The sequence below is a fragment of the Ambystoma mexicanum genome, chromosome 4p (assembly GCF_040938575.1).
Source record: "Ambystoma mexicanum isolate Mex_15411 chromosome 4p, UKY_AmexF1_1, whole genome shotgun sequence".
In the NCBI taxonomy this organism is placed as follows: Eukaryota; Metazoa; Chordata; class Amphibia; order Caudata; family Ambystomatidae; genus Ambystoma; species Ambystoma mexicanum.
In genome coordinates this window covers 1,077,330,104-1,077,401,468 of record NC_090927.1, presented here as the reverse complement: position 1 = coordinate 1,077,401,468, position 71,365 = coordinate 1,077,330,104, and positions in this window count along the sequence as shown.

The following is a 71,365-nucleotide window of genomic DNA, read 5'->3' as shown; positions in this document are numbered from 1 at the left end:
GCACACCCCTTCATTTTAATATGCTCCCGGGGTGGCTTCTGGGAGGAAAAAGGCATCAATATTCCACCAAGATCATCTTCACCTAGGCCACCATCACTAAGGTTTCAAAAACAGGCTGTGACACTTTCTGGGGCCTAGGTGGCCAGGCCTACGTGGAAGAGCACAGATCCTAACCCTAAGTTGTGTGGGTGGCTGCACCAGAGGGGCTGCATAGGACATAGGGCTGTGCCCGTAAGGGCTGTGGTCGCGTTTGGGAGCGTTGAGGACGCAGGGCGCAGACCTCTGCCCGTTTCCCTCCAGGATTTACCCCTGGTTGTCAGTGGTGGAGCCAGACACCCCAACATTGAGGAAGTTAAAGGCAGAAAGCAGCCCTCTCACCCCCAGGGCAAAGAGTGGGAAAGGCTTGTTATATCAAGAGTCTTTCAAAGCTTTCACTTTTGAGAGCAGAGTGTTTACATTTAAGAATCATGACCAAGCAGCAATAAGAAAACAAACAGTAGCACAGGACAGAAGACTCACCTGCACATATCAATACACTTCAATGACAAAGGCAAAGATTTAACTGACCTGCTTAGCTTTTAGTGGCTCACAACTCACAATGATTATCAGCTCTCCGTGAAGCAACACATGCTCTGAATTGGGGTGAAAGATAGATCTAATGTGCCAAAGGAAGGCAACATGGAAATTCAGTTTCCTGCTCTCTGAGGAAGGAGGGTCGACAGCCCAATGGGTTAATGGACCTACTGCAGCCTCCTATGTGTAACCTGCAGGCGACACGTTCAGCTGCTGGTGAGATGCTGATACAGGTTGGCTTGCTATGCAGGGGCCGGTGGTCGCCTCACAGCGCCTCGAGAAGGTGTCCTGTTTGAGTCCCAGTGCAATTATCAAATACACCATGACCTGTAGATTACACTTTTACCCCTGCTTTTTTTCCAGTCTGTTGGGGCCAGAGGGACAAGCTTTTGTATGGGTGTTACGAAGGCCAGAGTGCAGGAAAAAAAGGCACAACTGTTAGTAGGAATGCAGGTATTGAAGGGGCATTAATTGTTGGCTGATCGCGCCGGCAATGCATACCCATTTTCAATAAAAAAACATTTTACAATTTTTTTAAAAAACATGCCCAGAGATTCCAGACATTGGATTAGAACTCAGGCCCCCAGCATTCCAAGACCAAGCACTTACCTGCTTGAGCCTCTGGTGGCTGTTTTTCTGAGAGCACCTTTTGGGCGTATTTATCATTCTTCTGCATGGTCCTGTGAGCATACCCATTTGCATTGTGAAACATGTTCACTGAAGAAAATGTGGACAGAACATCTGGCCCCCCGCTCCACCAAATACCAGCTAACTGCAGTGGCCTAGAGGTTAAGTGCTTGCGTTACAGCGCTGGGGGTCTGGGTTCGAATCCTGCTTTCGGCACATAAACGGAATAGTGGGTGCCAGCACTCCTTCTTAAAGGTTCAGTGGGTATGAAAAGAGTTCACTGGTAGAGGGTGGAAGAAAGCAGAAGGTTCAGTGGGTATGAAAAGAGTTCACTGGTAGAGGGTGGAAGAAAGCAGAGAGGCGGGACTGTGGAAGTGCAGTGTGAAGGAGGAGGCAGGGCTGGATGAACGGGTCTTTGTGGGGCTGAGTGAGTGGGGGTAGGTAGGCCTGGGGATGTAGGATAAAGGGGGGGCCCTAGTGATAGTGTGATGGTGGAGGAGGGCCCTGCATTATAGAGGGGGGGGGTGTAGGAGGGCCCTAATGTGGGGGAAAGGGTGCATTGAGAAGGAAAAAGGGACCAGAGCATGGGCTGACATTTTTTTTTTCATCCAGTTCTACCTGCCCCTCCTCCTCCTTACCCTGCACTTCCACAGTCCCACCTCTCTGCCACCCTCCCTAGACCTACCCCCACTCACCCAGCCCCATCTTCTCTCCAGAGGGACTCATTCAATCAGCCCTACCTCCCCTTTTAGCCTGCCCCGCCTCCTCCTTTACCCTGCACTTCCTCAGTCCCACCTCTCGCTTTCTTCCACTCTCCCTTTACCAAGGAACTCTTTTCATACCCACTGAACCTTTTAGAAGGAGAGTGGGCACCCACTATTGCGTTTATGTGCCGAAAGCAGGACTTGAACCCTTCGCCTTCATGCTCTTGCCCGTCGTCCACGGGATATACTTCTTCGACCACTCTAACGTATCTCCGTGGGTTTTGGGCGTATGTGCGTGGTTGGTACGTCTGGAATGGGGGGTTCCTGACGGGCGCTTTGAATTGTGCGGCGATGGGGAACTTTTACGTCGGAAACGGTCTGCCTTCTCTACAGACCGACTGGAAGTGTCCTTCCCTGCCACAGTTGCCACATCTCTGTGATATGGCGGGGCAGGCTCCTGCATGTGGGAAAGCCATGCCGCAGCGGTAACATTGGCGTTGTGTCCTCGGCGTCATGGCGTAGTTGGGATTGGCGCCTTTGTCCCCTTGTCTGGTGTGTATCGCTGCGACGATTTCTGCTCTCTCCTGTCTCGTCGACGCTGTGTTCGAGATTTGGGTTGCCTGCTTCTCCACTCTCTCTAGAATTCTGGCCATCTGGCTCACTTCTTCTATGGAGATAGGCTTTTTTAGAAGTTGCTTTTTTAAGGTTTGAGACAGACATCCTTCGATGACCCTCAGCCGGATGGCTTCGTCAAGAGAGAAGGCTTCGAATTGACAATAGGCCCCTTTTATGCGTAGTCGGGTAATGAATTCGTCGACGGTTTCATCAACTCGCTGTGTACACAGGTTGAATATGTAACGTTCATAGTCCCTGTTCGGTTCAATGACCAACCTCTTGTTTATGGCCGCAATCAGTGTCGGAAAGTCAGCTTGCTCTGCGGGAGGAATGGTCTTGGTGAGGACTTTTATGTCGTTGCCCGCCAGATTTAGGAACATACTCCGCAGCCGAGGGGACTTGTCTTCCCCCGCTGCATCAATGAACGTGTTAAAGTCCTCTAGCCACTCAACCCACCGTGGGCCTTTGTCAGCCTGTGGCATCATCGAAAATGGGGGCGGCATGCGCCATGCCGTCGTTGCTGTGCCGCTTGCAGGGGCGTTCGGCGGCTGTTGGGCCTGAGGCCGCTGGGCTTGCGGCGAACTCATTTCGTGGTTGTAGGGCGCGGTCTGCGCGGTGCGGGTGCGTATTGGGCAAACCCACCTTTAAAGTCTCGCGGGCCTCGTACAGCACTCCTGCTCGGAGAGGGCGGAGGGCGGGCTCTGGATGATGTTCGGCGCCGTCTCGTGGCTGCTCGCGGTGTGGACTGTGCTGGGAGGCGTAGGCCTGGTAGCTCGCTGGAAAATCGAGCCGGTCGATGTGTAGAGGAGGAGTCGGGCCTGGGATCAGGCGCATGCTGGACAGCGTGGCCGGATGGCTCGCTGAAAATCAAGTCGCGGAAGTGCGATCGATGTGTACAGGAGGAGTCGGGCCTGGGATCAGGCACGTGCGCTGGGCCGGAAGGTGCCCGCGGCGCTGGATTAGAGCAGGAACGATAAGCCAAGGAGGAGGAGTCGGTGGTCTGGTAAGTCGCCTCGTCGCCAGATGTTAGGCCCGGACTGGGCCCGTGAAAGGAGGACAGACACACCGAGTGGAAGGTAACTCTTTCTTTATTCAAATACATACATGGACTGACTTGCTTCTGTCCCTTCCCCCTTTATAACGTCCCTGCTCCCGTGACGTGTTCCCACGTGGTACGGGCTTGACCTCTTAAAGGGGACGCGGTCCCTGTAGCGGTGTTGGACCGTGACAGGCCCCCAGCGCTGTAAGGCAAGCACTTAACCTCTAGGCCACTGCAGTTAGCTGGTATTTGGTGGAGCGGGGAGCCAGATGTTCTATCCTCATTTTCTCCAGTGAACATATTTCACAATGCAAATGGGTATGCTCACAGGGGCGTGCAGAAGAAAGATATATACGCCCAAAAGCAGCTCTCATGAGCACAGCCATCAGTGGCTCAATTGCTAAGCGCTTGGTCTTGTGATGCTGGGGACCAGAGTTCTAATCCAATGTCTGGAACCTCCTGGGCATTTAAAAAATGTGTTTTTTTTTTTTTTAATTGAAAATAGGTATGCATTGCCCTGCGCGATCAGCCAACATTAATGCCCCTTCAATACCTGCATTCCTACTAACAGTTGTGCCTTTGTTTTCTGCACTCTGGCCTTGGGAACACCCATACAAAAGCTTGTCTCTCTGGCCCCAACTGAGGGGAAAATACAAGGGCGAAAAAGTGTAATCTACGGGTCATGGTTGATACGATATTTGCACTGGGACTCAAACAGGACACCTTGTCGAGTCGCTGTGAGGTGACCACCGGCCCCTGCATAGCAAGCCAACCTGTATCAGCATCTCACCAGCACTGAATGTGTCGCCTGCAGGCAACACATAGGAGGCTGCAGGAGGTGCATTAACCCATTGGGCTGTTGACCCTCCTTCCTCAGAGAGCAAGAAACTGAATTTCAATGTTGCCTTCCTTTGGCACATTAGATCTGTCTTTCAACCCAATTCAGAGGATGTTTTGCTTCACGCAGAGATGATAATCATTGAGAGGTGTGAGCCACTAATAGCTAAGCAGGTCAGTTAAATCTTTGCCTTTCTCATTGGGGTGTATTGATATGCACAGGGCAGTCTCCTGTCCTAGGTTACTGCATGCCTTCTTATTGCTGCTTGTTCATGATTTTTAAATGTAAACACTCTGTTCTCAAAAGTGAAAGATTTGAAAGACTCTTGCTGCAGCGAGCCTTTCCCACACTTTTCCCTGGGGGTGAGAGCAGAGGCAGGGTAGGGCTTGAGGGGCAAGGCCCACCCAAATTCTGCAAATACCCAATCAGCAGCGCTGTGTGGTCATTTACAGATATTTTTGTCAGTGCAGTGGGCCCAACTACATTAGCTTCGGCCCCCATTTGGTAGGCAATACTGGCTACGCCTCTGGTGCCTCCCAGCTGAACAACCCAATCACCCCTTCGGCCCTTCTTACTCGTCTCACAGCTCAACCCATAAGTGAAGAGTGCATCTTTTGATGGTAGATTTCCTTCATGAGGCTTAGCTCGGCCTGCATTCCTTTTCAAAGGGCCATAGAAGAGAGCAAAAAAGGAGAAGGCATAATAGAGCGGGAAGTCGGTCGAAGACGAGGGGTCAGGGGGGTTGGCAGTAAAAGAAACAGGGCCTGGCCTGGCAGAGAGTTAGAAGTTAGGGAACACAACAATGAGCGAGGGACAAGGAAAGATGTCTCAGGCATGCAGCTCTCTGAGTCTTCCCCACTGTACCTGCAGAAAGAGACGTCCTATTCCTAGCTCTCTCCCGGATGGACACATTTGCCTGGAGAGCCCAGAACTAATGTCACTTAGGCAGAGAGGTTAAAGAGAGGGCAGCTGAGCAGGCACACCCCTTCATTTTAATATGCTCCCGGGGTGGCTTCTGGGAGGAAAAAGGCATCAATATTCCACCAAGATCATCTTCACCTAGGCCACCATCACTAAGGTTTCAAAAACAGGCTGTGACACTTTCTGGGGCCTAGGTGGCCAGGCCTACGTGGAAGAGCACAGATCCTAACCCTAAGTTGTGTGGGTGGCTGCACCAGAGGGGCTGCATAGGACATAGGGCTGTGCCCGTAAGGGCTGTGGTCGCGTTTGGGAGCGTTGAGGACGCAGGGCGCAGACCTCTGCCCGTTTCCCTCCAGGATTTACCCCTGGTTGTCAGTGGTGGAGCCAGACACCCCAACATTGAGGAAGTTAAAGGCAGAAAGCAGCCCTCTCACCCCCAGGGCAAAGAGTGGGAAAGGCTTGTTATATCAAGAGTCTTTCAAAGCTTTCACTTTTGAGAGCAGAGTGTTTACATTTAAGAATCATGACCAAGCAGCAATAAGAAAACAAACAGTAGCACAGGACAGAAGACTCACCTGCACATATCAATACACTTCAATGACAAAGGCAAAGATTTAACTGACCTGCTTAGCTTTTAGTGGCTCACAACTCACAATGATTATCAGCTCTCCGTGAAGCAACACATGCTCTGAATTGGGGTGAAAGATAGATCTAATGTGCCAAAGGAAGGCAACATGGAAATTCAGTTTCCTGCTCTCTGAGGAAGGAGGGTCGACAGCCCAATGGGTTAATGGACCTACTGCAGCCTCCTATGTGTAACCTGCAGGCGACACGTTCAGCTGCTGGTGAGATGCTGATACAGGTTGGCCTGCTATGCAGGGGCCGGTGGTCGCCTCACAGCGCCTCGAGAAGGTGTCCTGTTTGAGTCCCAGTGCAATTATCAAATACACCATGACCTGTAGATTACACTTTTACCCCTGCTTTTTTTCCAGTCTGTTGGGGCCAGAGGGACAAGCTTTTGTATGGGTGTTACGAAGGCCAGAGTGCAGGAAAAAAAGGCACAACTGTTAGTAGGAATGCAGGTATTGAAGGGGCATTAATTGTTGGCTGATCGCGCCGGCAATGCATACCCATTTTCAATAAAAAAACTTTTTACAATTTTTTTAAAAAACATGCCCAGAGATTCCAGACATTGGATTAGAACTCAGGCCCCCAGCATTCCAAGACCAAGCACTTACCTGCTTGAGCCTCTGGTGGCTGTTTTTCTGAGAGCACCTTTTGGGCGTATTTATCATTCTTCTGCATGGTCCTGTGAGCATACCCATTTGCATTGTGAAACATGTTCACTGAAGAAAATGTGGACAGAACATCTGGCCCCCCGCTCCACCAAATACCAGCTAACTGCAGTGGCCTAGAGGTTAAGTGCTTGCGTTACAGCGCTGGGGGTCTGGGTTCGAATCCTGCTTTCGGCACATAAACGGAATAGTGGGTGCCAGCACTCCTTCTAAAAGGTTCAGTGGGTATGAAAAGAGTTCACTGGTAGAGGGTGGAAGAAAGCAGAAGGTTCAGTGGGTATGAAAAGAGTTCACTGGTAGAGGGTGGAAGAAAGCAGAGAGGCGGGACTGTGGAAGTGCAGTGTGAAGGAGGAGGCAGGGCTGGATGAACGGGTCTTTGTGGAGAGGAGGTGGGGCTGAGTGAGTGGGGGTAGGTAGGCCTGGGGATGTAGGATAAAGGGGGGGCCCTAGTGATAGTGTGATGGTGGAGGAGGGCCCTGCATTATAGAGGGGGGGGAGTGTGTAGGAGGGCCCTAATGTGGGGGAAAGGGTGCATTGAGAAGGAAAAAGGGACCAGAGCATGGGCTGACATTTTTTTTTTCATCCAGTTCTACCTGCCCCTTCTCCTCCTTACCCTGCACTTCCACAGTCCCACCTCTCTGCCACCCTCCCTAGACCTACCCCCACTCACCCAGCCCCATCTTCTCTCCACAGGGACTCATTCAATCAGCCCTACCTCCCCTTTTAGCCTGCCCCGCCTCCTCCTTTACCCTGCACTTCCTCAGTCCCACCTCTCGCTTTCTTCCACTCTCCCTTTACCAAGGAACTCTTTTCATACCCACTGAACCTTTTAGAAGGAGAGTGGGCACCCACTATTGCGTTTATGTGCCGAAAGCAGGACTTGAACCCTTCGCCTTCATGCTCTTGCCCGTCGTCCACGGGATATACTTCTTCGACCACTCTAACGTATCTCCGTGGGTTTTGGGCGTATGTGCGTGGTTGGTACGTCTGGAATGGGGGGTTCCTGACGGGCGCTTTGAATTGTGCGGCGATGGGGAACTTTTACGTCGGAAACGGTCTGCCTTCTCTACAGACCGACTGGAAGTGTCCTTCCCTGCCACAGTTGCCACATCTCTGTGATATGGCGGGGCAGGCTCCTGCATGTGGGAAAGCCATGCCGCAGCGGTAACATTGGCGTTGTGTCCTCGGCGTCATGGCGTAGTTGGGATTGGCGCCTTTGTCCCCTTGTCTGGTGTGTATCGCTGCGACGATTTCTGCTCTCTCCTGTCTCGTCGACGCTGTGTTCGAGATTTGGGTTGCCTGCTTCTCCACTCTCTCTAGAATTCTGGCCATCTGGCTCACTTCTTCTATGGAGATAGGCTTTTTTAGAAGTTGCTTTTTTAAGGTTTGAGACAGACATCCTTCGATGACCCTCAGCCGGATGGCTTCGTCAAGAGAGAAGGCTTCGAATTGACAATAGGCCCCTTTTATGCGTAGTCGGGTAATGAATTCGTCGACGGTTTCATCAACTCGCTGTGTACACAGGTTGAATATGTAACGTTCATAGTCCCTGTTCGGTTCAATGACCAACCTCTTGTTTATGGCCGCAATCAGTGTCGGAAAGTCAGCTTGCTCTGCGGGAGGAATGGTCTTGGTGAGGACTTTTATGTCGTTGCCCGCCAGATTTAGGAACATACTCCGCAGCCGAGGGGACTTGTCTTCCCCCGCTGCATCAATGAACGTGTTAAAGTCCTCTAGCCACTCAACCCACCGTGGGCCTTTGTCAGCCTGTGGCATCATCGAAAATGGGGGCGGCATGCGCCATGCCGTCGTTGCTGTGCCGCTTGCAGGGGCGTTCGGCGGCTGTTGGGCCTGAGGCCGCTGGGCTTGCGGCGAACTCATTTCGTGGTTGTAGGGCGCGGTCTGCGCGGTGCGGGTGCGTATTGGGCAAACCCACCTTTAAAGTCTCGCGGGCCTCGTACAGCACTCCTGCTCGGAGAGGGCGGAGGGCGGGCTCTGGATGATGTTCGGCGCCGTCTCGTGGCTGCTCGCGGTGTGGACTGTGCTGGGAGGCGTAGGCCTGGTAGCTCGCTGGAAAATCGAGCCGGTCGATGTGTAGAGGAGGAGTCGGGCCTGGGATCAGGCGCGTGCTGGACAGCGTGGCCGGATGGCTCGCTGAAAATCAAGTCGCGGAAGTGCGATCGATGTGTACAGGAGGAGTCGGGCCTGGGATCAGGCACGTGCGCTGGGCCGGAAGGTGCCCGCGGCGCTGGATTAGAGCAGGAACGATAAGCCAAGGAGGAGGAGTCGGTGGTCTGGTAAGTCGCCTCGTCGCCAGATGTTAGGCCCGGACTGGGCCCGTGAAAGGAGGACAGACACACCGAGTGGAAGGTAACTCTTTCTTTATTCAAATACATACATGGACTGACTTGCTTCTGTCCCTTCCCCCTTTATAACGTCCCTGCTCCCGTGACGTGTTCCCACGTGGTACGGGCTTGACCTCTTAAAGGGGACGCGGTCCCTGTAGCGGTGTTGGACCGTAACAGGCTCCCAGCGCTGTAAGGCAAGCACTTAACCTCTAGGCCACTGCAGTTAGCTGGTATTTGGTGGAGCGGGGAGCCAGATGTTCTATCCTCATTTTCTCCAGTGAACATATTTCACAATGCAAATGGGTATGCTCACAGGGGCGTGCAGAAGAAAGATATATACGCCCAAAAGCAGCTCTCATGAGCACAGCCATCAGTGGCTCAATTGCTAAGCGCTTGTGATGCTGGGGACCAGAGTTCTAATCCAATGTCTGGAACCTCCTGGGCATTTAAAAAATGTGTTTTTTTTTTTTTTAATTGAAAATAGGTATGCATTGCCCTGCGCGATCAGCCAACAGTTAATGCCCCTTCAATACCTGCATTCCTACTAACAGTTGTGCCTTTGTTTTCTGCACTCTGGCCTTGGGAACACCCATACAAAAGCTTGTCTCTCTGGCCCCAACTGAGGGGAAAATACAAGGGCGAAAAAGTGTAATCTACGGGTCATGGTTGATACGATATTTGCACTGGGACTCAAACAGGACACCTTGTCGAGTCGCTGTGAGGTGACCACCGGCCCCTGCATAGCAAGCCAACCTGTATCAGCATCTCACCAGCACTGAATGTGTCGCCTGCAGGCAACACATAGGAGGCTGCAGGAGGTGCATTAACCCATTGGGCTGTTGACCCTCCTTCCTCAGAGAGCAAGAAACTGAATTTCAATGTTGCCTTCCTTTGGCACATTAGATCTGTCTTTCAACCCAATTCAGAGGATGTTTTGCTTCACGCAGAGATGATAATCATTGAGAGGTGTGAGCCACTAATAGCTAAGCAGGTCAGTTAAATCTTTGCCTTTCTCATTGGGGTGTATTGATATGCACAGGGCAGTCTCCTGTCCTAGGTTACTGCATGCCTTCTTATTGCTGCTTGTTCATGATTTTTAAATGTAAACACTCTGTTCTCAAAAGTGAAAGATTTGAAAGACTCTTGCTGCAGCGAGCCTTTCCCACACTTTGCCCTGGGGGTGAGAGCAGAGGCAGGGTGGGGCTTGAGGGGCAAGGCCCACCCAAATTCTGCAAATACCCAATCAGCAGCGCTGTGTGGTCATTTACAGATATTTTTGTCAGTGCAGTGGGCCCAACTACATTAGCTTCGGCCCCCATTTGGTAGGCAATACTGGCTACGCCTCTGGTGCCTCCCAGCTGAACAACCCAATCACCCCTTCGGCCCTTCTTACTCGTCTCACAGCTCAACCCATAAGTGAAGAGTGCATCTTTTGTTGGTAGATTTCCTTCATGAGGCTTAGCTCGGCCTGCATTCCTTTTCAAAGGGCCATAGAAGAGAGCAAAAAAGGAGAAGGCATAATAGAGCGGGAAGTCGGTCGAAGACGAGGGGTCAGGGGGGTTGGCAGTAAAAGAAACAGGGCCTGGCCTGGCAGAGAGTTAGAAGTTAGGGAACACAACAATGAGCGAGGGACAAGGAAAGATGTCTCAGGCATGCAGCTCTCTGAGTCTTCCCCACTGTACCTGCAGAAAGAGACGTCCTATTCCTAGCTCTCTCCCGGATGGACACATTTGCCTGGAGAGCCCAGAACTAATGTCACTTAGGCAGAGAGGTTAAAGAGAGGGCAGCTGAGCAGGCACACCCCTTCATTTTAATATGCTCCCGGGGTGGCTTCTGGGAGGAAAAAGGCATCAATATTCCACCAAGATCATCTTCACCTAGGCCACCATCACTAAGGTTTCAAAAACAGGCTGTGACACTTTCTGGGGCCTAGGTGGCCAGGCCTACGTGGAGGAGCACAGATCCTAACCCTAAGTTGTGTGGGTGGCTGCACCAGAGGGGCTGCATAGGACATAGGGCTGTGCCCGTAAGGGCTGTGGTCGTGTTTGGGAGCGTTAGGGACGCGTGGAGGACGCAGGGCGCAGACCTCTGCCCGTTTCCCTCCAGGATTTACCCCTGGTTGTCAGTGGTGGAGCCAGACACCCCAACATTGAGGAAGTTAAAGGCAGAAAGCAGCCCTCTCACCCCCAGGGCAAAGAGTGGGAAAGGCTTGTTATATCAAGAGTCTTTCAAAGCTTTCACTTTTGAGAGCAGAGTGTTTACATTTAAGAATCATGACCAAGCAGCAATAAGAAAACAAACAGTAGCACAGGACAGAAGACTCACCTGCACATATCAATACACTTCAATGACAAAGGCAAAGATTTAACTGACCTGCTTAGCTTTTAGTGGCTCACAACTCACAATGATTATCAGCTCTCCGTGAAGCAACACATGCTCTGAATTGGGGTGAAAGATAGATCTAATGTGCCAAAGGAAGGCAACATGGAAATTCAGTTTCCTGCTCTCTGAGGAAGGAGGGTCGACAGCCCAATGGGTTAATGGACCTACTGCAGCCTCCTATGTGTAACCTGCAGGCGACACGTTCAGCTGCTGGTGAGATGCTGATACAGGTTGGCTTGCTATGCAGGGGCCGGTGGTCGCCTGACAGCGCCTCGAGAAGGTGTCCTGTTTGAGTCCCAGTGCAATTATCAAATACACCATGACCTGTAGATTACACTTTTACCCCTGCTTTTTTTCCAGTCTGTTGGGGCCAGAGGGACAAGCTTTTGTATGGGTGTTACGAAGGCCAGAGTGCAGGAAAAAAAGGCACAACTGTTAGTAGGAATGCAGGTATTGAAGGGGCATTAATTGTTGGCTGATCGCGCCGGCAATGCATACCCATTTTCAATAAAAAAACTTTTTACAATTTTTTTAAAAAACATGCCCAGAGATTCCAGACATTTTATTAGAACTCAGGCCCCCAGCATTCCAAGACCAAGCACTTACCTGCTTGAGCCTCTGGTGGCTGTTTTTCTGAGAGCACCTTTTGGGCGTATTTATCATTCTTCTGCATGGTCCTGTGAGCATACCCATTTGCATTGTGAAACATGTTCACTGAAGAAAATGTGGACAGAACATCTGGCCCCCCGCTCCACCAAATACCAGCTAACTGCAGTGGCCTAGAGGTTAAGTGCTTGCGTTACAGCGCTGGGGGTCTGGGTTCGAATCCTGCTTTCGGCACATAAACGGAATAGTGGGTGCCAGCACTCCTTCTAAAAGGTTCAGTGGGTATGAAAAGAGTTCACTGGTAGAGGGTGGAAGAAAGCAGAAGGTTCAGTGGGTATGAAAAGAGTTCACTGGTAGAGGGTGGAAGAAAGCAGAGAGGCGGGACTGTGGAAGTGCAGTGTGAAGGAGGAGGCAGGGCTGGATGAACGGGTCTTTGTGGAGAGGAGGTGGGGCTGAGTGAGTGGGGGTAGGTAGGCCTGGGGATGTAGGATAAAGGGGGGGCCCTAGTGATAGTGTGATGGTGGAGGAGGGCCCTGCATTATAGAGGGGGGGGAGTGTGTAGGAGGGCCCTAATGTGGGGGAAAGGGTGCATTGAGAAGGAAAAAGGGACCAGAGCATGGGCTGACATTTTTTTTTTCATCCAGTTCTACCTGCCCCTCCTCCTCCTTACCCTGCACTTCCACAGTCCCACCTCTCTGCCACCCTCCCTAGACCTACCCCCACTCACCCAGCCCCATCTTCTCTCCACAGGGACTCATTCAATCAGCCCTACCTCCCCTTTTAGCCTGCCCCGCCTCCTCCTTTACCCTGCACTTCCTCAGTCCCACCTCTCGCTTTCTTCCACTCTCCCTTTACCAAGGAACTCTTTTCATACCCACTGAACCTTTTAGAAGGAGAGTGGGCACCCACTATTGCGTTTATGTGCCGAAAGCAGGACTTGAACCCTTCGCCTTCATGCTCTTGCCCGTCGTCCACGGGATATACTTCTTCGACCACTCTAACGTATCTCCGTGGGTTTTGGGCGTATGTGCGTGGTTGGTACGTCTGGAATGGGGGGTTCCTGACGGGCGCTTTGAATTGTGCGGCGATGGGGAACTTTTACGTCGGAAACGGTCTGCCTTCTCTACAGACCGACTGGAAGTGTCCTTCCCTGCCACAGTTGCCACATCTCTGTGATATGGCGGGGCAGGCTCCTGCATGTGGGAAAGCCATGCCGCAGCGGTAACATTGGCGTTGTGTCCTCGGCGTCATGGCGTAGTTGGGATTGGCGCCTTTGTCCCCTTGTCTGGTGTGTATCGCTGCGACGATTTCTGCTCTCTCCTGTCTCGTCGACGCTGTGTTCGAGATTTGGGTTGCCTGCTTCTCCACTCTCTCTAGAATTCTGGCCATCTGGCTCACTTCTTCTATGGAGATAGGCTTTTTTAGAAGTTGCTTTTTTAAGGTTTGAGACAGACATCCTTCGATGACCCTCAGCCGGATGGCTTCGTCAAGAGAGAAGGCTTCGAATTGACAATAGGCCCCTTTTATGCGTAGTCGGGTAATGAATTCGTCGACGGTTTCATCAACTCGCTGTGTACACAGGTTGAATATGTAACGTTCATAGTCCCTGTTCGGTTCAATGACCAACCTCTTGTTTATGGCCGCAATCAGTGTCGGAAAGTCAGCTTGCTCTGCGGGAGGAATGGTCTTGGTGAGGACTTTTATGTCGTTGCCCGCCAGATTTAGGAACATACTCCGCAGCCGAGGGGACTTGTCTTCCCCCGCTGCATCAATGAACGTGTTAAAGTCCTCTAGCCACTCAACCCACCGTGGGCCTTTGTCAGCCTGTGGCATCATCGAAAATGGGGGCGGCATGCGCCATGCCGTCGTTGCTGTGCCGCTTGCAGGGGCGTTCGGTGGCTGTTGGGCCTGAGGCCGCTGGGCTTGCGGCGAACTCATTTCGTGGTTGTAGGGCGCGGTCTGCGCGGTGCGGGTGCGTATTGGGCAAACCCACCTTTAAAGTCTCGCGGGCCTCGTACAGCACTCCTGCTCGGAGAGGGCGGAGGGCGGGCTCTGGATGATGTTCGGCGCCGTCTCGTGGCTGCTCGCGGTGTGGACTGTGCTGGGAGGCGTAGGCCTGGTAGCTCGCTGGAAAATCGAGCCGGTCGATGTGTAGAGGAGGAGTCGGGCCTGGGATCAGGCGCGTGCTGGACAGCGTGGCCGGATGGCTCGCTGAAAATCAAGTCGCGGAAGTGCGATCGATGTGTACAGGAGGAGTCGGGCCTGGGATCAGGCACGTGCGCTGGGCCGGAAGGTGCCCGCGGCGCTGGATTAGAGCAGGAACGATAAGCCAAGGAGGAGGAGTCGGTGGTCTGGTAAGTCGCCTCGTCGCCAGATGTTAGGCCCGGACTGGGCCCGTGAAAGGAGGACAGACACACCGAGTGGAAGGTAACTCTTTCTTTATTCAAATACATACATGGACTGACTTGCTTCTGTCCCTTCCCCCTTTATAACGTCCCTGCTCCCGTGACGTGTTCCCACGTGGTACAGGCTTGACCTCTTAAAGGGGACGCGGTCCCTGTAGCGGTGTTGGACCGTAACAGGCCCCCAGCGCTGTAAGGCAAGCACTTAACCTCTAGGCCACTGCAGTTAGCTGGTATTTGGTGGAGCGGGGAGCCAGATGTTCTATCCTCATTTTCTCCAGTGAACATATTTCACAATGCAAATGGGTATGCTCACAGGGGCGTGCAGAAGAAAGATATATACGCCCAAAAGCAGCTCTCATGAGCACAGCCATCAGTGGCTCAATTGCTAAGCGCTTGGTCTTGTGATGCTGGGGACCAGAGTTCTAATCCAATGTCTGGAACCTCCTGGGCATTTAAAAAATGTGTTTTTTTTTTTTTTAATTGAAAATAGGTATGCATTGCCCTGCGCGATCAGCCAACAGTTAATGCCCCTTCAATACCTGCATTCCTACTAACAGTTGTGCCTTTGTTTTCTGCACTCTGGCCTTGGGAACACCCATACAAAAGCTTGTCTCTCTGGCCCCAACTGAGGGGAAAATACAAGGGCGAAAAAGTGTAATCTACGGGTCATGGTTGATACGATATTTGCACTGGGACTCAAACAGGACACCTTGTCGAGTCGCTGTGAGGTGACCACCGGCCCCTGCATAGCAAGCCAACCTGTATCAGCATCTCACCAGCACTGAATGTGTCGCCTGCAGGCAACACATAGGAGGCTGCAGGAGGTGCATTAACCCATTGGGCTGTTGACCCTCCTTCCTCAGAGAGCAAGAAACTGAATTTCAATGTTGCCTTCCTTTGGCACATTAGATCTGTCTTTCAACCCAATTCAGAGGATGTTTTGCTTCACGCAGAGATGATAATCATTGAGAGGTGTGAGCCACTAATAGCTAAGCAGGTCAGTTAAATCTTTGCCTTTCTCATTGGGGTGTATTGATATGCACAGGGCAGTCTCCTGTCCTAGGTTACTGCATGCCTTCTTATTGCTGCTTGTTCATGATTTTTAAATGTAAACACTCTGTTCTCAAAAGTGAAAGATTTGAAAGACTCTTGCTGCAGCGAGCCTTTCCCACACTTTGCCCTGGGGGTGAGAGCAGAGGCAGGGTGGGGCTTGAGGGGCAAGGCCCACCCAAATTCTGCAAATACCCAATCAGCAGCGCTGTGTGGTCATTTACAGATATTTTTGTCAGTGCAGTGGGCCCAACTACATTAGCTTCGGCCCCCATTTGGTAGGCAATACTGGCTACGCCTCTGGTGCCTCCCAGCTGAACAACCCAATCACCCCTTCGGCCCTTCTTACTCGTCTCACAGCTCAACCCATAAGTGAAGAGTGCATCTTTTGTTGGTAGATTTCCTTCATGAGGCTTAGCTCGGCCTGCATTCCTTTTCAAAGGGCCATAGAAGAGAGCAAAAAAGGAGAAGGCATAATAGAGCGGGAAGTCGGTCGAAGACGAGGGGTCAGGGGGGTTGGCAGTAAAAGAAACAGGGCCTGGCCTGGCAGAGAGTTAGAAGTTAGGGAACACAACAATGAGCGAGGGACAAGGAAAGATGTCTCAGGCATGCATCTCTCTGAGTCTTCCCCACTGTACCTGCAGAAAGAGACGTCCTATTCCTAGCTCTCTCCCGGATGGACACATTTGCCTGGAGAGCCCAGAACTAATGTCACTTAGGCAGAGAGGTTAAAGAGAGGGCAGCTGAGCAGGCACACCCCTTCATTTTAATATGCTCCCGGGGTGGCTTCTGGGAGGAAAAAGGCATCAATATTCCACCAAGATCATCTTCACCTAGGCCACCATCACTAAGGTTTCAAAAACAGGCTGTGACACTTTCTGGGGCCTAGGTGGCCAGGCCTACGTGGAGGAGCACAGATCCTAACCCTAAGTTGTGTGGGTGGCTGCACCAGAGGGGCTGCATAGGACATAGGGCTGTGCCCGTAAGGGCTGTGGTCGTGTTTGGGAGCGTTAGGGACGCGTGGAGGACGCAGGGCGCAGACCTCTGCCCGTTTCCCTCCAGGATTTACCCCTGGTTGTCAGTGGTGGAGCCAGACACCCCAACATTGAGGAAGTTAAAGGCAGAAAGCAGCCCTCTCACCCCCAGGGCAAAGAGTGGGAAAGGCTTGTTATATCAAGAGTCTTTCAAAGCTTTCACTTTTGAGAGCAGAGTGTTTACATTTAAGAATCATGACCAAGCAGCAATAAGAAAACAAACAGTAGCACAGGACAGAAGACTCACCTGCACATATCAATACACTTCAATGACAAAGGCAAAGATTTAACTGACCTGCTTAGCTTTTAGTGGCTCACAACTCACAATGATTATCAGCTCTCCGTGAAGCAACACATGCTCTGAATTGGGGTGAAAGATAGATCTAATGTGCCAAAGGAAGGCAACATGGAAATTCAGTTTCCTGCTCTCTGAGGAAGGAGGGTCGACAGCCCAATGGGTTAATGGACCTACTGCAGCCTCCTATGTGTAACCTGCAGGCGACACGTTCAGCTGCTGGTGAGATGCTGATACAGGTTGGCTTGCTATGCAGGGGCCGGTGGTCGCCTCACAGCGCCTCGAGAAGGTGTCCTGTTTGAGTCCCAGTGCAATTATCAAATACACCATGACCTGTAGATTACACTTTTACCCCTGCTTTTATTCCAGTCTGTTGGGGCCAGAGGGACAAGCTTTTGTATGGGTGTTACGAAGGCCAGAGTGCAGGAAAAAAAGGCACAACTGTTAGTAGGAATGCAGGTATTGAAGGGGCATTAATTGTTGGCTGATCGCGCCGGCAATGCATACCCATTTTCAATAAAAAAACTTTTTACAATTTTTTTAAAAAACATGCCCAGAGATTCCAGACATTGGATTAGAACTCAGGCCCCCAGCATTCCAAGACCAAGCACTTACCTGCTTGAGCCTCTGGTGGCTGTTTTTCTGAGAGCACCTTTTGGGCGTATTTATCATTCTTCTGCATGGTCCTGTGAGCATACCCATTTGCATTGTGAAACATGTTCACTGAAGAAAATGTGGACAGAACATCTGGCCCCCCGCTCCACCAAATACCAGCTAACTGCAGTGGCCTAGAGGTTAAGTGCTTGCGTTACAGCGCTGGGGGTCTGGGTTCGAATCCTGCTTTCGGCACATAAACGGAATAGTGGGTGCCAGCACTCCTTCTAAAAGGTTCAGTGGGTATGAAAAGAGTTCACTGGTAGAGGGTGGAAGAAAGCAGAAGGTTCAGTGGGTATGAAAAGAGTTCACTGGTAGAGGGTGGAAGAAAGCAGAGAGGCGGGACTGTGGAAGTGCAGTGTGAAGGAGGAGGCAGGGCTGGATGAACGGGTCTTTGTGGAGAGGAGGTGGGGCTGAGTGAGTGGGGGTAGGTAGGCCTGGGGATGTAGGATAAAGGGGGGGCCCTAGTGATAGTGTGATGGTGGAGGAGGGCCCTGCATTATAGAGGGGGGGGAGTGTGTAGGAGGGCCCTAATGTGGGGGAAAGGGTGCATTGAGAAGGAAAAAGGGACCAGAGCATGGGCTGACATTTTTTTTTTCATCCAGTTCTACCTGCCCCTCCTCCTCCTTACCCTGCACTTCCACAGTCCCACCTCTCTGCCACCCTCCCTAGACCTACCCCCACTCACCCAGCCCCATCTTCTCTCCACAGGGACTCATTCAATCAGCCCTACCTCCCCTTTTAGCCTGCCCCGCCTCCTCCTTTACCCTGCACTTCCTCAGTCCCACCTCTCGCTTTCTTCCACTCTCCCTTTACCAAGGAACTCTTTTCATACCCACTGAACCTTTTAGAAGGAGAGTGGGCACCCACTATTGCGTTTATGTGCCGAAAGCAGGACTTGAACCCTTCGCCTTCATGCTCTTGCCCGTCGTCCACGGGATATACTTCTTCGACCACTCTAACGTATCTCCGTGGGTTTTGGGCGTATGTGCGTGGTTGGTACGTCTGGAATGGGGGGTTCCTGACGGGCGCTTTGAATTGTGCGGCGATGGGGAACTTTTACGTCGGAAACGGTCTGCCTTCTCTACAGACCGACTGGAAGTGTCCTTCCCTGCCACAGTTGCCACATCTCTGTGATATGGCGGGGCAGGCTCCTGCATGTGGGAAAGCCATGCCGCAGCGGTAACATTGGCGTTGTGTCCTCGGCGTCATGGCGTAGTTGGGATTGACGCCTTTGTCCCCTTGTCTGGTGTGTATCGCTGCGACGATTTCTGCTCTCTCCTGTCTCGTCGACGCTGTGTTCGAGATTTGGGTTGCCTGCTTCTCCACTCTCTCTAGAATTCTGGCCATCTGGCTCACTTCTTCTATGGAGATAGGCTTTTTTAGAAGTTGCTTTTTTAAGGTTTGAGACAGACATCCTTCGATGACCCTCAGCCGGATGGCTTCGTCAAGAGAGAAGGCTTCGAATTGACAATAGGCCCCTTTTATGCGTAGTCGGGTAATGAATTCGTCGACGGTTTCATCAACTCGCTGTGTACACAGGTTGAATATGTAACGTTCATAGTCCCTGTTCGGTTCAATGACCAACCTCTTGTTTATGGCCGCAATCAGTGTCGGAAAGTCAGCTTGCTCTGCGGGAGGAATGGTCTTGGTGAGGACTTTTATGTCGTTGCCCGCCAGATTTAGGAACATACTCCGCAGCCGAGGGGACTTGTCTTCCCCCGCTGCATCAATGAACGTGTTAAAGTCCTCTAGCCACTCAACCCACCGTGGGCCTTTGTCAGCCTGTGGCATCATCGAAAATGGGGGCGGCATGCGCCATGCCGTCGTTGCTGTGCCGCTTGCAGGGGCGTTCGGCGGCTGTTGGGCCTGAGGCCGCTGGGCTTGCGGCGAACTCATTTCGTGGTTGTAGGGCGCGGTCTGCGCGGTGCGGGTGCGTATTGGGCAAACCCACCTTTAAAGTCTCGCGGGCCTCGTACAGCACTCCTGCTCGGAGAGGGCGGAGGGCGGGCTCTGGATGATGTTCGGCGCCGTCTCGTGGCTGCTCGCGGTGTGGACTGTGCTGGGGGGCGTAGGCCTGGTAGCTCGCTGGAAAATCGAGCCGGTCGATGTGTAGAGGAGGAGTCGGGCCTGGGATCAGGCGCGTGCTGGACAGCGTGGCCGGATGGCTCGCTGAAAATCAAGTCGCGGAAGTGCGATCGATGTGTACAGGAGGAGTCGGGCCTGGGATCAGGCACGTGCGCTGGGCCGGAAGGTGCCCGCGGCGCTGGATTAGAGCAGGAACGATAAGCCAAGGAGGAGGAGTCGGTGGTCTGGTAAGTCGCCTCGTCGCCAGATGTTAGGCCCGGACTGGGCCCGTGAAAGGAGGACAGACACACCGAGTGGAAGGTAACTCTTTCTTTATTCAAATACATACATGGACTGACTTGCTTCTGTCCCTTCCCCCTTTATAACGTCCCTGCTCCCGTGACGTGTTCCCACGTGGTACGGGCTTGACCTCTTAAAGGGGACGCGGTCCCTGTAGCGGTGTTGGACCGTAACAGGCTCCCAGCGCTGTAAGGCAAGCACTTAACCTCTAGGCCACTGCAGTTAGCTGGTATTTGGTGGAGCGGGGAGCCAGATGTTCTATCCTCATTTTCTCCAGTGAACATATTTCACAATGCAAATGGGTATGCTCACAGGGGCGTGCAGAAGAAAGATATATACGCCCAAAAGCAGCTCTCATGAGCACAGCCATCAGTGGCTCAATTGCTAAGCGCTTGGTCTTGTGATGCTGGGGACCAGAGTTCTAATCCAATGTCTGGAACCTCCTGGGCATTTAAAAAATGTGTTTTTTTTTTTTTAATTGAAAATAGGTATGCATTGCCCTGCGCGATCAGCCAACAGTTAATGCCCCTTCAATACCTGCATTCCTACTAACAGTTGTGCCTTTGTTTTCTGCACTCTGGCCTTGGGAACACCCATACAAAAGCTTGTCTCTCTGGCCCCAACTGAGGGGAAAATACAAGGGCGAAAAAGTGTAATCTACGGGTCATGGTTGATACGATATTTGCACTGGGACTCAAACAGGACACCTTGTCGAGTCGCTGTGAGGTGACCACCGGCCCCTGCATAGCAAGCCAACCTGTATCAGCATCTCACCAGCACTGAATGTGTCGCCTGCAGGCAACACATAGGAGGCTGCAGGAGGTGCATTAACCCATTGGGCTGTTGACCCTCCTTCCTCAGAGAGCAAGAAACTGAATTTCAATGTTGCCTTCCTTTGGCACATTAGATCTGTCTTTCAACCCAATTCAGAGGATGTTTTGCTTCACGCAGAGATGATAATCATTGAGAGGTGTGAGCCACTAATAGCTAAGCAGGTCAGTTAAATCTTTGCCTTTCTCATTGGGGTGTATTGATATGCACAGGGCAGTCTCCTGTCCTAGGTTACTGCATGCCTTCTTATTGCTGCTTGTTCATGATTTTTAAATGTAAACACTCTGTTCTCAAAAGTGAAAGATTTGAAAGACTCTTGCTGCAGCGAGCCTTTCCCACACTTTGCCCTGGGGGTGAGAGCAGAGGCAGGGTGGGGCTTGAGGGGCAAGGCCCACCCAAATTCTGCAAATACCCAATCAGCAGCGCTGTGTGGTCATTTACAGATATTTTTGTCAGTGCAGTGGGCCCAACTACATTAGCTTCGGCCCCCATTTGGTAGGCAATACTGGCTACGCCTCTGGTGCCTCCCAGCTGAACAACCCAATCACCCCTTCGGCCCTTCTTACTCGTCTCACAGCTCAACCCATAAGTGAAGAGTGCATCTTTTGTTGGTAGATTTCCTTCATGAGGCTTAGCTCGGCCTGCATTCCTTTTCAAAGGGCCATAGAAGAGAGCAAAAAAGGAGAAGGCATAATAGAGCGGGAAGTCGGTCGAAGACGAGGGGTCAGGGGGGTTGGCAGTAAAAGAAACAGGGCCTGGCCTGGCAGAGAGTTAGAAGTTAGGGAACACAACAATGAGCGAGGGACAAGGAAAGATGTCTCAGGCATGCAGCTCTCTGAGTCTTCCCCACTGTACCTGCAGAAAGAGACGTCCTATTCCTAGCTCTCTCCCGGATGGACACATTTGCCTGGAGAGCCCAGAACTAATGTCACTTAGGCAGAGAGGTTAAAGAGAGGGCAGCTGAGCAGGCACACCCCTTCATTTTAATATGCTCCCGGGGTGGCTTCTGGGAGGAAAAAGGCATCAATATTCCACCAAGATCATCTTCACCTAGGCCACCATCACTAAGGTTTCAAAAACAGGCTGTGACACTTTCTGGGGCCTAGGTGGCCAGGCCTACGTGGAGGAGCACAGATCCTAACCCTAAGTTGTGTGGGTGGCTGCACCAGAGGGGCTGCATAGGACATAGGGCTGTGCCCGTAAGGGCTGTGGTCGTGTTTGGGAGCGTTAGGGACGCGTGGAGGACGCAGGGCGCAGACCTCTGCCCGTTTCCCTCCAGGATTTACCCCTGGTTGTCAGTGGTGGAGCCAGACACCCCAACATTGAGGAAGTTAAAGGCAGAAAGCAGCCCTCTCACCCCCAGGGCAAAGAGTGGGAAAGGCTTGTTATATCAAGAGTCTTTCAAAGCTTTCACTTTTGAGAGCAGAGTGTTTACATTTAAGAATCATGACCAAGCAGCAATAAGAAAACAAACAGTAGCACAGGACAGAAGACTCACCTGCACATATCAATACACTTCAATGACAAAGGCAAAGATTTAACTGACCTGCTTAGCTTTTAGTGGCTCACAACTCACAATGATTATCAGCTCTCCGTGAAGCAACACATGCTCTGAATTGGGGTGAAAGATAGATCTAATGTGCCAAAGGAAGGCAACATGGAAATTCAGTTTCCTGCTCTCTGAGGAAGGAGGGTCGACAGCCCAATGGGTTAATGGACCTACTGCAGCCTCCTATGTGTAACCTGCAGGCGACACGTTCAGCTGCTGGTGAGATGCTGATACAGGTTGGCTTGCTATGCAGGGGCCGGTGGTCGCCTCACAGCGCCTCGAGAAGGTGTCCTGTTTGAGTCCCAGTGCAATTATCAAATACACCATGACCTGTAGATTACACTTTTACCCCTGCTTTTTTTCCAGTCTGTTGGGGCCAGAGGGACAAGCTTTTGTATGGGTGTTACGAAGGCCAGAGTGCAGGAAAAAAAGGCACAACTGTTAGTAGGAATGCAGGTATTGAAGGGGCATTAATTGTTGGCTGATCGCGCCGGCAATGCATACCCATTTTCAATAAAAAAACTTTTTACAATTTTTTTTAAAAAACATGCCCAGAGATTCCAGACATTGGATTAGAACTCAGGCCCCCAGCATTCCAAGACCAAGCACTTACCTGCTTGAGCCTCTGGTGGCTGTTTTTCTGAGAGCACCTTTTGGGCGTATTTATCATTCTTCTGCATGGTCCTGTGAGCATACCCATTTGCATTGTGAAACATGTTCACTGAAGAAAATGTGGACAGAACATCTGGCCCCCCGCTCCACCAAATACCAGCTAACTGCAGTGGCCTAGAGGTTAAGTGCTTGCGTTACAGCGCTGGGGGTCTGGGTTCGAATCCTGCTTTCGGCACATAAACGGAATAGTGGGTGCCAGCACTCCTTCTAAAAGGTTCAGTGGGTATGAAAAGAGTTCACTGGTAGAGGGTGGAAGAAAGCAGAAGGTTCAGTGGGTATGAAAAGAGTTCACTGGTAGAGGGTGGAAGAAAGCAGAGAGGCGGGACTGTGGAAGTGCAGTGTGAAGGAGGAGGCAGGGCTGGATGAACGGGTCTTTGTGGAGAGGAGGTGGGGCTGAGTGAGTGGGGGTCGGTAGGCCTGGGGATGTAGGATAAAGGGGGGGCCCTAGTGATAGTGTGATGGTGGAGGAGGGCCCTGCATTATAGAGGGGGGGGGGTGTAGGAGGGCCCTAATGTGGGGGAAAGGGTGCATTGAGAAGGAAAAAGGGACCAGAGCATGGGCTGACATTTTTTTTTTCATCCAGTTCTACCTGCCCCTCCTCCTCCTTACCCTGCACTTCCACAGTCCCACCTCTCTGCCACCCTCCCTAGACCTACCCCCACTCACCCAGCCCCATCTTCTCTCCACAGGGACTCATTCAATCAGCCCTACCTCCCCTTTTAGCCTGCCCCGCCTCCTCCTTTACCCTGCACTTCCTCAGTCCCACCTCTCGCTTTCTTCCACTCTCCCTTTACCAAGTAACTCTTTTCATACCCACTGAACCTTTTAGAAGGAGAGTGGGCACCCACTATTGCGTTTATGTGCCGAAAGCAGGACTTGAACCCTTCGCCTTCATGCTCTTGCCCGTCGTCCACGGGATATACTTCTTCGACCACTCTAACGTATCTCCGTGGGTTTTGGGCGTATGTGCGTGGTTGGTACGTCTGGAATGGGGGGTTCCTGACGGGCGCTTTGAATTGTGCGGCGATGGGGAACTTTTACGTCGGAAACGGTCTGCCTTCTCTACAGACCGACTGGAAGTGTCCTTCCCTGCCACAGTTGCCACATCTCTGTGATATGGCGGGGCAGGCTCCTGCATGTGGGAAAGCCATGCCGCAGCGGTAACATTGGCGTTGTGTCCTCGGCGTCATGGCGTAGTTGGGATTGGCGCCTTTGTCCCCTTGTCTGGTGTGTATCGCTGCGACGATTTCTGCTCTCTCCTGTCTCGTCGACGCTGTGTTCGAGATTTGGGTTGCCTGCTTCTCCACTCTCTCTAGAATTCTGGCCATCTGGCTCACTTCTTCTATGGAGATAGGCTTTTTTAGAAGTTGCTTTTTTAAGGTTTGAGACAGACATCCTTCGATGACCCTCAGCCGGATGGCTTCGTCAAGAGAGAAGGCTTCGAATTGACAATAGGCCCCTTTTATGCGTAGTCGGGTAATGAATTCGTCGACGGTTTCATCAACTCGCTGTGTACACAGGTTGAATATGTAACGTTCATAGTCCCTGTTCGGTTCAATGACCAACCTCTTGTTTATGGCCGCAATCAGTGTCGGAAAGTCAGCTTGCTCTGCGGGAGGAATGGTCTTGGTGAGGACTTTTATGTCGTTGCCCGCCAGATTTAGGAACATACTCCGCAGCCGAGGGGACTTGTCTTCCCCCGCTGCATCAATGAACGTGTTAAAGTCCTCTAGCCACTCAACCCACCGTGGGCCTTTGTCAGCCTGTGGCATCATCGAAAATGGGGGCGGCATGCGCCATGCCGTCGTTGCTGTGCCGCTTGCAGGGGCGCTCGGCGGCTGTTGGGCCTGAGGCCGCTGGGCTTGCGGCGAACTCATTTCGTGGTTGTAGGGCGCGGTCTGCGCGGTGCGGGTGCGTATTGGGCAAACCCACCTTTAAAGTCTCGCGGGCCTCGTACAGCACTCCTGCTCGGAGAGGGCGGAGGGCGGGCTCTGGATGATGTTCGGCGCCGTCTCGTGGCTGCTCGCGGTGTGGACTGTGCTGGGAGGCGTAGGCCTGGTAGCTCGCTGGAAAATCGAGCCGGTCGATGTGTAGAGGAGGAGTCGGGCCTGGGATCAGGCGCGTGCTGGACAGCGTGGCCGGATGGCTCGCTGAAAATCAAGTCGCGGAAGTGCGATCGATGTGTACAGGAGGAGTCGGGCCTGGGATCAGGCACGTGCGCTGGGCCGGAAGGTGCCCGCGGCGCTGGATTAGAGCAGGAACGATAAGCCAAGGAGGAGGAGTCGGTGGTCTGGTAAGTCGCCTCGTCGCCAGATGTTAGGCCCGGACTGGGCCCGTGAAAGGAGGACAGACACACCGAGTGGAAGGTAACTCTTTCTTTATTCAAATACATACATGGACTGACTTGCTTCTGTCCCTTCCCCCTTTATAACGTCCCTGCTCCCGTGACGTGTTCCCACGTGGTACGGGCTTGACCTCTTAAAGGGGACGCGGTCCCTGTAGCGGTGTTGGACCGTAACAGGCCCCCAGCGCTGTAAGGCAAGCACTTAACCTCTAGGCCACTGCAGTTAGCTGGTATTTGGTGGAGCGGGGAGCCAGATGTTCTATCCTCATTTTCTCCAGTGAAATTATTTCACAATGCAAATGGGTATGCTCACAGGGGCGTGCAGAAGAAAGATATATACGCCCAAAAGCAGCTCTCATGAGCACAGCCATCAGTGGCTCAACTGCTAAGCGCTTGGTCTTGTGATGCTGGGGACCAGAGTTCTAATCCAATGTCTGGAACCTCCTGGGCATTTAAAAAATGTGTTTTTTTTTTTTTTTAATTGAAAATAGGTATGCATTGCCCTGCGCGATCAGCCAACAGTTAATGCCCCTTCAATACCTGCATTCCTACTAACAGTTGTGCCTTTGTTTTCTGCACTCTGGCCTTGGGAACACCCATACAAAAGCTTGTCTCTCTGGCCCCAACTGAGGGGAAAATACAAGGGCGAAAAAGTGTAATCTACGGGTCATGGTTGATACGATATTTGCACTGGGACTCAAACAGGACACCTTGTCGAGTCGCTGTGAGGTGACCACCGGCCCCTGCATAGCAAGCCAACCTGTATCAGCATCTCACCAGCACTGAATGTGTCGCCTGCAGGCAACACATAGGAGGCTGCAGGAGGTGCATTAACCCATTGGGCTGTTGACCCTCCTTCCTCAGAGAGCAAGAAACTGAATTTCAATGTTGCCTTCCTTTGGCACATTAGATCTGTCTTTCAACCCAATTCAGAGGATGTTTTGCTTCACGCAGAGATGATAATCATTGAGAGGTGTGAGCCACTAATAGCTAAGCAGGTCAGTTAAATCTTTGCCTTTCTCATTGGGGTGTATTGATATGCACAGGGCAGTCTCCTGTCCTAGGTTACTGCATGCCTTCTTATTGCTGCTTGTTCATGATTTTTAAATGTAAACACTCTGTTCTCAAAAGTGAAAGATTTGAAAGACTCTTGCTGCAGCGAGCCTTTCCCACACTTTGCCCTGGGGGTGAGAGCAGAGGCAGGGTAGGGCTTGAGGGGCAAGGCCCACCCAAATTCTGCAAATACCCAATCAGCAGCGCTGTGTGGTCATTTACAGATATTTTTGTCAGTGCAGTGGGCCCAACTACATTAGCTTCGGCCCCCATTTGGTAGGCAATACTGGCTACGCCTCTGGTGCCTCCCAGCTGAACAACCCAATCACCCCTTCGGCCCTTCTTACTCGTCTCACAGCTCAACCCATAAGTGAAAAGTGCATCTTTTGTTGGTAGATTTCCTTCATGAGGCTTAGCTCGGCCTGCATTCCTTTTCAAAGGGCCATAGAAGAGAGCAAAAAAGGAGAAGGCATAATAGAGCGGGAAGTCGGTCGAAGACGAGGGGTCAGGGGGGTTGGCAGTAAAAGAAACAGGGCCTGGCCTGGCAGAAAGTTAGAAGTTAGGGAACACAACAATGAGCGAGGGACAAGGAAAGATGTCTCAGGCATGCAGCTCTCTGAGTCTTCCCCACTGTACCTGCAGAAAGAGACGTCCTATTCCTAGCTCTCTCCCGGATGGACACATTTGCCTGGAGAGCCCAGAACTAATGTCACTTAGGCAGAGAGGTTAAAGAGAGGGCAGCTGAGCAGGCACACCCCTTCATTTTAATATGCTCCCGGGGTGGCTTCTGGGAGGAAAAAGGCATCAATATTCCACCAAGATCATCTTCACCTAGGCCACCATCACTAAGGTTTCAAAAACAGGCTGTGACACTTTCTGGGGCCTAGGTGGCCAGGCCTACGTGGAAGAGCACAGATCCTAACCCTAAGTTGTGTGGGTGGCTGCACCAGAGGGGCTGCATAGGACATAGGGCTGTGCCCGTAAGGGCTGTGGTCGTGTTTGGGAGCGTTAGGGACGCAGGGCGCAGACCTCTGCCCGTTTCCCTCCAGGATTTACCCCTGGTTGTCAGTGGTGGAGCCAGACACCCCAACATTGAGGAAGTTAAAGGCAGAAAGCAGCCCTCTCACCCCCAGGGCAAAGAGTGGGAAAGGCTTGTTATATCAAGAGTCTTTCAAAGCTTTCACTTTTGAGAGCAGAGTGTTTACATTTAAGAATCATGACCAAGCAGCAATAAGAAAACAAACAGTAGCACAGGACAGAAGACTCACCTGCACATATCAATACACTTCAATGACAAAGGCAAAGATTTAACTGACCTGCTTAGCTTTTAGTGGCTCACAACTCACAATGATTATCAGCTCTCCGTGAAGCAACACATGCTCTGAATTGGGGTGAAAGATAGATCTAATGTGCCAAAGGAAGGCAACATGGAAATTCAGTTTCCTGCTCTCTGAGGAAGGAGGGTCGACAGCCCAATGGGTTAATGGACCTACTGCAGCCTCCTATGTGTAACCTGCAGGCGACACGTTCAGCTGCTGGTGAGATGCTGATACAGGTTGGCTTGCTATGCAGGGGCCGGTGGTCGCCTCACAGCGCCTCGAGAAGGTGTCCTGTTTGAGTCCCAGTGCAATTATCAAATACACCATGACCTGTAGATTACACTTTTACCCCTGCTTTTTTTCCAGTCTGTTGGGGCCAGAGGGACAAGCTTTTGTATGGGTGTTACGAAGGCCAGAGTGCAGGAAAAAAAGGCACAACTGTTAGTAGGAATGCAGGTATTGAAGGGGCATTAATTGTTGGCTGATCGCGCCGGCAATGCATACCCATTTTCAATAAAAAAACTTTTTACAATTTTTTTAAAAAACATGCCCAGAGATTCCAGACATTGGATTAGAACTCAGGCCCCCAGCATTCCAAGACCAAGCACTTACCTGCTTGAGCCTCTGGTGGCTGTTTTTCTGAGAGCACCTTTTGGGCGTATTTATCATTCTTCTGCATGGTCCTGTGAGCATACCCATTTGCATTGTGAAACATGTTCACTGAAGAAAATGTGGACAGAACATCTGGCCCCCCGCTCCACCAAATACCAGCTAACTGCAGTGGCCTAGAGGTTAAGTGCTTGCGTTACAGCGCTGGGGGTCTGGGTTCGAATCCTGCTTTCGGCACATAAACGGAATAGTGGGTGCCAGCACTCCTTCTAAAAGGTTCAGTGGGTATGAAAAGAGTTCACTGGTAGAGGGTGGAAGAAAGCAGAAGGTTCAGTGGGTATGAAAAGAGTTCACTGGTAGAGGGTGGAAGAAAGCAGAGAGGCGGGACTGTGGAAGTGCAGTGTGAAGGAGGAGGCAGGGCTGGATGAACGGGTCTTTGTGGAGAGGAGGTGGGGCTGAGTGAGTGGGGGTAGGTAGGCCTGGGGATGTAGGATAAAGGGGGGGCCCTAGTGATAGTGTGATGGTGGAGGAGGGCCCTGCATTATAGAGGGGGGGAGTGTGTAGGAGGGCCCTAATGTGGGGGAAAGGGTGCATTGAGAAGGAAAAAGGGACCAGAGCATGGGCTGACATTTTTTTTTTCATCCAGTTCTACCTGCCCCTCCTCCTCCTTACCCTGCACTTCCACAGTCCCACCTCTCTGCCACCCTCCCTAGACCTACCCCCACTCACCCAGCCCCATCTTCTCTCCACAGGGACTCATTCAATCAGCCCTACCTCCCCTTTTAGCCTGCCCCGCCTCCTCCTTTACCCTGCACTTCCTCAGTCCCACCTCTCGCTTTCTTCCACTCTCCCTTTACCAAGGAACTCTTTTCATACCCACTGAACCTTTTAGAAGGAGAGTGGGCACCCACTATTGCGTTTATGTGCCGAAAGCAGGACTTGAACCCTTCGCCTTCATGCTCTTGCCCGTCGTCCACGGGATATACTTCTTCGACCACTCTAACGTATCTCCGTGGGTTTTGGGCGTATGTGCGTGGTTGGTACGTCTGGAATGGGGGGTTCCTGACGGGCGCTTTGAATTGTGCGGCGATGGGGAACTTTTACGTCGGAAACGGTCTGCCTTCTCTACAGACCGACTGGAAGTGTCCTTCCCTGCCACAGTTGCCACATCTCTGTGATATGGCGGGGCAGGCTCCTGCATGTGGGAAAGCCATGCCGCAGCGGTAACATTGGCGTTGTGTCCTCGGCGTCATGGCGTAGTTGGGATTGGCGCCTTTGTCCCCTTGTCTGGTGTGTATCGCTGCGACGATTTCTGCTCTCTCCTGTCTCGTCGACGCTGTGTTCGAGATTTGGGTTGCCTGCTTCTCCACTCTCTCTAGAATTCTGGCCATCTGGCTCACTTCTTCTATGGAGATAGGCTTTTTTAGAAGTTGCTTTTTTAAGGTTTGAGACAGACATCCTTCGATGACCCTCAGCCGGATGGCTTCGTCAAGAGAGAAGGCTTCGAATTGACAATAGGCCCCTTTTATGCGTAGTCGGGTAATGAATTCGTCGACGGTTTCATCAACTCGCTGTGTACACAGGTTGAATATGTAACGTTCATAGTCCCTGTTCGGTTCAATGACCAACCTCTTGTTTATGGCCGCAATCAGTGTCGGAAAGTCAGCTTGCTCTGCGGGAGGAATGGTCTTGGTGAGGACTTTTATGTCGTTGCCCGCCAGATTTAGGAACATACTCCGCAGCCGAGGGGACTTGTCTTCCCCCGCTGCATCAATGAACGTGTTAAAGTCCTCTAGCCACTCAACCCACCGTGGGCCTTTGTCAGCCTGTGGCATCATCGAAAATGGGGGCGGCATGCGCCATGCCGTCGTTGCTGTGCCGCTTGCAGGGGCGCTCGGCGGCTGTTGGGCCTGAGGCCGCTGGGCTTGCGGCGAACTCATTTCGTGGTTGTAGGGCGCGGTCTGCGCGGTGCGGGTGCGTATTGGGCAAACCCACCTTTAAAGTCTCGCGGGCCTCGTACAGCACTCCTGCTCGGAGAGGGCGGAGGGCGGGCTCTGGATGATGTTCGGCGCCGTCTCGTGGCTGCTCGCGGTGTGGACTGTGCTGGGAGGCGTAGGCCTGGTAGCTCGCTGGAAAATCGAGCCGGTCGATGTGTAGAGGAGGAGTCGGGCCTGCGATCAGGCGTGTGCTGGACAGCGTGGCCGGATGGCTCGCTGAAAATCAAGTCGCGGAAGTGCGATCGATGTGTACAGGAGGAGTCGGGCCTGGGATCAGGCACGTGCGCTGGGCCGGAAGGTGCCCGCGGCGCTGGATTAGAGCAGGAACGATAAGCCAAGGAGGAGGAGTCGGTGGTCTGGTAAGTCGCCTCGTCGCCAGATGTTAGGCCCGGACTGGGCCCGTGAAAGGAGGACAGACACACCGAGTGGAAGGTAACTCTTTCTTTATTCAAATACATACATGGACTGACTTGCTTCTGTCCCTTCCCCCTTTATAACGTCCCTGCTCCCGTGACGTGTTCCCACGTGGTACGGGCTTGACCTCTTAAAGGGGACGCGGTCCCTGTAGCGGTGTTGGACCGTAACAGGCCCCCAGCGCTGTAAGGCAAGCACTTAACCTCTAGGCCACTGCAGTTAGCTGGTATTTGGTGGAGCGGGGAGCCAGATGTTCTATCCTCATTTTCTCCAGTGAACATATTTCACAATGCAAATGGGTATGCTCACAGGGGCGTGCAGAAGAAAGATATATACGCCCAAAAGCAGCTCTCATGAGCACAGCCATCAGTGGCTCAACTGCTAAGCGCTTGGTCTTGTGATGCTGGGGACCAGAGTTCTAATCCAATGTCTGGAACCTCCTGGGCATTTAAAAAATGTGTTTTTTTTTTTTTTTAATTGAAAATAGGTATGCATTGCCCTGCGCGATCAGCCAACAGTTAATGCCCCTTCAATACCTGCATTCCTACTAACAGTTGTGCCTTTGTTTTCTGCACTCTGGCCTTGGGAACACCCATACAAAAGCTTGTCTCTCTGGCCCCAACTGAGGGGAAAATACAAGGGCGAAAAAGTGTAATCTACGGGTCATGGTTGATACGATATTTGCACTGGGACTCAAACAGGACACCTTGTCGAGTCGCTGTGAGGTGACCACCGGCCCCTGCATAGCAAGCCAACCTGTATCAGCATCTCACCAGCACTGAATGTGTCGCCTGCAGGCAACACATAGGAGGCTGCAGGAGGTGCATTAACCCATTGGGCTGTTGACCCTCCTTCCTCAGAGAGCAAGAAACTGAATTTCAATGTTGCCTTCCTTTGGCACATTAGATCTGTCTTTCAACCCAATTCAGAGGATGTTTTGCTTCACGCAGAGATGATAATCATTGAGAGGTGTGAGCCACTAATAGCTAAGCAGGTCAGTTAAATATTTGCCTTTCTCATTGGGGTGTATTGATATGCACAGGGCAGTCTCCTGTCCTAGGTTACTGCATGCCTTCTTATTGCTGCTTGTTCATAATTTTGAAATGTAAACACTCTGTTCTCAAAAGTGAAAGATTTGAAAGACTCTTGCTGCAGCGAGCCTTTCCCACACTTTGCCCTGGGGGTGAGAGCAGAGGCAGGGTGGGGCTTGAGGGGCAAGGCCCACCCAAATTCTGCAAATACCCAATCAGCAGCGCTGTGTGGTCATTTACAGATATTTTTGTCAGTGCAGTGGGCCCAACTACATTAGCTTCGGCCCCCATTTGGTAGGCAATACTGGCTACGCCTCTGGTGCCTCCCAGCTGAACAACCCAATCACCCCTTCGGCCCTTCTTACTCGTCTCACAGCTCAACCCATAAGTGAAGAGTGCATCTTTTGTTGGTAGATTTCCTTCATGAGGCTTAGCTCGGCCTGCATTCCTTTTCAAAGGGCCATAGAAGAGAGCAAAAAAGGAGAAGGCATAATAGAGCGGGAAGTCGGTCGAAGACGAGGGGTCAGGGGGGTTGGCAGTAAAAGAAACAGGGCCTGGCCTGGCAGAGAGTTAGAAGTTAGGGAACACAACAATGAGCGAGGGACAAGGAAAGATGTCTCAGGCATGCAGCTCTCTGAGTCTTCCCCACTGTACCTGCAGAAAGAGACGTCCTATTCCTAGCTCTCTCCCGGATGGACACATTTGCCTGGAGAGCCCAGAACTAATGTCACTTAGGCAGAGAGGTTAAAGAGAGGGCAGCTGAGCAGGCACACCCCTTCATTTTAATATGCTCCCGGGGTGGCTTCTGGGAGGAAAAAGGCATCAATATTCCACCAAGATCATCTTCACCTAGGCCACCATCACTAAGGTTTCAAAAACAGGCTGTGACACTTTCTGGGGCCTAGGTGGCCAGGCCTACGTGGAGGAGCACAGATCCTAACCCTAAGTTGTGTGGGTGGCTGCACCAGAGGGGCTGCATAGGACATAGGGCTGTGCCCGTAAGGGCTGTGGTCGTGTTTGGGAGCGTTAGGGACGCGTGGAGGACGCAGGGCGCAGACCTCTGCCCGTTTCCCTCCAGGATTTACCCCTGGTTGTCAGTGGTGGAGCCAGACACCCCAACATTGAGGAAGTTAAAGGCAGAAAGCAGCCCTCTCACCCCCAGGGCAAAGAGTGGGAAAGGCTTGTTATATCAAGAGTCTTTCAAAGCTTTCACTTTTGAGAGCAGAGTGTTTACATTTAAGAATCATGACCAAGCAGCAATAAGAAAACAAACAGTAGCACAGGACAGAAGACTCACCTGCACATATCAATACACTTCAATGACAAAGGCAAAGATTTAACTGACCTGCTTAGCTTTTAGTGGCTCACAACTCACAATGATTATCAGCTCTCCGTGAAGCAACACATGCTCTGAATTGGGGTGAAAGATAGATCTAATGTGCCAAAGGAAGGCAACATGGAAATTCAGTTTCCTGCTCTCTGAGGAAGGAGGGTCGACAGCCCAATGGGTTAATGCACCTACTGCAGCCTCCTATGTGTAACCTGCAGGCGACACGTTCAGCTGCTGGTGAGATGCTGATACAGGTTGGCTTGCTATGCAGGGGCCGGTGGTCGCCTCACAGCGCCTCGAGAAGGTGTCCTGTTTGAGTCCCAGTGCAATTATCAAATACACCATGACCTGTAGATTACACTTTTACCCCTGCTTTTTTTCCAGTCTGTTGGGGCCAGAGGGACAAGCTTTTGTATGGGTGTTACGAAGGCCAGAGTGCAGGAAAAAAAGGCACAACTGTTAGTAGGAATGCAGGTATTGAAGGGGCATTAATTGTTGGCTGATCGCGCCGGCAATGCATACCCATTTTCAATAAAAAAACTTTTTACAATTTTTTAAAAAAACATGCCCAGAGATTCCAGACATTGGATTAGAACTCAGGCCCCCAGCATTCCAAGACCAAGCACTTACCTGCTTGAGCCTCTGGTGGCTGTTTTTCTGAGAGCACCTTTTGGGCGTATTTATCATTCTTCTGCATGGTCCTGTGAGCATACCCATTTGCATTGTGAAACATGTTCACTGAAGAAAATGTGGACAGAACATCTGGCCCCCCGCTCCACCAAATACCAGCTAACTGCAGTGGCCTAGAGGTTAAGTGCTTGCGTTACAGCGCTGGGGGTCTGGGTTCGAATCCTGCTTTCGGCACATAAACGGAATAGTGGGTGCCAGCACTCCTTCTAAAAGGTTCAGTGGGTATGAAAAGAGTTCACTGGTAGAGGGTGGAAGAAAGCAGAAGGTTCAGTGGGTATGAAAAGAGTTCACTGGTAGAGGGTGGAAGAAAGCACAGAGGCGGGACTGTGGAAGTGCAGTGTGAAGGAGGAGGCAGGGCTGGATGAACGGGTCTTTGTGGAGAGGAGGTGGGGCTGAGTGAGTGGGGGTAGGTAGGCCTGGGGATGTAGGATAAAGGGGGGGCCCTAGTGATAGTGTGATGGTGGAGGAGGGCCCTGCATTATAGAGGGGGGTGTGTAGGAGGGCCCTAATGTGGGGGAAAGGGTGCATTGAGAAGGAAAAAGGGACCAGAGCATGGGCTGACATTTTTTTTTTTCATCCAGTTCTACCTGCCCCTCCTCCTCCTTACCCTGCACTTCCACAGTCCCACCTCTCTGCCACCCTCCCTAGACCTACCCCCACTCACCCAGCCCCATCTTCTCTCCACAGGGACTCATTCAATCAGCCCTACCTCCCCTTTTAGCCTGCCCCGCCTCCTCCTTTACCCTGCACTTCCTCAGTCCCACCTCTCGCTTTCTTCCACTCTCCCTTTACCAAGGAACTCTTTTCATACCCACTGAACCTTTTAGAAGGAGAGTGGGCACCCACTATTGCGTTTATGTGCCGAAAGCAGGACTTGAACCCAGGCCCCCAGCGCTGTAAGGCAAGCACTTAACCTCTAGGCCACTGCAGTTAGCTGGTATTTAGTGGAGCGGGGAGCGGGGAGCGGGGAGCCAGATGTTCTATCCTCATTTTCTCCAGTGAACATATTTCACAATGCAAATGGGTATGCTCACAGGGGCGTGCAGAAGAAAGATATATACGCCCAAAAGCAGCTCTCATGAGCACAGCCATCAGTGGCTCAACTGCTAAGCGCTTGGTCTTGTGATGCTGGGGACCAGAGTTCTAATCCAATGTCTGGAACCTCCTGGGCATTTAAAAAATGTGTTTTTTTTTTTTTAATTGAAAATAGGTATGCATTGCCCTGCGCGATCAGCCAACAGTTAATGCCCCTTCAATACCTGCATTCCTACTAACAGTTGTGCCTTTGTTTTCTGCACTCTGGCCTTGGGAACACCCATACAAAAGCGTGTCTCTCTGGCCCCAACTGAGGGGAAAATACAAGGGGGAAAAAGTGTAATCTACGGGTCATGGTTGATACGATATTTGCACTGGGACTCAAACAGGACACCTTGTCGAGTCGCTGTGAGGTGACCACCGGCCCCTGCATAGCAAGCCAACCTGTATCAGCATCTCACCAGCACTGAATGTGTCGCCTGCAGGCAACACATAGGAGGCTGCAGGAGGTGCATTAACCCATTGGGCTGTCGACCCTCCTTCCTCAGAGAGCAAGAAACTGAATTTCAATGTTGCCTTCCTTTGGCACATTAGATCTGTCTTTCACCCCAATTCAGAGGATGTTTTGCTTCACGCAGAGATGATAATCATTGAGAGGTGTGAGCCACTAATAGCTAAGCAGGTCAGTTAAATCTTTGCCTTTCTCATTGGGGTGTATTGATATGCACAGGGCAGTCTCCTGTCCTAGGTTACTGCATGCCTTCTTATTGCTGCTTGTTCATGATTTTTAAATGTAAACACTCTGTTCTCAAAAGTGAAAGATTTGAAAGACTCTTGCTGCAGCGAGCCTTTCCCACACTTTGCCCTGGGGGTGAGAGCAGAGGCAGGGTAGGGCTTGAGGGGCAAGGCCCACCCAAATTCTGCAAATACCCAATCAGCAGCGCTGTGTGGTCATTTACAGATATTTTTGTCAGTGCAGTGGGCCCAACTACATTAGCTTCGGCCCCCATTTGGTAGGCAATACTGGCTACGCCTCTGGTGCCTCCCAGCTGAACAACCCAATCACCCCTTCGGCCCTTCTTACTCGTCTCACAGCTCAACCCATAAGTGAAGAGTGCATCTTTTGTTGGTAGATTTCCTTCATGAGGCTTAGCTCGGCCTGCATTCCTTTTCAAAGGGCCATAGAAGAGAGCAAAAAAGGAGAAGGCATAATAGAGCGGGAAGTCGGTCGAAGACGAGGGGTCAGGGGGGTTGGCAGTAAAAGAAACAGGGCCTGGCCTGGCAGAGAGTTAGAAGTTAGGGAACACAACAATGAGCGAGGGACAAGGAAAGATGTCTCAGGCATGCAGCTCTCTGAGTCTTCCCCACTGTACCTGCAGAAAGAGACGTCCTATTCCTAGCTCTCTCCCGGATGGACACATTTGCCTGGAGAGCCCAGAACTAATGTCACTTAGGCAGAGAGGTTAAAGAGAGGGCAGCTGAGCAGGCACACCCCTTCATTTTAATATGCTCCCGGGGTGGCTTCTGGGAGGAAAAAGGCATCAATATTCCACCAAGATCATCTTCACCTAGGCCACCATCACTAAGGTTTCAAAAACAGGCTGTGACACTTTCTGGGGCCTAGGTGGCCAGGCCTACGTGGAAGAGCACAGATCCTAACCCTAAGTTGTGTGGGTGGCTGCACCAGAGGGGCTGCATAGGACATAGGGCTGTGCCCGTAAGGGCTGTGGTCGCGTTTGGGAGCGTTGAGGACGCAGGGCGCAGACCTCTGCCCGTTTCCCTCCAGGATTTACCCCTGGTTGTCAGTGGTGGAGCCAGACACCCCAACATTGAGGAAGTTAAAGGCAGAAAGCAGCCCTCTCACCCCCAGGGCAAAGAGTGGGAAAGGCTTGTTATATCAAGAGTCTTTCAAAGCTTTCACTTTTGAGAGCAGAGTGTTTACATTTAAGAATCATGACCAAGCAGCAATAAGAAAACAAACAGTAGCACAGGACAGAAGACTCACCTGCACATATCAATACACTTCAATGACAAAGGCAAAGATTTAACTGACCTGCTTAGCTTTTAGTGGCTCACAACTCACAATGATTATCAGCTCTCCGTGAAGCAACACATGCTCTGAATTGGGGTGAAAGATAGATCTAATGTGCCAAAGGAAGGCAACATGGAAATTCAGTTTCCTGCTCTCTGAGGAAGGAGGGTCGACAGCCCAATGGGTTAATGCACCTACTGCAGCCTCCTATGTGTAACCTGCAGGCGACACGTTCAGCTGCTGGTGAGATGCTGATACAGGTTGGCTTGCTATGCAGGGGCCGGTGGTCGCCTCACAGCGCCTCGAGAAGGTGTCCTGTTTGAGTCCCAGTGCAATTATCAAATACACCATGACCTGTAGATTACACTTTTACCCCTGCTTTTTTTCCAGTCTGTTGGGGCCAGAGGGACAAGCTTTTGTATGGGTGTTACGAAGGCCAGAGTGCAGGAAAAAAAGGCACAACTGTTAGTAGGAATGCAGGTATTGAAGGGGCATTAATTGTTGGCTGATCGCGCCGGCAATGCATACCCATTTTCAATAAAAAAACTTTTTACAATTTTTTAAAAAAACATGCCCAGAGATTCCAGACATTTGATTAGAACTCAGGCCCCCAGCATTCCAAGACCAAGCACTTACCTGCTTGAGCCTCTGGTGGCTGTTTTTCTGAGAGCACCTTTTGGGCGTATTTATCATTCTTCTGCATGGTCCTGTGAGCATACCCATTTGCATTGTGAAACATGTTCACTGAAGAAAATGTGGACAGAACATCTGGCCCCCCGCTCCACCAAATACCAGCTAACTGCAGTGGCCTAGAGGTTAAGTGCTTGCGTTACAGCGCTGGGGGTCTGGGTTCGAATCCTGCTTTCGGCACATAAACGGAATAGTGGGTGCCAGCACTCCTCCTAAAAGGTTCAGTGGGTATGAAAAGAGTTCACTGGTAGAGGGTGGAAGAAAGCAGAAGGTTCAGTGGGTATGAAAAGAGTTCACTGGTAGAGGGTGGAAGAAAGCAGAGAGGCGGGACTGTGGAAGTGCAGTGTGAAGGAGGAGGCAGGGCTGGATGAACGGGTCTTTGTGGAGAGGAGGTGGGGCTGAGTGAGGGGGGTAGTGAGGGGGGTAGGTAGGCCTGGGGATGTAGGATAAAGGGGGGGCCCTAGTGATAGTGTGATGGTGGAGGAGGGCCCTAATGTGAGGGCCCTAATGTGGGGGAAAGGGTGCATTGAGAAGGAAAAAGGGACCAGAGCATGGGCTGACATTTTTTTTTTCATCCAGTTCTACCTGCCCCTCCTCCTCCTTACCCTGCACTTCCACAGTCCCACCTCTCTGCCACCCTCCCTAGACCTACCCCCACTCACCCAGCCCCATCTTCTCTCCACAGGGACTCATTCAATCAGCCCTACCTCCCCTTTTAGCCTGCCCCGCCTCCTCCTTTACCCTGCACTTCCTCAGTCCCACCTCTCGCTTTCTTCCACTCTCCCTTTACCAAGGAACTCTTTTCATACCCACTGAACCTTTTAGAAGGAGAGTGGGCACCCACTATTGCGTTTATGTGCCGAAAGCAGGACTTGAACCCTTCGCCTTCATGCTCTTGCCCGAAGTCCACGGGATATACTTCTTCGACCACTCTAACGTATCTCCGTGGGTTTTGGGCGTATGTGCGTGGTTGGTACGTCTGGAATGGGGGGTTCCTGACGGGCGCTTTGAATTGTGCGGCGATGGGGAACTTTTACATCGGAAACGGTCTGCCTTCTCTACAGACCGACTGGAAGTGTCCTTCCCTGCCACAGTTGCCAAATCTCTGTGATATGGCGGGGCAGGCTCCTGCATGTGGGAAAGCCATGCCGCAGCGGTAACATTGGCGTTGTGTCCTCGGCGTCATGGCGTAGTTGGGATTGGCGCCTTTGTCCCCTTGTCTGGTGTGTATCGCTGCGACGATTTCTGCTCTCTCCTGTCTCGTCGACGCTGTGTTCGAGATTTGGGTTGCCTGCTTCTCCACTCTCTCTAGAATTCTGGCCATCTGGCTCACTTCTTCTATGGAGATAGGCTTTTTTAGAAGTTGCTTTTTTAAGGTTTGAGACAGACATCCTTCGATGACCCTCAGCCGGATGGCTTCGTCAAGAGAGAAGGCTTCGAATTGACAATAGGCCCCTTTTATGCGTAGTCGGGTAATGAATTCGTCGACAGTTTCATCAACTCGCTGTGTACACAGGTTGAATATGTAACGTTCATAGTCCCTGTTCGGTTCAATGACCAACCTCTTGTTTATGGCCGCAATCAGTGTCGGAAAGTCAGCTTGCTCTGCGGGAGGAATGGTCTTGGTGAGGACTTTTATGTCGTTGCCCGCCAGATTTAGGAACATACTCCGCAGCCGAGGGGACTTGTCTTCCCCCGCTGCATCAATGAACGTGTTAAAGTCCTCTAGCCACTCAACCCACCGTGGGCCTTTGTCAGCCTGTGGCATCATCGAAAATGGGGGCGGCATGCGCCATGCCGTCGTTGCTGTGCCGCTTGCAGGGGCGCTCGGCGGCTGTTGGGCCTGAGGCCGCTGGGCTTGCGGCGAACTCATTTCGTGGTTGTAGGGCGCGGTCTGCGCGGTGCGGGTGCGTATTGGGCAAACCCACCTTTAAAGTCTCGCGGGCCTCGTACAGCACTCCTGCTCGGAGAGGGCGGAGGGCGGGCTCTGGATGATGTTCGGCGCCGTCTCGTGGCTGCTCGCGGTGTGGACTGTGCTGGGAGGCGTAGGCCTGGTAGCTCGCTGGAAAATCGAGCCGGTCGATGTGTAGAGGAGGAGTCGGGCCTGGGATCAGGCGCGTGCTGGACAGCGTGGCCGGATGGCTCGCTGAAAATCAAGTCGCGGAAGTGCGATCGATGTGTACAGGAGGAGTCGGGCCTGGGATCAGGCACGTGCGCTGGGCCGGAAGGTGCCCGCGGCGCTGGATTAGAGCAGGAACGATAAGCCAAGGAGGAGGAGTCGGTGGTCTGGTAAGTCGCCTCGTCGCCAGATGTTAGGCCCGGACTGGGCCCGTGAAAGGAGGACAGACACACCGAGTGGAAGGTAACTCTTTCTTTATTCAAATACATACATGGACTGACTTGCTTCTGTCCCTTCCCCCTTTATAACGTCCCTGCTCCCGTGACGTGTTCCCACGTGGTACGGGCTTGACCTCTTAAAGGGGACGCGGTCCCTGTAGCGGTGTTGGACCGTAACAGGCCCCCAGCGCTGTAAGGCAAGCACTTAACCTCTAGGCCACTGCAGTTAGCTGGTATTTGGTGGAGCGGGGAGCCAGATGTTCTATCCTCATTTTCTCCAGTGAACATATTTCACAATGCAAATGGGTATGCTCACAGGGGCGTGCAGAAGAAAGATATATACGCCCAAAAGCAGCTCTCATGAGCACAGCCATCAGTGGCTCAACTGCTAAGCGCTTGGTCTTGTGATGCTGGGGACCAGAGTTCTAATCCAATGTCTGGAACCTCCTGGGCATTTAAAAAATGTGTTTTTTTTTTTTTAATTGAAAATAGGTATGCATTGCCCTGCGCGATCAGCCAACAGTTAATGCCCCTTCAATACCTGCATTCCTACTAACAGTTGTGCCTTTGTTTTCTGCACTCTGGCCTTGGGAACACCCATACAAAAGCTTGTCTCTCTGGCCCCAACTGAGGGGAAAATACAAGGGCGAAAAAGTGTAATCTACGGGTCATGGTTGATACGATATTTGCACTGGGACTCAAACAGGACACCTTGTCGAGTCGCTGTGAGGTGACCACCGGCCCCTGCATAGCAAGCCAACCTGTATCAGCATCTCACCAGCACTGAATGTGTCGCCTGCAGGCAACACATAGGAGGCTGCAGGAGGTGCATTAACCCATTGGGCTGTTGACCCTCCTTCCTCAGAGAGCAAGAAACTGAATTTCAATGTTGCCTTCCTTTGGCACATTAGATCTGTCTTTCAACCCAATTCAGAGGATGTTTTGCTTCACGCAGAGATGATAATCATTGAGAGGTGTGAGCCACTAATAGCTAAGCAGGTCAGTTAAATCTTTGCCTTTCTCATTGGGGTGTATTGATATGCACAGGGCAGTCTCCTGTCCTAGGTTACTGCATGCCTTCTTATTGCTGCTTGTTCATGATTTTTAAATGTAAACACTCTGTTCTCAAAAGTGAAAGATTTGAAAGACTCTTGCTGCAGCGAGCCTTTCCCACACTTTGCCCTGGGGGTGAGAGCAGAGGCAGGGTAGGGCTTGAGGGGCAAGGCCCACCCAAATTCTGCAAATACCCAATCAGCAGCGCTGTGTGGTCATTTACAGATATTTTTGTCAGTGCAGTGGGCCCAACTACATTAGCTTCGGCCCCCATTTGGTAGGCAATACTGGCTACGCCTCTGGTGCCTCCCAGCTGAACAACCCAATCACCCCTTCGGCCCTTCTTACTCGTCTCACAGCTCAACCCATAAGTGAAAAGTGCATCTTTTGTTGGTAGATTTCCTTCATGAGGCTTAGCTCGGCCTGCATTCCTTTTCAAAGGGCCATAGAAGAGAGCAAAAAAGGAGAAGGCATAATAGAGCGGGAAGTCGGTCGAAGACGAGGGGTCAGGGGGGTTGGCAGTAAAAGAAACAGGGCCTGGCCTGGCAGAAAGTTAGAAGTTAGGGAACACAACAATGAGCGAGGGACAAGGAAAGATGTCTCAGGCATGCAGCTCTCTGAGTCTTCCCCACTGTACCTGCAGAAAGAGACGTCCTATTCCTAGCTCTCTCCCGGATGGACACATTTGCCTGGAGAGCCCAGAACTAATGTCACTTAGGCAGAGGGGTTAAAGAGAGGGCAGCTGAGCAGGCACACCCCTTCATTTTAATATGCTCCCGGGGTGGCTTCTGGGAGGAAAAAGGCATCAATATTCCACCAAGATCATCTTCACCTAGGCCACCATCACTAAGGTTTCAAAAACAGGCTGTGACACTTTCTGGGGCCTAGGTGGCCAGGCCTACGTGGAAGAGCACAGATCCTAACCCTAAGTTGTGTGGGTGACTGCACCAGAGGGGCTGCATAGGACATAGGGCTGTGCCCGTAAGGGCTGTGCCCGCGTTTGGGAGCGTTAGGGACGCGTGGAGGACGCAGGGCGCAGACCTCTGCCCGTTTCCCTCCAGGATTTACCCCTGGTTGTCAGTGGTGGAGCCAGACACCCCAACATTGAGGAAGTTAAAGGCAGAAAGCAGCCCTCTCACCCCCAGGGCAAAGAGTGGGAAAGGCTTGTTATATCAAGAGTCTTTCAAAGCTTTCACTTTTGAGAGCAGAGTGTTTACATTTAAGAATCATGACCAAGCAGCAATAAGAAAACAAACAGTAGCACAGGACAGAAGACTCACCTGCACATATCAATACACTTCAATGACAAGGCAAAGATTTAACTGACCTGCTTAGCTTTTAGTGGCTCACAACTCACAATGATTATCAGCTCTCCGTGAAGCAACACATGCTCTGAATTGGGGTGAAAGATAGATCTAATGTGCCAAAGGAAGGCAACATGGAAATTCAGTTTCCTGCTCTCTGAGGAAGGAGGGTCGACAGCCCAATGGGTTAATGGACCTACTGCAGCCTCCTATGTGTAACCTGCAGGCGACACGTTCAGCTGCTGGTGAGATGCTGATACAGGTTGGCTTGCTATGCAGGGGCCGGTGGTCGCCTCACAGCGCCTCGAGCAGGTGTCCTGTTTGAGTCCCAGTGCAATTATCAAATACACCATGACCTGTAGATTACACTTTTACCCCTGCTTTTTTTCCAGTCTGTTGGGGCCAGAGGGACAAGCTTTTGTATGGGTGTTACGAAGGCCAGAGTGCAGGAAAAAAAGGCACAACTGTTAGTAGGAATGCAGGTATTGAAGGGGCATTAATTGTTGGCTGATCGCGCCGGCAATGCATACCCATTTTCAATAAAAAAACTTTTTACAATTTTTTTAAAAAACATGCCCAGAGATTCCAGACATTGGATTAGAACTCAGGCCCCCAGCATTCCAAGACCAAGCACTTACCTGCTTGAGCCTCTGGTGGCTGTTTTTCTGAGAGCACCTTTTGGGCGTATTTATCATTCTTCTGCATGGTCCTGTGAGCATACCCATTTGCATTGTGAAACATGTTCACTGAAGAAAATGTGGACAGAACATCTGGCCCCCCGCTCCACCAAATACCAGCTAACTGCAGTGGCCTAGAGGTTAAGTGCTTGCGTTACAGCGCTGGGGGTCTGGGTTCGAATCCTGCTTTCGGCACATAAACGGAATAGTGGGTGCCAGCACTCCTTCTAAAAGGTTCAGTGGGTATGAAAAGAGTTCACTGGTAGAGGGTGGAAGAAAGCAGAAGGTTCAGTGGGTATGAAAAGAGTTCACTGGTAGAGGGTGGAAGAAAGCAGAGAGGCGGGACTGTGGAAGTGCAGTGTGAAGGAGGAGGCAGGGCTGGATGAACGGGTCTTTGTGGAGAGGAGGTGGGGCTGAGTGAGTGGGGGTAGGTAGGCCTGGGGATGTAGGATAAAGGGGGGGCCCTAGTGATAGTGTGATGGTGGAGGAGGGCCCTGCATTATAGAGGGGGGGGGTGTGTAGGAGGGCCCTAATGTGGGGGAAAGGGTGCATTGAGAAGGAAAAAGGGACCAGAGCATGGGCTGACATTTTTTTTTTCATCCAGTTCTACCTGCCCCTCCTCCTCCTTACCCTGCACTTCCACAGTCCCACCTCTCTGCCACCCTCCCTAGACCTACCCCCACTCACCCAGCCCCATCTTCTCTCCACAGGGACTCATTCAATCAGCCCTACCTCCCCTTTTAGCCTGCCCCGCCTCCTCCTTTACCCTGCACTTCCTCAGTCCCACCTCTCGCTTTCTTCCACTCTCCCTTTACCAAGGAACTCTTTTCATACCCACTGAACCTTTTAGAAGGAGAGTGGGCACCCACTATTGCGTTTATGTGCCGAAAGCAGGACTTGAACCCTTCGCCTTCATGCTCTTGCCCGTCGTCCACGGGATATACTTCTTCGACCACTCTAACGTATCTCCGTGGGTTTTGGGCGTATGTGCGTGGTTGGTACGTCTGGAATGGGGGGTTCCTGACGGGCGCTTTGAATTGTGCGGCGATGGGGAACTTTTACGTCGGAAACGGTCTGCCTTCTCTACAGACCGACTGGAAGTGTCCTTCCCTGCCACAGTTGCCACATCTCTGTGATATGGCGGGGCAGGCTCCTGCATGTGGGAAAGCCATGCCGCAGCGGTAACATTGGCGTTGTGTCCTCGGCGTCATGGCGTAGTTGGGATTGGCGCCTTTGTCCCCTTGTCTGGTGTGTATCGCTGCGACGATTTCTGCTCTCTCCTGTCTCGTCGACGCTGTGTTCGAGATTTGGGTTGCCTGCTTCTCCACTCTCTCTAGAATTCTGGCCATCTGGCTCACTTCTTCTATGGAGATAGGCTTTTTTAGAAGTTGCTTTTTTAAGGTTTGAGACAGACCTCCTTCGATGACCCTCAGCCGGATGGCTTCGTCAAGAGAGAAGGCTTCGAATTGACAATAGGCCCCTTTTATGCGTAGTCGGGTAATGAATTCGTCGACGGTTTCATCAACTCGCTGTGTACACAGGTTGAATATGTAACGTTCATAGTCCCTGTTCGGTTCAATGACCAACCTCTTGTTTATGGCCGCAATCAGTGTCGGAAAGTCAGCTTGCTCTGCGGGAGGAATGGTCTTGGTGAGGACTTTTATGTCGTTGCCCGCCAGATTTAGGAACATACTCCGCAGCCGAGGGGACTTGTCTTCCCCCGCTGCATCAATGAACGTGTTAAAGTCCTCTAGCCACTCAACCCACCGTGGGCCTTTGTCAGCCTGTGGCATCATCGAAAATGGGGGCGGCATGCGCCATGCCGTCGTTGCTGTGCCGCTTGCAGGGGCGTTCGGCGGCTGTTGGGCCTGAGGCCGCTGGGCTTGCGGCGAACTCATTTCGTGGTTGTAGGGCGCAGTCTGCGCGGTGCGGGTGCGTATTGGGCAAACCCACCTTTAAAGTCTCGCGGGCCTCGTACAGCACTCCTGCTCGGAGAGGGCGGAGGGCGGGCTCTGGATGATGTTCGGCGCCGTCTCGTGGCTGCTCGCGGTGTGGACTGTGCTGGGAGGCGTAGGCCTGGTAGCTCGCTGGAAAATCGAGCCGGTCGATGTGTAGAGGAGGAGTCGGGCCTGGGATCAGGCGCGTGCTGGACAGCGTGGCCGGATGGCTCGCTGAAAATCAAGTCGCGGAAGTGCGATCGATGTGTACAGGAGGAGTCGGGCCTGGGATCAGGCACGTTCGCTGGGCCGGAAGGTGCCCGCGGCGCTGGATTAGAGCAGGAACGATAAGCCAAGGAGGAGGAGTCGGTGGTCTGGTAAGTCGCCTCGTCGCCAGATGTTAGGCCCGGACTGGGCCCGTGAAAGGAGGACAGACACACCGAGTGGAAGGTAACTCTTTCTTTATTCAAATACATACATGGACTGACTTGCTTCTGTCCCTTCCCCCTTTATAACGTCCCTGCTCCCGTGACGTGTTCCCACGTGGTACGGGCTTGACCTCTTAAAGGGGACGCGGTCCCTGTAGCGGTGTTGGACCGTAACAGGTCCCCAGCGCTGTAAGGCAAGCACTTAACCTCTAGGCCACTGCAGTTAGCTGGTATTTGGTGGAGCGGGGAGCCAGATGTTCTATCCTCATTTTCTCCAGTGAACATATTTCACAATGCAAATGGGTATGCTCACAGGGGCGTGCAGAAGAAAGATATATACGCCCAAAAGCAGCTCTCATGAGCACAGCCATCAGTGGCTCAATTGCTAAGCGCTTGGTCTTGTGATGCTGGGGACCAGAGTTCTAATCCAATGTCTGGAACCTCCTGGGCATTTAAAAAATGTGTTTTTTTTTTTTTAATTGAAAATAGGTATGCATTGCCCTGCGCGATCAGCCAACAGTTAATGCCCCTTCAATACCTGCATTCCTACTAACAGTTGTGCCTTTGTTTTCTGCACTCTGGCCTTGGGAACACCCATACAAAAGCTTGTCTCTCTGGCCCCAACTGAGGGGAAAATACAAGGGCGAAAAAGTGTAATCTACGGGTCATGGTTGATACGATATTTGCACTGGGACTCAAACAGGACACCTTGTCGAGTCGCTGTGAGGTGACCACCGGCCCCTGCATAGCAAGCCAACCTGTATCAGCATCTCACCAGCACTGAATGTGTCGCCTGCAGGCAACACATAGGAGGCTGCAGGAGGTGCATTAACCCATTGGGCTGTTGACCCTCCTTCCTCAGAGAGCAAGAAACTGAATTTCAATGTTGCCTTCCTTTGGCACATTAGATCTGTCTTTCAACCCAATTCAGAGGATGTTTTGCTTCACGTAGAGATGATAATCATTGAGAGGTGTGAGCCACTAATAGCTAAGCAGGTCAGTTAAATCTTTGCCTTTCTCATTGGGGTGTATTGATATGCACAGGGCAGTCTCCTGTCCTAGGTTACTGCATGCCTTCTTATTGCTGCTTGTTCATGATTTTTAAATGTAAACACTCTGTTCTCAAAAGTGAAAGATTTGAAAGACTCTTGCTGCAGCGAGCCTTTCCCACACTTTGCCCTGGGGGTGAGAGCAGAGGCAGGGTAGGGCTTGAGGGGCAAGGCCCACCCAAATTCTGCAAATACCCAATCAGCAGCGCTGTGTGGTCATTTACAGATATTTTTGTCAGTGCAGTGGGCCCAACTACATTAGCTTCGGCCCCCATTTGGTAGGCAATACTGGCTACGCCTCTGGTGCCTCCCAGCTGAACAACCCAATCACCCCTTCGGCCCTTCTTACTCGTCTCACAGCTCAACCCATAAGTGAAGAGTGCATCTTTTGTTGGTAGATTTCCTTCATGAGGCTTAGCTCGGCCTGCATTCCTTTTCAGAGGGCCATAGAAGAGAGCAAAAAAGGAGAAGGCATAATAGAGCGGGAAGTCGGTCGAAGACGAGGGGTCAGGGGGGTTGGCAGTAAAAGAAACAGGGCCTGGCCTGGCAGAGAGTTAGAAGTTAGGGAACACAACAATGAGCGAGGGACAAGGAAAGATGTCTCAGGCATGCAGCTCTCTGAGTCTTCCCCACTGTACCTGCAGAAAGAGACGTCCTATTCCTAGCTCTCTCCCGGATGGACACATTTGCCTGGAGAGCCCAGAACTAATGTCACTTAGGCAGAGAGGTTAAAGAGAGGGCAGCTGAGCAGGCACACCCCTTCATTTTAATATGCTCCCGGGGTGGCTTCTGGGAGGAAAAAGGCATCAATATTCCACCAAGATCATCTTCACCTAGGCCACCATCACTAAGGTTTCAAAAACAGGCTGTGACACTTTCTGGGGCCTAGGTGGCCAGGCCTACGTGGAAGAGCACAGATCCTAACCCTAAGTTGTGTGGGTGGCTGCACCAGAGGGGCTGCATAGGACATAGGGCTGTGCCCGTAAGGGCTGTGGTCGCGTTTGGGAGCGTTGAGGACGCAGGGCGCAGACCTCTGCCCGTTTCCCTCCAGGATTTACCCCTGGTTGTCAGTGGTGGAGCCAGACACCCCAACATTGAGGAAGTTAAAGGCAGAAAGCAGCCCTCTCACCCCCAGGGCAAAGAGTGGGAAAGGCTTGTTATATCAAGAGTCTTTCAAAGCTTTCACTTTTGAGAGCAGAGTGTTTACATTTAAGAATCATGACCAAGCAGCAATAAGAAAACAAACAGTAGCACAGGACAGAAGACTCACCTGCACATATCAATACACTTCAATGACAAAGGCAAAGATTTAACTGACCTGCTTAGCTTTTAGTGGCTCACAACTCACAATGATTATCAGCTCTCCGTGAAGCAACACATGCTCTGAATTGGGGTGAAAGATAGATCTAATGTGCCAAAGGAAGGCAACATGGAAATTCAGTTTCCTGCTCTCTGAGGAAGGAGGGTCGACAGCCCAATGGGTTAATGCACCTACTGCAGCCTCCTATGTGTAACCTGCAGGCGACACGTTCAGCTGCTGGTGAGATGCTGATACAGGTTGGCTTGCTATGCAGGGGCCGGTGGTCGCCTCACAGCGCCTCGACAAGGTGTCCTGTTTGAGTCCCAGTGCAATTATCAAATACACCATGACCTGTAGATTACACTTTTACCCCTGCTTTTTTTCCAGTCTGTTGGGGCCAGAGGGACAAGCTTTTGTATGGGTGTTACGAAGGCCAGAGTGCAGGAAAAAAAGGCACAACTGTTTGTAGGAATGCAGGTATTGAAGGGGCATTAATTGTTGGCTGATCGCGCCGGCAATGCATACCCATTTTCAATAAAAAAACTTTTTACAATTTTTTTAAAAAACATGCCCAGAGATTCCAGACATTGGATTAGAACTCAGGCCCCCAGCATTCCAAGACCAAGCACTTACCTGCTTGAGCCTCTGGTGGCTGTTTTTCTGAGAGCACCTTTTGGGCGTATTTATCATTCTTCTGCATGGTCCTGTGAGCATACCCATTTGCATTGTGAAACATGTTCACTGAAGAAAATGTGGACAGAACATCTGGCCCCCCGCTCCACCAAATACCAGCTAACTGCAGTGGCCTAGAGGTTAAGTGCTTGCGTTACAGCGCTGGGGGTCTGGGTTCGAATCCTGCTTTCGGCACATAAACGGAATAGTGGGTGCCAGCACTCCTTCTAAAAGGTTCAGTGGGTATGAAAAGAGTTCACTGGTAGAGGGTGGAAGAAAGCAGAAGGTTCAGTGGGTATGAAAATAGTTCACTGGTAGAGGGTGGAAGAAAGCAGAGAGGAGGGACTGTGGAAGTGCAGTGTGAAGGAGGAGGCAGGGCTGGATGAACGGGTCTTTGTGGAGAGGAGGTGGGGCTGAGTGAGTGGGGGTAGGTAGGCCTGGGGATGTAGGATAAAGGGGGGGCCCTAGTGATAGTGTGATGGTGGAGGAGGGCCCTGCATTATAGAGGGGTGTTTGTAGGAGGGCCCTAATGTGGGGGAAAGGGTGCATTGAGAAGGAAAAAGGGACCAGAGCATGGGCTGACATTTTTTTTTTCATCCAGTTCTACCTGCCCCTCCTCCTCCTTACCCTGCACTTCCACAGTCCCACCTCTCTGCCACCCTCCCTAGACCTACCCCCACTCACCCAGCCCCATCTTCTCTCCACAGGGACTCATTCAATCAGCCCTACCTCCCCTTTTAGCCTGCCCCGCCTCCTCCTTTACCCTGCACTTCCTCAGTCCCACCTCTCGCTTTCTTCCACTCTCCCTTTACCAAGGAACTCTTTTCATACCCACTGAACCTTTTAGAAGGAGAGTGGGCACCCACTATTGCGTTTATGTGCCGAAAGCAGGACTTGAACCCAGGCCCCCAGCGCTGTAAGGCAAGCACTTAACCTCTAGGCCACTGCAGTTAGCTGGTATTTGGTGGAGCGGGGAGCGGGGAGCGGGGAGCCAGATGTTCTATCCTCATTTTCTCCAGTGAACATATTACACAATGCAAATGGGTATGCTCACAGGGGCGTGCAGAAGAAAGATATATACGCTCAAAAGCAGCTTTCATGAGCACAGCCATCAGTAGCTCAACTGCTAAGCGCTTGGTCTTGTGATGCTGGGGACCAGAGTTCTAATCCAATGTCTGGAACCTCCTGGGCATTTAAAAAATGTGTTTTTTTTTTTTTTAATTGAAAATAGGTATGCATTGCCCTGCGCGATCAGCCAACAGTTAATGCCCCTTCAATACCTGCATTCCTACTAACAGTTGTGCCTTTGTTTTCTGCACTCTGGCCTTGGGAACACCCATACAAAAGCTTGTCTCTCTGGCCCCAACTGAGGGGAAAATACAAGGGGGAAAAAGTGTAATCTACGGGTCATGGTTGATACGATATTTGCACTGGGACTCAAACAGGACACCTTGTCGAGTCGCTGTGAGGTGACCACCGGCCCCTGCATAGCAAGCCAACCTGTATCAGCATCTCACCAGCACTGAATGTGTCGCCTGCAGGCAACACATAGGAGGCTGCAGGAGGTGCATTAACCCATTGGGCTGTCGACCCTCCTTCCTCAGAGAGCAAGAAACTGAATTTCAATGTTGCCTTCCTTTGGCACATTAGATCTGTCTTTCAACCCAATTCAGAGGATGTTTTGCTTCACGCAGAGATGATAATCATTGAGAGGTGTGAGCCACTAATAGCTAAGCAGGTCAGTTAAATCTTTGCCTTTCTCATTGGGGTGTATTGATATGCACAGGGCAGTCTCCTGTCCTAGGTTACTGCATGCCTTCTTATTGCTGCTTGTTCATGATTTTTAAATGTAAACACTCTGTTCTCAAAAGTGAAAGATTTGAAAGACTCTTGCTGCAGCGAGCCTTTCCCACACTTTGCCCTGGGGGTGAGAGCAGAGGCAGGGTAGGGCTTGAGGGGCAAGGCCCACCCAAATTCTGCAAATACCCAATCAGCAGCGCTGTGTGGTCATTTACAGATATTTTTGTCAGTGCAGTGGGCCCAACTACATTAGCTTCGGCCCCCATTTGGTAGGCAATACTGGCTACGCCTCTGGTGCCTCCCAGCTGAACAACCCAATCACCCCTTCGGCCCTTCTTACTCGTCTCACAGCTCAACCCATAAGTGAAGAGTGCATCTTTTGTTGGTAGATTTCCTTCATGAGGCTTAGCTCGGCCTGCATTCCTTTTCAAAGGGCCATAGAAGAGAGCAAAAAAGGAGAAGGCATAATAGAGCGGGAAGTCGGTCGAAGACGAGGGGTCAGGGGGGTTGGCAGTAAAAGAAACAGGGCCTGGCCTGGCAGAGAGTTAGAAGTTAAGGAACACAACAATGAGCGAGGGACAAGGAAAGATGTCTCAGGCATGCAGCTCTCTGAGTCTTCCCCACTGTACCTGCAGAAAGAGACGTCCTATTCCTAGCTCTCTCCCGGATGGACACATTTGCCTGGAGAGCCCAGAACTAATGTCACTTAGGCAGAGAGGTTAAAGAGAGGGCAGCTGAGCAGGCACACCCCTTCATTTTAATATGCTCCCGGGGTGGCTTCTGGGAGGAAAAAGGCATCAATATTCCACCAAGATCATCTTCACCTAGGCCACCATCACTAAGGTTTCAAAAACAGGCTGTGACACTTTCTGGGGCCTAGGTGGCCAGGCCTACGTGGAGGAGCACAGATCCTAACCCTAAGTTGTGTGGGTGGCTGCACCAGAGGGGCTGCATAGGACATAGGGCTGTGCCCGTAAGGGCTGTGGTCGTGTTTGGGAGCGTTAGGAACGCGTGGAGGACGCAGGGCGCAGACCTCTGCCCGTTTCCCTCCAGGATTTACCCCTGGTTGTCAGTGGTGGAGCCAGACACCCCAACATTGAGGAAGTTAAAGGCAGAAAGCAGCCCTCTCACCCCCAGGGCAAAGAGTGGGAAAGGCTTGTTATATCAAGAGTCTTTCAAAGCTTTCACTTTTGAGAGCAGAGTGTTTACATTTAAGAATCATGACCAAGCAGCAATAAGAAAACAAACAGTAGCACAGGACAGAAGACTCACCTGCACATATCAATACACTTCAATGACAAAGGCAAAGATTTAACTGACCTGCTTAGCTTTTAGTGGCTCACAACTCACAATTATTATCAGCTCTCTGTGAAGCAACAGATGCTCTGAATTGGGGTGAAAGATAGATCTAATGTGCCAAAGGAAGGCAACATGGAAATTCAGTTTCCTGCTCTCTGAGGAAGGAGGGTCGACAGCCCAATGGGTTAGTGCACCTACTGCAGCCTCCTATGTGTAACCTGCAGGCGACATGTTCAGCTGCTGGTGAGATGCTGATACAGGTTGGCTTGCTATGCAGGGGCCGGTGGTCGCCTCACAGCACCTCGAGAAGGTGTCCTGTTTGAGTCCCAGTGCAATTATCAAATACACCATGACCTGTAGATTACACTTTTACCCCTGCTTTTTTTCCAGTCTGTTGGGGCCAGAGGGACAAGCTTTTGTATGGGTGTTACGAAGGCCAGAGTGCAGGAAAAAAAGGCACAACTGTTAGTAGGAATGCAGGTATTGAAGGGGCATTAATAGTTGGCTGATCGCGCCGGCAATGCATACCCATTTTCAATAAAAAAACTTTTTACAATTTTTTTAAAAAACATGCCCAGAGATTCCAGACATTGGATTAGAACTCAGGCCCCCAGCATTCCAAGACCAAGCACTTACCTGCTTGAGCCTCTGGTGGCTGTTTTTCTGAGAGCACCTTTTGGGCGTATTTATCATTCTTCTGCATGGTCCTGTGAGCATACCCATTTTCATTGTGAAACATGTTCACTGAAGAAAATGTGGACAGAACATCTGGCCCCCCGCTCCACCAAATACCAGCTAACTGCAGTGGCCTAGAGGTTAAGTGCTTGCGTTACAGCGCTGGGGGTCTGGGTTCGAATCCTGCTTTCGGCACATAAACGGAATAGTGGGTGCCAACACTCCTCCTAAAAGGTTCAGTGGGTATGAAAAGAGTTCACTGGTAGAGGGTGGAAGAAAGCAGAAGGTACAGTGGGTATGAAAAGAGTTCACTGGTAGAGGGTGGAAGAAAGCAGAAGGTTCAGTGGGTATGAAAAGAGTTCACTGGTAGAGGGTGGAAGAAAGCAGAGAGGTGGAAGTGCAGAGTGAAGGTGGATGCGGGGGAGGTAGGGCTGGATGAACGGGTCTTTGTGGAGAGGAGGTGGGGCTGAGTGAGTAGGGGTAGGTAGGCCTGGGGATGTAGGATAAAGGGGGGGCCCTAGGATGTAGGATAAAGGGGGGGCCCTAGTGATAGTGTGATGGTGGAGGAGGGCCCTGCATTATAGAGGGGGGTGTGTAGGAGGGCCCTAATGTGGGGGAAAGGGTGCATTGAAAAGGAAAAAGGGACCAGAGCATGGGCTGACATTTTTTTTTTCATCCAGTTCTACCTCCCCCTCCTCCTCCTTACCCTGCACATCCACGGTCCCACCTCTCTGCCACCCTCCCTAGACCTACCCCCACTCACCCAGCCCCATCTTCTCTCCACAGGGACTCATTCAATCAGCCCTACCTCCCCTTTTAGCCTGCCCCGCCTCCTCCTTTACCCTGCACTTCCTCAGTCCCACCTCTCGCTTTCTTCCACTCTCCCTTTACCAAGGAACTCTTTTCATACCCACTGAACCTTTTAGAAGGAGAGTGGGCACCCACTATTGCGTTTATGTGCCGAAAGCAGGACTCGAACCCAGGCCCCCAGCGCTGTAAGGCAAGCACTTAACCTCTAGGCCACTGCAGTTAGCTGGTATTTGGTGGAGCGGGGAGCGGGGAGCGGGGAGCCAGATGTTCTATCCTCATTTTCTCCAGTGAACATATTTCACAATGCAAATGGGTATGCTCACAGGGGCGTGCAGAAGAAAGATATATACGCCCAAAAGCAGCTCTCATGAGCACAGCCATCAGTGGCTCAACTGCTAAGCGCTTGGTTTTGTGATGCTGGGGACCAGAGTTCTAATCCAATGTCTGGAACCTCCTGGGCATTTAAAAAATGTGTTTTTTTTTTTTTAAATTGAAAATAGGTATGCATTGCCCTGCGCGATCAGCCAACAGTTAATGCCCCTTCAATACCTGCATTCCTACTAACAGTTGTGCCTTTGTTTTCTGCACTCTGGCCTTGGGAACACCCATACAAAAGCTTGTCTTTCTGGCCCCAACTGAGGGGAAAATACAAGGGGGAAAAAGTGTAATCTACGGGTCATGGTTGATACGATATTTGCACTGGGACTCAAACAGGACACCTTGTCGAGTCGCTGTGAGGTGACCACCGGCCCCTGCATAGCAAGCCAACCTGTATCAGCATCTCACCAGCACTGAATGTGTCGCCTGCAGGAGGTGCATTAACCCATTGGGCTGTTGACCCTCCTTCCTCAGAGAGCAAGAAACTGAATTTCAATGTTGCCTTCCTTTGGCACATTAGATCTGTCTTTCAACCCAATTCAGAGGATGTTTTGCTTCACGCAGAGATGATAATCATTGAGAGGTGTGAGCCACTAATAGCTAAGCAGGTCAGTTAAATCTTTGCCTTTCTCATTGGGGTGTATTGATATGCACAGGGCAGTCTCCTGTCCTAGGTTACTGCATGCCTTCTTATTGCTGCTTGTTCATGATTTTTAAATGTAAACACTCTGTTCTCAAAAGTGAAAGATTTGAAAGACTCTTGCTGCAGCAAGCCTTTCCCACACTTTGCCCTGGGGGTGAGAGCAGAGGCAGGGTAGGGCTTGAGGGGCAAGGCCCACCCAAATTCTGCAAATACCCAATCAGCAGCGCTGTGTGGTCATTTACAGATATTTTTGTCAGTGCAGTGGGCCCAACTACATTAGCTTCGGCCCCCATTTGGTAGGCAATACTGGCTACGCCTCTGGTGCCTCCCAGCTGAACAACCCAATCACCCCTTCGGCCCTTCTTACTCGTCTCACAGCTCAACCCATAAGTGAAGAGTGCATCTTTTGTTGGTAGATTTCCTTCATGAGGCTTAGCTCGGCCTGCATTCCTTTTCAAAGGGCCATAGAAGAGAGCAAAAAAGGAGAAGGCATAATAGAGCGGGAAGTCGGTCGAAGACGAGGGGTCAGGGGGGTTGGCAGTAAAAGAAACAGGGCCTGGCAGAGAGTTAGAAGTTAGGGAACACAACAATGAGCGAGGGACAAGGAAAGATGTCTCAGGCATGCAGCTCTCTGAGTCTTCCCCACTGTACCTGCAGAAAGAGACGTCCTATTCCTAGCTCTCTCCCGGATGGACACATTTGCCTGGAGAGCCCAGAACTAATGTCACTTAGGCAGAGAGGTTAAAGAGAGGGCAGCTGAGCAGGCACACCCCTTCATTTTAATATGCTCCCGGGGTGGCTTCTGGGAGGAAAAAGGCATCAATATTCCACCAAGATCATCTTCACCTAGGCCACCATCACTAAGGTTTCAAAAACAGGCTGTGACACTTTCTGGGGCCTAGGTGGCCAGGCCTACGTGGAAGAGCACAGATCCTAACCCTAAGTTGTGTGGGTGGCTGCACCAGAGGGGCTGCATAGGACATAGGGCTGTGCCCGTAAGGGCTGTGGTCGTGTTTGGGAGCGTTAGGGACGCGTGGAGGACGCAGGGCGCAGACCTCTGCCCGTTTCCCTCCAGGATTTACCCCTGGTTGTCAGTGGTGGAGCCAGACACCCCAACATTGAGGAAGTTAAAGGCAGAAAGCAGCCCTCTCACCCCCAGGGCAAAGAGTGGGAAAGGCTTGTTATATCAAGAGTTTTTCAAAGCTTTCACTTTTGAGAGCAGAGTGTTTACATTTAAGAATCATGACCAAGCAGCAATAAGAAAACAAACAGTAGCACAGGACAGAAGACTCACCTGCACATATCAATACACTTCAATGACAAAGGCAAAGATTTAACTGACCTGCTTAGCTTTTAGTGGCTCACAACTCACAATGATTATCAGCTCTCCGTGAAGCAACACATGCTCTGAATTGGGGTGAAAGATAGATCTAATGTGCCAAAGGAAGGCAACATGGAAATTCAGTTTCCTGCTCTCTGAGGAAGGAGGGTCGACAGCCCAATGGGTTAATGCACCTACTGCAGCCTCCTATGTGTAACCTGCAGGCGACACGTTCAGCTGCTGGTGAGATGCTGATACAGGTTGGCTTGCTATGCAGGGGCCGGTGGTCGCCTCACAGCGCCTCGAGAAGGTGTCCTGTTTGAGTCCCAGTGCAATTATCAAATACACCATGACCTGTAGATTACACTTTTACCCCTGCTTTTTTTCCAGTCTGTTGGGGCCAGAGGGACAAGCTTTTGTATGGGTGTTACGAAGGCCAGAGTGCAGGAAAAAAAGGCACAACTGTTAGTAGGAATGCAGGTATTGAAGGGGCATTAATTGTTGGCTGATCGCGCCGGCAATGCATACCCATTTTCAATAAAAAAACTTTTTACAATTTTTTTAAAAAACATGCCCAGAGATTCCAGACATTGGATTAGAACTCAGGCCCCCAGCATTCCAAGACCAAGCACCTACCTGCTTGAGCCTCTGGTGGCTGTTTTTCTGAGAGCAACTTTTGGGCGTATTTATCATTCTTCTGCATGGTCCTGTGAGCATACCCATTTGCATTGTGAAACATGTTCACTGAAGAAAATGTGGACAGAACATCTGGCCCCCCGCTCCACCAAATACCAGCTAACTGCAGTGGCCTAGAGGTTAAGTGCTTGCGTTACAGCGCTGGGGGTCTGGGTTCGAATCCTGCTTTCGGCACATAAACGGAATAGTGGGTGCCAGCACTCCTTCTAAAAGGTTCAGTGGGTATGAAAAGAGTTCACTGGTAGAGGGTGGAAGAAAGCAGAAGGTTCAGTGGGTATGAAAAGAGTTCACTGGTAGAGGGTGGAAGAAAGCAGAGAGGCGGGACTGTGGAAGTGCAGTGTGAAGGAGGAGGCAGGGCTGGATGAACGGGTCTTTGTGGAGAGGAGGTGGGGCTGAGTGAGTAGGGGTAGGTAGGCCTGGGGATGTAGGATAAAGGGGGGGCCGTAGGATAAAGGGGGGGCCCTAGTGATAGTGTGATAGTGTGATGGTGGAGGAGGGCCCTGCATTATAGAGGGGGGTGTGTAGGAGGGCCCTAATGTGGGGGAAAGGGTGCATTGAAAAGGGACCAGAGCATGGGCTGACATTTTTTTTTTTCATCCAGTTCTACCTCCCCCTCCTCCTCCTCCTCCTTACCCTGCACTTCCACGGTCCCACCTCTCTGCCACCCTCCCTAGACCTACCCCCACTCACCCAGCCCCATCTTCTCTCCACAGGGACTCATTCAATCAGCCCTACCTCCCCTTTTAGCCTGCCCCGCCTCCTCCTTTACCCTGCACTTCCTCAGTCCCACCTCTCGCTTTCTTCCACTCTCCCTTTACCAAGGAACTCTTTTCATACCCACTGAACCTTTTAGAAGGAGAGTGGGCACCCACTATTGCGTTTATGTGCCGAAAGCAGGACTCGAACCCAGGCCCCCAGCGCTGTAAGGCAAGCACTTAACCTCTAGGCCACTGCAGTTAGCTGGTATTTGGTGGAGCGGGGAGCGGGGAGCGGGGAGCCAGATGTTCTATCCTCATTTTCTCCAGTGAACATATTTCACAATGCAAATGGGTATGCTCACAGGGGCGTGCAGAAGAAAGATATATACGCCCAAAAGCAGCTCTCATGAGCACAGCCATCAGTGGCTCTACTGCTAAGCGCTTGGTCTTGTGATGCTGGGGACCAGAGTTCTAATCCAATGTCTGGAACCTCCTGGGCATTTAAAAAATGTGTTTTTTTTTTTTTATTATTGAAAATAGGTATGCATTGCCCTGCGCGATCAGCCAACAGTTAATGCCCCTTCAATACCTGCATTCCTACTAACAGTTGTGCCTTTGTTTTCTGCACTCTGGCCTTGGGAACACCCATACAAAAGCTTGTCTCTCTGGCCCCAACTGAGGGGAAAATACAAGGGGGAAAAAGTGTAATCTACGGGTCATGGTTGATACGATATTTGCACTGGGACTCAAACAGGACACCTTGTCGAGTCGCTGTGAGGTGACCACCGGCCCCTGCATAGCAAGCCAACCTGTATCAGCATCTCACCAGCACTGAATGTGTCGCCTGCAGGCAACACATAGGAGGCTGCAGGAGGTGCATTAACCCATTGGGCTGTTGACCCTCCTTCCTCAGAGAGCAAGAAACTGAATTTCAATGTTGCCTTCCTTTGGCACATTAGATCTGTCTTTCAACCCAATTCAGAGGATGTTTTGCTTCACGCAGAGATGATAATCATTGAGAGGTGTGAGCCACTAATAGCTAAGCAGGTCAGTTAAATCTTTGCCTTTCTCATTGGGGTGTATTGATATGCACAGGGCAGTCTCCTGTCCTAGGTTACTGCATGCCTTCTTATTGCTGCTTGTTCATGATTTTTAAATGTAAACACTCTGTTCTCAAAAGTGAAAGATTTGAAAGACTCTTGCTGCAACAAGCCTTTCCCACACTTTGCCCTGGGGGTGAGAGCAGAGGCAGGGTAGGGCTTGAGGGGCAAGGCCCACCCAAATTCTGCAAATACCCAATCAGCAGCGCTGTGTGGTCATTTACAGATATTTTTGTCAGTGCAGTGGGCCCAACTACATTAGCTTCGGCCCCCATTTGGTAGGCAATACTGGCTACGTCTCTGGTGCCTCCCAGCTGAACAACCCAATCACCCCTTCGGCCCTTCTTACTCGTCTCACAGCTCAACCCATAAGTGAAGAGTGCATCTTTTGTTGGTAGATTTCCTTCATGAGGCTTAGCTCGGCCTGCATTCCTTTTCAAAGGGCCATAGAAGAGAGCAAAAAAGGAGAAGGCATAATAGAGCGGGAAGTCGGTCGAAGACGAGGGGTCAGGGGGGTTGGCAGTAAAAGAAACAGGGCCTGGCAGAGAGTTAGAAGTTAGGGAACACAACAATGAGCGAGGGACAAGGAAAGATGTCTCAGGCATGCAGCTCTCTGAGTCTTCCCCACTGTACCTGCAGAAAGAGACGTCCTATTCCTAGCTCTCTCCCGGATGGACACATTTGCCTGGAGAGCCCAGAACTAATGTCACTTAGGCAGAGAGGTTAAAGAGAGGGCAGCTGAGCAGGCACACCCCTTCATTTTAATATGCTCCCGGGGTGGCTTCTGGGAGGAAAAAGGCATCAATATTCCACCAAGATCATCTTCACCTAGGCCACCATCACTAAGGTTTCAAAAACAGGCTGTGACACTTTCTGGGGCCTAGGTGGCCAGGCCTACGTGGAAGAGCCAGATCCTAACCCTAAGTTGTGTGGGTGGCTGCACCAGAGGGGCTGCATAGGACATAGGGCTGTGCCCGTAAGGGCTGTGGTCGTGTTTGGGAGCGTGAGGGACGCGTGGAGGACGCAGGGCGCAGACCTCTGCCCGTTTCCCTCCAGGATTTACCCCTGGTTGTCAGTGGTGGAGCCAGACACCCCAACATTGAGGAAGTTAAAGGCAGAAAGCAGCCCTCTCACCCCCAGGGCAAAGAGTGGGAAAGGCTTGTTATATCAAGAGTCTTTCAAAGCTTTCACTTTTGAGAGCAGAGTGTTTACATTTAAGAATCATGACCAAGCAGCAATAAGAAAACAAACAGTAGCACAGGACAGAAGACTCACCTGCACATATCAATACACTTCAATGACAAAGGCAAAGATTTAACTGACCTGCTTAGCTTTTAGTGGCTCACAACTCACAATGATTATCAGCTCTCCGTGAAGCAACACATGCTCTGAATTGGGGTGAAAGATAGATCTAATGTGCCAAAGGAAGGCAACATGGAAATTCAGTTTCCTGCTCTCTGAGGAAGGAGGGTCGACAGCCCAATGGGTTAATGCACCTACTGCAGCCTCCTATGTGTAACCTGCAGGCGACACGTTCAGCTGCTGGTGAGATGCTGATACAGGTTGGCTTGCTATGCAGGGGCCGGTGGTCGCCTCACAGCGCCTCGAGAAGGTGTCCTGTTTGAGTCCCAGTGCAATTATCAAATACACCATGACCTGTAGATTACACTTTTACCCCTGCTTTTTTTCCAGTCTGTTGGGGCCAGAGGGACAAGCTTTTGTATGGGTGTTACGAAGGCCAGAGTGCAGGAAAAAAAGGCACAACTGTTAGTAGGAATGCAGGTATTGAAGGGGCATTAATTGTTGGCTGATCGCGCCGGCAATGCATACCCATTTTCAATAAAAAAACTTTTTACAATTTTTTTAAAAAACATGCCCAGAGATTCCAGACATTGGATTAGAACTCAGGCCCCCAGCATTCCAAGACCAAGCACTTACCTGCTTGAGCCTCTGGTGGCTGTTTTTCTGAGAGCAACTTTTGGGCGTATTTATCATTCTTCTGCATGGTCCTGTGAGCATACCCATTTGCATTGTGAAACATGTTCACTGAAGAAAATGTGGACAGAACATCTGGCCCCCCGCTCCACCAAATACCAGCTAACTGCAGTGGCCTAGAGGTTAAGTGCTTGCGTTACAGCGCTGGGGGTCTGGGTTTGAATCCTGCTTTCGGCACATAAACGGAATAGTGGGTGCCAGCACTCCTTCTAAAAGGTTCAGTGGGTATGAAAAGAGTTCACTGGTAGAGGGTGGAAGAAAGCAGAAGGTTCAGTGGGTATGAAAAGAGTTCACTGGTAGAGGGTGGAAGAAAGCAGAGAGGCAGGACTGTGGAAGTGCAGTGTGAAGGAGGAGGCAGGGCTGGATGAACGGGTCTTTGTGGAGAGGAGATGGGGCTGAGTGAGTGGGGGTAGGTAGACCTGGGGATGTAGGATAAAGGGGGGGCCCTAGGATGTAGGATAAAGGGGGGGCCCTAGTGATAGTGTGATGGTGGAGAAGGGCCCTGCATTATAGAGGGGGGTGTGTAGGAGGGCCCTAATGTGGGGGAAAGGGTGCATTGAAAAGGAAAAAGGGACCAGAGCATGGGCTGACATTTTTTTTTTCATCCAGTTCTACCTCCCCCTCCTCCTCCTTACCCTGCACTTCCATACCCTGCACTTCCACGGTCCCACCTCTCTGCCACCCTCCCTAGACCTACCCCCACTCACCCAGCCCCATCTTCTCTCCACAGGGACTCATTCAATCAGCCCTACCTCCCCTTTTAGCCTGCCCCGCCTCCTCCTTTACCCTGCACTTCCTCAGTCCCACCTCTCGCTTTCTTCCACTCTCCCTTTACCAAGGAACTCTTTTCATACCCACTGAACCTTTTAGAAGGAGAGTGGGCACCCACTATTGCGTTTATGTGCCGAAAGCAGGACTCGAACCCAGGCCCCCAGCGCTGTAAGGCAAGCACTTAACCTCTAGGCCACTGCAGTTAGCTGGTATTTGGTGGAGCGGGGAGCGGGGAGCCAGATGTTCTATCCTCATTTTCTCCAGTGAACATATTTCACAATGCAAATGGGTATGCTCACAGGGGCGTGCAGAAGAAAGATATATACGCCCAAAAGCAGCTCTCATGAGCACAGCCATCAGTGGCTCAACTGCTAAGCGCTTGGTCTTGTGATACTGGGGACCAGAGTTCTAATCCAATGTCTGGAACCTCCTGGGCATTTAAAAAATGTGTTTTTTTTTTTTTAAATTGAAAATAGGTATGCATTGCCCTGCGCGATCAGCCAACAGTTAATGCCCCTTCAATACCTGCATTCCTACTAACAGTTGTGCCTTTGTTTTCTGCACTCTGGCCTTGGGAACACCCATACAAAAGCTTGTCTCTCTGGCCCCAACTGAGGGGAAAATACAAGGGGGAAAAAGTGTAATCTACGGGTCATGGTTGATACGATATTTGCACTGGGACTCAAACAGGACACCTTGTCGAGTCGCTGTGAGGTGACCACCGGCCCCTGCATAGCAAGCCAACCTGTATCAGCATCTCACCAGCACTGAATGTGTCGCCTGCAGGCAACACATAGGAGGCTGCAGGAGGTGCATTAACCCATTGGGCTGTTGACCCTCCTTCCTCAGAGAGCAAGAAACTGAATTTCAATGTTGCCTTCCTTTGGCACATTAGATCTGTCTTTCAACCCAATTCAGAGGATGTTTTGCTTCACGCAGAGATGATAATCATTGAGAGGTGTGAGCCACTAATAGCTAAGCAGGTCAGTTAAATCTTTGCCTTTCTCATTGGGGTGTATTGATATGCACAGGGCAGTCTCCTGTCCTAGGTTACTGCATGCCTTCTTATTGCTGCTTGTTCATGATTTTTAAATGTAAACACTCTGTTCTCAAAAGTGAAAGATTTGAAAGACTCTTGCTGCAGCGAGCCTTTCCCACACTTTGCCCTGGGGGTGAGAGCAGAGGCAGGGTAGGGCTTGAGGGGCAAGGCCCACCCAAATTCTGCAAATACCCAATCAGCAGCGCTGTGTGGTAATTTACAGATATTTTTGTCAGTGCAGTGGGCCCAACTACATTAGCTTCGGCCCCCATTTGGTAGGCAATACTGGCTACGCCTCTGGTGCCTCCCAGCTGAACAACCCAATCACCCCTTCGGCCCTTCTTACTCGTCTCACAGCTCAACCCATAAGTGAAGAGTGCATCTTTTGTTGGTAGATTTCCTTCATGAGGCTTAGCTCGGCCTGCATTCCTTTTCAAAGGGCCATAGAAGAGAGCAAAAAAGGAGAAGGCATAATAGAGCGGGAAGTCGGTCGAAGACGAGGGGTCAGGGGGGTTGGCAGTAAAAGAAACAGGGCCTGGCCTGGCAGAGAGTTAGAAGTTAGGGAACACAACAATGAGCGAGGGACAAGGAAAGATGTCTCAGGCATGCAGCTCTCTGAGTCTTCCCCACTGTACCTGCAGAAAGAGACGTCCTATTCCTAGCTCTCTCCCGGATGGACACATTTGCCTGGAGAGCCCAGAACTAATGTCACTTAGGCAGAGAGGTTAAAGAGAGGGCAGCTGAGCAGGCACACCCCTTCATTTTAATATGCTCCCGGGGTGGCTTCTGGGAGGAAAAAGGCATCAATATTCCACCAAGATCATCTTCACCTAGGCCACCATCACTAAGGTTTCAAAAACAGGCTGTGACACTTTCTGGGGCCTAGGTGGCCAGGCCTACGTGGAAGAGCACAGATCCTAACCCTAAGTTGTGTGGGTGGCTGCACCAGAGGGGCTGCATAGGACATAGGGCTGTGCCCGTAAGGGCTGTGGTCGTGTTGGGGAGCGTTGGGGACGCGTGGAGGACGCAGGGCGCAGACCTCTGCCCGTTTCCCTCCAGGATTTACCCCTGGTTGTCAGTGGTGGAGCCAGACACCCCAACATTGAGGAAGTTAAAGGCAGAAAGCAGCCCTCTCACCCCCAGGGCAAAGAGTGGGAAAGGCTTGTTATATCAAGAGTCTTTCAAAGCTTTCACTTTTGAGAGCAGAGTGTTTACATTTAAGAATCATGACCAAGCAGCAATAAGAAAACAAACAGTAGCACAGGACAGAAGACTCACCTGCACATATCAATACACTTCAATGACAAAGGCAAAGATTTAACTGACCTGCTTAGCTTTTAGTGGCTCACAACTCACAATGATTATCAGCTCTCCGTGAAGCAACACATGCTCTGAATTGGGGTGAAAGATAGATCTAATGTGCCAAAGGAAGGCAACATGGAAATTCAGTTTCCTGCTCTCTGAGGAAGGAGGGTCGACAGCCCAATGGGTTAATGCACCTACTGCAGCCTCCTATGTGTAACCTGCAGGCGACACGTTCAGCTGCTGGTGAGATGCTGATACAGGTTGGCTTGCTATGCAGGGGCCGGTGGTCGCCTCACAGCGCCTCGAGAAGGTGTCCTGTTTGAGTCCCAGTGCAATTATCAAATACACCATGACCTGTAGATTACACTTTTACCCCTGCTTTTTTTCCAGTCTGTTGGGGCCAGAGGGACAAGCTTTTGTATGGGTGTTACGAAGGCCAGAGTGCAGGAAAAAAAGGCACAACTGTTAGTAGGAATGCAGGTATTGAAGGGGCATTAATTGTTGGCTGATCGCGCCGGCAATGCATACCCATTTTCAATAAAAAAACTTTTTACAATTTTTTTAAAAAACATGCCCAGAGATTCCAGACATTGGATTAGAACTCAGGCCCCCAGCATTCCAAGACCAAGCACTTACCTGCTTGAGCCTCTGGTGGCTGTTTTTCTGAGAGCACCTTTTGGGCGTATTTATCATTCTTCTGCATGGTCCTGTGAGCATACCCATTTGCATTGTGAAACATGTTCACTGAAGAAAATGTGGACAGAACATCTGGCCCCCCGCTCCACCAAATACCAGCTAACTGCAGTGGCCTAGAGGTTAAGTGCTTGCGTTACAGCGCTGGGGGTCTGGGTTCGAATCCTGCTTTCGGCACATAAACGGAATAGTGGGTGCCAGCACTCCTTCTAAAAGGTTCAGTGGGTATGAAAAGAGTTCACTGGTAGAGGGTGGAAGAAAGCAGAAGGTTCAGTGGGTATGAAAAGAGTTCACTGGTAGAGGGTGAAAGAAAGCAGAGAGGTGGAAGTGCAGGGTGAAGGTGGAGGCAGGGGAGGTAGGGCTGGATGAACGGGTCTTTGTGGAGAGGAGGTGGGGCTGAGTGAGTAGGGGTAGGTAGGCCTGGGGATGTAGGATAAAGGGGGGGCCCTAGGATGTAGGATAAAGGGGGGGCCCTAGTGATAGTGTGATGGTGGAGGAGGGCCCTGCATTATAGAGGGGGGTGTGTAGGAGGGCCCTAATGTGGGGGAAAGGGTGCATTGAAAAGGAAAAAGGGACCAGAGCATGGGCTGACATTTTTTTTTTCATCCAGTTCTACCTCCCCCTCCTCCTCCTTACCCTGCACTTCCACGGTCCCACCTCTCTGCCACCCTCCCTAGACCTACCCCCACTCACCCAGCCCCATCTTCTCTCCACAGGGACTCATTCAATCAGCCCTACCTCCCCTTTTAGCCTGCCCCGCCTCCTCCTTTACCCTGCACTTCCTCAGTCCCACCTCTCGCTTTCTTCCACTCTCCCTTTACCAAGGAACTCTTTTCATACCCACTGAACCTTTTAGAAGGAGAGTGGGCACCCACTATTGCGTTTATGTGCCGAAAGCAGGACTCGAACCCAGGCCCCCAGCGCTGTAAGGCAAGCACTTAACCTCTAGGCCACTGCAGTTAGCTGGTATTTGGTGGAGCGGGGAGCGGGGAGCGGGGAGCCAGATGTTCTATCCTCATTTTCTCCAGTGAACATATTTCACAATGCAAATGGGTATGCTCACAGGGGCGTGCAGAAGAAAGATATATACGCCCAAAAGCAGCTCTCATGAGCACAGCCATCAGTGGCTCAACTGCTAAGCGCTTGGTCTTGTGATGCTGGGGACCAGAGTTCTAATCCAATGTCTGGAACCTCCTGGGCATTTAAAAAATGTGTTTTTTTTTTTAAATTGAAAATAGGTATGCATTGCCCTGCGCGATCAGCCAACAGTTAATGCCCCTTCAATACCTGCATTCCTACTAACAGTTGTGCCTTTGTTTTCTGCACTCTGGCCTTGGGAACACCCATACAAAAGCTTGTCTCTCTGGCCCCAACTGAGGGGAAAATACAAGGGGGAAAAAGTGTAATCTACGGGTCATGGTTGATACGATATTTGCACTGGGACTCAAACAGGACACCTTGTCGAGTCGCTGTGAGGTGACCACCGGCCCCTGCATAGCAAGCCAACCTGTATCAGCATCTCACCAGCACTGAATGTGTCGCCTGCAGGCAACACATAGGAGGCTGCAGGAGGTGCATTAACCCATTGGGCTGTTGACCCTCCTTCCTCAGAGAGCAAGAAACTGAATTTCAATGTTGCCTTCCTTTGGCACATTAGATCTGTCTTTCAACCCATTTCAGAGGATGTTTTGCTTCACGCAGAGATGATAATCATTGAGAGGTGTGAGCCACTAATAGCTAAGCAGGTCAGTTAAATCTTTGCCTTTCTCATTGGGGTGTATTGATATGCACAGGGCAGTCTCCTGTCCTAGGTTACTGCATGCCTTCTTATTGCTGCTTGTTCATGATTTTTAAATGTAAACACTCTGTTCTCAAAAGTGAAAGATTTGAAAGACTCTTGCTGCAGCGAGCCTTTCCCACACTTTGCCCTGGGGGTGAGAGCAGAGGCAGGGTAGGGCTTGAGGGGCAAGGCCCACCCAAATTCTGCAAATACCCAATCAGCAGCGCTGTGTGGTCATTTACAGATATTTTTGTCAGTGCAGTGGGCCCAACTACATTAGCTTCGGCCCCCATTTGGTAGGCAATACTGGCTACGCCTCTGGTGCCTCCCAGCTGAACAACCCAATCACCCCTTCGGCCCTTCTTACTCGTCTCACAGCTCAACCCATAAGTGAAGAGTGCATCTTTTGTTGGTAGATTTCCTTCATGAAGCTTAGCTCGGCCTGCATTCCTTTTCAAAGGGCCATAGAAGAGAGCAAAAAAGGAGAAGGCATAATAGAGCGCGAAGTCGGTCGAAGACTAGGGGTCAGGGGGGTTGGCAGTAAAAGAAACAGGGCCTGGCAGAGAGTTAGAAGTTAGGGAACACAACAATGAGCGAGGGACAAGGAAAGATGTCTCAGGCATGCAGCTCTCTGAGTCTTCCCCACTGTACCTGCAGAAAGAGACGTCCTATTCCTAGCTCTCTCCCGGATGGACACATTTGCCTGGAGAGCCCAGAACTAATGTCACTTAGGCAGAGAGGTTAAAGAGAGGGCAGCTGAGCAGGCACACCCCTTCATTTTAATATGCTCCCGGGGTGGCTTCTGGGAGGAAAAAGGCATCAATATTCCACCAAGATCATCTTCACCTAGGCCACCATCACTAAGGTTTCAAAAACAGGCTGTGACACTTTCTGGGGCCTAGGTGGCCAGGCCTACGTGGAAGAGCCAGATCCTAACCCTAAGTTGTGTGGGTGGCTGCACCAGAGGGGCTGCATAGGACATAGGGCTGTGCCCGTAAGGGCTGTGGTCGTGTTTGGGAGCGTTAGGGACGCGTGGAGGACGCAGGGCGCAGACCTCTGCCCGTTTCCCTCCAGGATTTACCCCTGGTTGTCAGTGGTGGAGCCAGACACCCCAACATTGAGGAAGTTAAAGGCAGAAAGCAGCCCTCTCACCCCCAGGGCAAAGAGTGGGAAAGGCTTGTTATATCAAGAGTCTTTCAAAGCTTTCACTTTTGAGAGCAGAGTGTTTACATTTAAGAATCATGACCAAGCAGCAATAAGAAAACAAACAGTAGCACAGGACAGAAGACTCACCTGCACATATCAATACACTTCAATGACAAAGGCAAAGATTTAACTGACCTGCTTAGCTTTTAGTGGCTCACAACTCACAATGATTATCAGCTCTCCGTGAAGCAACACATGCTCTGAATTGGGGTGAAAGATAGATCTAATGTGCCAAAGGAAGGCAACATGGAAATTCAGTTTCCTGCTCTCTGAGGAAGGAGGGTCGACAGCCCAATGGGTTAATGCACCTACTGCAGCCTCCTATGTGTAACCTGCAGGCGACACGTTCAGCTGCTGGTGAGATGCTGATACAGGTTGGCTTGCTATGCAGGGGCCGGTGGTCGCCTCACAGCGCCTCGAGAAGGTGTCCTGTTTGAGTCCCAGTGCAATTATCAAATACACCATGACCTGTAGATTACACTTTTACCCCTGCTTTTTTTCCAGTCTGTTGGGGCCAGAGGGACAAGCTTTTGTATGGGTGTTACGAAGGCCAGAGTGCAGGAAAAAAAGGCACAACTGTTAGTAGGAATGCAGGTATTGAAGGGGCATTAATTGTTGGCTGATCGCGCCGGCAATGCATACCCATTTTCAATAAAAAAACTTTTTACAATTTTTTTAAAAAACATGCCCAGAGATTCCAGACATTGGATTAGAACTCAGGTCCCCAGCATTCCAAGACCAAGCACTTACCTGCTTGAGCCTCTGGTGGCTGTTTTTCTGAGAGCAACTTTTGGGCGTATTTATCATTCTTCTGCATGGTCCTGTGAGCATACCCATTTGCATTGTGAAACATGTTCACTGAAGAAAATGTGGACAGAACATCTGGCCCCCCGCTCCACCAAATACCAGCTAACTGCAGTGGCCTAGAGGTTAAGTGCTTGCGTTACAGCGCTGGGGGTCTGGGTTTGAATCCTGCTTTCGGCACATAAACGGAATAGTGGGTGCCAGCACTCCTTCTAAAAGGTTCAGTGGGTATGAAAAGAGTTCACTGGTAGAGGGTGGAAGAAAGCAGAAGGTTCAGTGGGTATGAAAAGAGTTCACTGGTAGAGGGTGGAAGAAAGCAGAGAGGCGGGACTGTGGAAGTGCAGTGTGAAGGAGGAGGCAGGGCTGGATGAACGGGTCTTTGTGGAGAGGAGGTGGGGCTGAGTGAGTGGGGGTAGGTAGGCCTGGGGATGTAGGATAAAGGGGGGGCCCTAGGATGTAGGATAAAGGGGGGGCCCTAGTGATAGTGTGATGGTGGAGGAGGGCCCTGCATTATAGAGGGGGGTGTGTAGGAGGGCCCTAATGTGGGGGAAAGGGTGCATTGAAAAGGAAAAAGGGACCAGAGCATGGGCTGACATTTTTTTTTTCATCCAGTTCTACCTCCCCTCCTCCTCCTCCTTACCCTGCACTTCCACGGTCCCACCTCTCTGCCACCCTCCCTAGACCTACCCCCACTCACCCAGCCCCATCTTCTCTCCACAGGGACTCATTCAATCAGCCCTACCTCCCCTTTTAGCCTGCCCCGCCTCCTCCTTTACCCTGCACTTCCTCAGTCCCACCTCTCGCTTTCTTCCACTCTCCCTTTACCAAGGAACTCTTTTCATACCCACTGAACCTTTTAGAAGGAGAGTGGGCACCCACTATTGCGTTTATGTGCCGAAAGCAGGACTCGAACCCAGGCCCCCAGCGCTGTAAGGCAAGCACTTAACCTCTAGGCCACTGCAGTTAGCTGGTATTTGGTGGAGCGGGGAGCGGGGAGCGGGGAGCCAGATGTTCTATCCTCATTTTCTCCAGTGAACATATTTCACAATGCAAATGGGTATGCTCACAGGGGCGTGCAGAAGAAAGATATATACGCCCAAAAGCAGCTCTCATGAGCACAGCCATCAGTGGCTCAACTGCTAAGCGCTTGGTCTTGTGATGCTGGGGACCAGAGTTCTAATCCAATGTCTGGAACCTCCTGGGCATTTAAAAAATGTGTTTTTTTTTTTTAAATTGAAAATAGGTATGCATTGCCCTGCGCGATCAGCCAACAGTTAATGCCCCTTCAATACCTGCATTCCTACTAACAGTTGTGCCTTTGTTTTCTGCACTCTGGCCTTGGGAACACCCATACAAAAGCTTGTCTCTCTGGCCCCAACTGAGGGGAAAATACAAGGGGGAAAAAGTGTAATCTACGGGTCATGGTTGATACGATATTTGCACTGGGACTCAAACAGGACACCTTGTCGAGTCGCTGTGAGGTGACCACCGGCCCCTGCATAGCAAGCCAACCTGTATCAGCATCTCACCAGCACTGAATGTGTCGCCTGCAGGCAACACATAGGAGGCTGCAGGAGGTGCATTAACCCATTGGGCTGTTGACCCTCCTTCCTCAGAGAGCAAGAAACTGAATTTCAATGTTGCCTTCCTTTGGCACATTAGATCTGTCTTTCAACCCAATTCAGAGGATGTTTTGCTTCACGCAGAGATGATAATCATTGAGAGGTGTGAGCCACTAATAGCTAAGCAGGTCAGTTAAATCTTTGCCTTTCTCATTGGGGTGTATTGATATGCACAGGGCAGTCTCCTGTCCTAGGTTACTGCATGCCTTCTTATTGCTGCTTGTTCATGATTTTTAAATGTAAACACTCTGTTCTCAAAAGTGAAAGATTTGAAAGACTCTTGCTGCAGCGAGCCTTTCCCACACTTTGCCCTGGGGGTGAGAGCAGAGGCAGGGTAGGGCTTGAGGGGCAAGGCCCACCCAAATTCTGCAAATACCCAATCAGCAGCGCTGTGTGGTCATTTACAGATATTTTTGTCAGTGCAGTGGGCCCAACTACATTAGCTTCGGCCCCCATTTGGTAGGCAATACTGGCTACGCCTCTGGTGCCTCCCAGCTGAACAACCCAATCACCCCTTCGGCCCTTCTTACTCGTCTCACAGCTCAACCCATAAGTGAAGAGTGCATCTTTTGTTGGTAGATTTCCTTCATGAGGCTTAGCTCGGCCTGCATTCCTTTTCAAAGGGCCATAGAAGAGAGCAAAAAAGGAGAAGGCATAATAGAGCGGGAAGTCGGTCGAAGACGAGGGGTCAGGGGGGTTGGCAGTAAAAGAAACAGGGCCTGGCCTGGCAGAGAGTTAGAAGTTAGGGAACACAACAATGAGCGAGGGACAAGGAAAGATGTCTCAGGCATGCAGCTCTCTGAGTCTTCCCCACTGTACCTGCAGAAAGAGACGTCCTATTCCTAGCTCTCTCCCGGATGGACACATTTGCCTGGAGAGCCCAGAACTAATGTCACTTAGGCAGAGAGGTTAAAGAGAGGGCAGCTGAGCAGGCACACCCCTTCATTTTAATATGCTCCCGGGGTGGCTTCTGGGAGGAAAAAGGCATCAATATTCCACCAAGATCATCTTCACCTAGGCCACCATCACTAAGGTTTCAAAAACAGGCTGTGACACTTTCTGGGGCCTAGGTGGCCAGGCCTACGTGGAAGAGCACAGATCCTAACCCTAAGTTGTGTGGGTGGCTGCACCAGAGGGGCTGCATAGGACATAGGGCTGTGCCCGTAAGGGCTGTGGTCGTGTTGGGGAGCGTTGGGGACGCGTGGAGGACGCAGGGCGCAGACCTCTGCCCGTTTCCCTCCAGGATTTACCCCTGGTTGTCAGTGGTGGAGCCAGACACCCCAACATTGAGGAAGTTAAAGGCAGAAAGCAGCCCTCTCACCCCCAGGGCAAAGAGTGGGAAAGGCTTGTTATATCAAGAGTCTTTCAAAGCTTTCACTTTTGAGAGCAGAGTGTTTACATTTAAGAATCATGACCAAGTAGCAATAAGAAAACAAACAGTAGCACAGGACAGAAGACTCACCTGCACATATCAATACACTTCAATGACAAAGGCAAAGATTTAACTGACCTGCTTAGCTTTTAGTGGCTCACAACTCACAATGATTATCAGCTCTCCGTGAAGCAACACATGCTCTGAATTGGGGTGAAAGATAGATCTAATGTGCCAAAGGAAGGCAACATGGAAATTCAGTTTCCTGCTCTCTGAGGAAGGAGGGTCGACAGCCCAATGGGTTAATGCACCTACTGCAGCCTCCTATGTGTAACCTGCAGGCGACACGTTCAGCTGCTGGTGAGATGCTGATACAGGTTGGCTTGCTATGCAGGGGCCGGTGGTCGCCTCACAGCGCCTCGAGAAGGTGTCCTGTTTGAGTCCCAGTGCAATTATCAAATACACCATGACCTGTAGATTACACTTTTACCCCTGCTTTTTTTCCAGTCTGTTGGGGCCAGAGGGACAAGCTTTTGTATGGGTGTTACGAAGGCCAGAGTGCAGGAAAAAAAGGCACAACTGTTAGTAGGAATGCAGGTATTGAAGGGGCATTAATTGTTGGCTGATCGCGCCGGCAATGCATACCCATTTTCAATAAAAAAACTTTTTACAATTTTTTTAAAAAACATGCCCAGAGATTCCAGACATTGGATTAGAACTCAGGCCCCCAGCATTCCAAGACCAAGCACTTACCTGCTTGAGCCTCTGGTGGCTGTTTTTCTGAGAGCACCTTTTGGGCGTATTTATCATTCTTCTGCATGGTCCTGTGAGCATACCCATTTGCATTGTGAAACATGTTCACTGAAGAAAATGTGGACAGAACATCTGGCCCCCCGCTCCACCAAATACCAGCTAACTGCAGTGGCCTAGAGGTTAAGTGCTTGCGTTACAGCGCTGGGGGTCTGGGTTCGAATCCTGCTTTCGGCACATAAACGGAATAGTGGGTGCCAGCACTCCTTCTAAAAGGTTCAGTGGGTATGAAAAGAGTTCACTGGTAGAGGGTGAAAGAAAGCAGAGAGGTGGAAGTGCAGGGTGAAGGTGGAGGCGGGGGAGGTAGGGCTGGATGAATGGGTCTTTGTGGAGAGGAGGTGGGGCTGAGTGAGTAGGGGTAGGTAGGCCTGGGGATGTAGGATAAAGGGGGGGCCCTAGGATAAAGGGGGGGCCCTAGTGATAGTGTGATGGTGGAGGAGGG